The 72,089-nt window shown below is 43.6% G+C and overlaps 2 protein-coding genes across 3 annotated transcripts; both read left to right on the forward strand.

Annotated features, from left to right (window-relative positions):
• Positions 1-3,820: 3,820 nt before the first annotated feature.
• FAM162B (family with sequence similarity 162 member B) lies at positions 3,821-23,065 on the forward strand. The gene is made up of 4 exons (XM_075269529.1): positions 3,821-3,962; positions 5,793-5,901; positions 18,315-18,423; positions 22,967-23,065. The coding sequence occupies exons 1-4, from the start codon at positions 3,821-3,823 to the stop codon at positions 23,063-23,065; spliced, it is 459 nt and encodes a 152-aa protein (XP_075125630.1).
• Positions 23,066-27,254: 4,189 nt separating this feature from the next.
• On the forward strand, positions 27,255-49,060 carry ZUP1 (zinc finger containing ubiquitin peptidase 1). Of its 2 annotated transcripts, none has more exons than XM_075266641.1 (10): positions 27,255-27,293; positions 28,548-29,200; positions 31,654-31,761; positions 35,639-35,748; positions 36,479-36,647; positions 38,301-38,489; positions 39,666-39,834; positions 42,683-42,837; positions 43,192-43,412; positions 48,953-49,060. In XM_075266641.1, exons 2-10 carry the CDS (start codon positions 28,585-28,587, stop codon positions 48,998-49,000), a joined length of 1,785 nt encoding a protein of 594 aa, XP_075122742.1. In that variant the 5' UTR covers positions 27,255-27,293; positions 28,548-28,584; the 3' UTR covers positions 49,001-49,060. The 2 variants fall into 2 exon arrangements, with proteins under 2 accessions (XP_075122742.1, XP_075122743.1); XM_075266642.1 differs by having other exon boundaries at positions 36,485-36,647.
• The last annotated feature ends 23,029 nt before the right edge of the window (positions 49,061-72,089 follow it).

Genomic DNA, 72,089 nt, shown 5'->3' on the forward strand with positions numbered 1-72,089 from the left:
CAAGTCTCCATAATTATATATTATAATTCTCCCTTAGTATGGTCCATTAGTAAGAGGGCTCTCAGTGTACCCTGATTAGTAATAGTGCCTCTATAAGTGCCCCCAATATTAAAGTTCCCCATAATGCCACTTAGAGCCCCCAAACTAAGTGAACCACATTGAAATTAAAATAAAGTAAAAAAGCACATACCCCCGTCCCATTCCACACCACTGTCTGTGCAGTGCAGGCCACAAGCCTATTCCAGATTTCTGCTTGAGCTGTCTGCAGCCATTTCAAAATTGCGACTCCTGCATTGTCGACCTGCTATCTAATATGCTGGAGGCCTAAATTGGCTTGTAGTATGTGAAGATGTATTATAGCGGGCAGGGGGCATCAGGAACCAGTGCCCTGTCACAGTATTCAACTCTATCACTGTTCTGAGGATGGTTATACAGTTGACTGTGGGGTCAGTAACACTTGGGGCATCAAACAAAAGAACTGGTGCTTATTTCCCAGATCTTCTGTGCTCACAATGCCCCATTTTGTACAATAACATGTAAAATTGCAGTGCTCATTTGTAATACAAGTATCATAGTTCTTTGATCCATTGGAAACATATTTGCAACATATTTTTAGTATAATAGATAGGTGGTGGTAACCTGCTATGTTATTGGGCTTCAGATAACTAATAGCTGCATATTATGTTTCCTTAGGACTCAGGCAGGGTTAGAAGTGCAAAGTGCAGTGATAATGTTTCAAGGAAAATATAATTTTATTTGCCAAACACTAATATTAAAGGAGTTGTCTCGATGGACAATCCTGGTCCATATGCCCTACCAAGGCACATGAACCAAAAAAGGGATTCTTCTACTAGCCAGTAAAAAGAACTATTGCATAGAGTGGCTCTCACTCCCTAACTTGCTTTAATCAATCTCTTTATGGCCAGGGCCCCACATGTAAATGGCACAGTTTGCCCATGGTGTAACTGACATGAAAAAGAACGCAGCATTTTAAAGCCAATATGTAGGGGATGGGATTCTAGCGCAGCGAAGATATGCTCAGCGAACGCAATGTGATTTCCAAAACCATTGGAATCGCAGCATGTCGATTATTCCTAAGGAAATGCTGGCGTATTCCATATAGGTATAATTAAAGCAGAGGGTCCACAGAGAAAACCGCTGCAAACTTTCTGTGGAAAGTGCTGCAGGAAAAACTGTGCTGCATTGCCACTAGAGATCAGCGAATAGTAGCGTACCTCGCTCCATAGGAATGAATGGAAGCAGACCGCGCGTGGCTGGCGCTTAACCCCTTGGTGTTCGGCCGCTTCCATTCATTCCTATCGGAGCAAGGAATTCAAAACTATAGTTTCGAATACTATTCACTCTTCTCTAGTTGCCACCACTGTTTTTCCCGCATCGCTTTTTTGCTGCGGGACGCGATGTGGGGCCTTAGCCTAAAAGTCTAACGAAGTCCGAGAGCAGGTACCATGTACTCTCACTCTAAAAGGTAGACTTTCCATGATTGTGTATGAAGGAACTGAGCATTGTCAGTCATCACTATAGCTGTATAAAGGCTAATTTATTTAATTTCATCTGGTCTCAACATAGCTGATCTCTAAACTAAAACATCACCACGTTTAAAATGAAGAATTCCAGCTATCAAAGTATATACTAGGGGCCACACGGTGGCTCAGTGGTTAGCACTGCAGCTTTGCAGCGCTGGAGTCCTGGTGTATATACCTACAGCCATACCCATACTTCTAGTATATAATTACAGCTATACATAGCATATAAATTCTGAGAAAAGCATACAGTATGTAAAATAATGAAATAATAAGGAAGTGAATAAAATCAGCATGAAATATATAGACATTGTTAAACAGTCATTAAGCATTGCAGCAACTGCATTATTTGCATATTTCAATGTGTATTGCAAAACACCAACCTGCATACTAAAAATAATATGCAGGAAGCTGCTGTTTATTAACCCTTAAGTACTATCATGGTGTCTATCATAATGATATGTGTATGAAAGTGATGTATGATAGACAACATGATAGTACTTAAGGGTTAAGTATAGACTGCAAATGACTGATGGAAAGATCAGGCTAAGGCCCCATGTTTTTGGTTTTTTTTGTTGCAGGTTTTGCTGTAGTTTTTTTTTTTTAGCATAACATAGTAAGAGTTATAGAGGGAGTAGGAAATATCTATGAAGCACTTATACTACTTCCTTCTGCTCAATCCATTTCATGAATACACACATATATACATACATATACAGAATAGAAACTTTTACCACGTGTTATTGTAGTACCATATCATACGGTAAAGACAGATGCATAGTCAAGAAACAGGCCGAGAACAGAATCACAGGAACAAAACCAAAAGACAAATATGAGAGTAATCTAAGCTAACGTCAAAGTTAGTATCAAGACCAGGTTCAATGTACACAGTAACATTACCCCAAATAAGGACTGCTCCTATTACTTGTGTTGTTACTTTCAAGAAAGTGATGCAGTTGGATCTGTTGGATCTTATAAATAGTTCAGTAGGGCTTGATGACATATTTGGGTAGCAGTATGGCCCAGATGCTGTAGTTTGGACAGAGAAGAGGAACCACAGTTAAAGAGGATGGGCCATTATGGACTCTTCACCTATCCACAGGACAGGGAATAAGTGTCTAATTGTGGAGGACCTAATCGCTGGGACTGAAAATCAACCTAATGCCTCCTTGTGCGCTTGTGGGACCGAGACTCCTTTAATTTCTATGTGGTTGCGGGCGTTGCTGGAGATTAAAGTCCCAGCACCCCATAGCATTGAACCAAGTGTTGGTCACAAAAGCATGGTTGAGCTCCTTCCACAAGGAGACTTTAGAGGGACTTTCTGTCCGCTGGGGCTTCCAGCATTTTGATCCCTAGCAATCGGACATTTATCGCCTGTCCTGTGGCTAGGGAATAAGTGTCCATAATGGTATAACCCCATTAAACCCATCAGGGTTGTGTCAGAAGACCATCTCTAAAGTGGAGAAGGCATCCGGCTGTGCAGCACATAGTAGTAGTAGATTATGTGTACATGGGGAATAACAAACCACAGTATAGCAAATTTTATGAAACAAATGTATTGTATACCATACAGATTACATCTTCTTCAGTAATTGACCACCTAAATCTTCTTGCAGATATGTTGGTGTTCAGCGATGAGGCTGTCACCTTAGTGAGCAGGTTATTTGCAACAACAGTAGAATATGGAGCTCAAAAAAATACATGTGAATTTATTAAACATATGAGGGACTTACACAATGTAAGGGTGCGTTCACACGATGTAACGTGGAGCGCGATCTGGCACGTATACACGTGCCGGCAGATGACGCTCTCAAAATGCTCCCATTCATTTCAATGGGAGTTAGGAGCGTATACGCTGCGTTATTTTTCGCCCATGATTTTGTGGCCGCAAAACTTGGATAAATAGTGTGACTTTTCGTTTAATCAAATTGTGTTATATTCTCTCAGCTAGGAATATAGAGGCTATAATTTTTCACCATTCATTTAAATCACTGTACATATTTCCCTGTGTAAGATGTTTCATGGGAGTTTTACATTGCTAAAATGTGTCCTAGAATGATGGGACATAGATTCTCATTTGTATTAGAAGACCAATGAAGAGGGGGAAAAAACAGTTCTCAAGATTCAGTTCTCAGAAAAACAAAGTCTAGAAAACAGAGGGTGGGCTATAAAGCAGTGACGTATTTGAAGACTGAAAAAAAAATGGCCTTGTGCCATGATGCCATTTATTTGCAACCTGGGAATATTCAGACAAATCACACAGCTCATGGAATAGAACTATGTTCACTATTGAGTCAATGAAGGGATGCTTATCATTTACTAAGATCATGAATAAATATGCTCTTCAGATGGGAACCCTAAAACCAGCGAGACATTGGGAGATCATTCCAGCTCTCTATTCCACAAACTTCAGTACTAGAGGTAAGCATATAATATAATAATATCCAAATGCATCAAAATATTGCTAAATTACTTCAGTAAAAGCATACATTTATTAAAAATGAGATAGCAATGGGTGTAATGTTATAATGTTTAGCTTTGCTTCGTCTGTACTTATATTTTATCTCTTTGCTATGTTTTATACCATCTGTATGTATCAGTTCGATTGTAATTGCTTTATGTTCTAGTCTCTTATTTTTAAAATGTATTGTAACCACCCTTTTACTCTAGGGAGTTAATATCACACGGTGGCTCAGTGGTTAGCACTGCAGCCTTGCAGCACTGGAGTCCTGGTGTTCAAATCCCACCAAGGGCAGAAAACCATCTGCAAGGAGTTTGTATGTTCTCCCCGTGTTTGCATGGATTTCCATCCCATATTCCAAAGACATACTGATAGGGAAAAATGTACATTGTGAGCTCTATGTGGGGCTCACAATCTACATAAAAAAAAAAAAGAAAGTCTGCAGAGGAAATCTTATCCTCAAACAGTGTTTTCTCCTTGTGAATTGGTATCAATGATGCAAAGATACAGTATTGCCGTTTTTATCAATATGCAAATGAGCTGTTTGGAGCAATTGCTCCAATGAGTTCATTTACATATTGAAAAAAACTGAATTATCTTGGTGATGGAAGCACTGATTTACAAGGGGAAAATACCATTTGATTCAGATGAACCTAACCTATCTGTGAAGCAAGGTTGATACGGTGGGTTCTGGTGACGGACTACCTTTTAGGCTCCATGTACACGAACATGTGATTTGTCAGTGTGCTTTTTCACAGCTATCACTTTGACCCATTATATTTTAATGGCCCCATATACATACCTCCCAACTTATGAATAGCAGAAAGAGGGACAAAATGTGCACGCCACGGGGGAAACATAGCTCCGCCCATTTTTATGTTGACTCCGCCCATTCTCATTCATTTTTTCATGTGCTCCCACACAGTATATTCCTCCTACAGTCACCCGTAAATTATATGTCCCCCTCCACCTTTCCCCCAGTCTCATATAACCCCTTCATCTGCCCCCAGTTTCATGTCCCCCCCATCTCTGTCCCCAGTGTCATGTCCCCCCTCCATTTCTGTCCCCAGTTTCATGTCCCCCATCTCTTCCCACAGTTTCATGCCCCCCTTCCATCTCTGCCCCAGTTTCATGTCCCCCCTCCATCTCTGCCCACTGTTTCATGCTGTTCTCCCCCCCTTCATATGCCCACAGTTTCATGTTCCCCCATCTCTGCCCCCAGTTTCATGTCCCCCCTCCATCTCTGCCCCCAGTTGCAACCGGGACATACCTCCTGCTGACCGTGACCACGAGACAGGACACTGAATCCGTGAATGCCCCGTGGAATCCAGGACGGTTGGGAGGCATGTATATATACGCCCATGTATTATCACAGGTTCACTTATGGTGCCACGTGCCAGACATGGACAAAACTCAGAAACGGTTCTATACCTGTCTGTTTTGTGGCTCGGGCTCACTGAAGGAAATGAAGGGGTCCATGGAGTCACAGGCAGCACACACATCATCCAGGTGCTATCTGTGCTGTTTTACCATGGACCTCCCATACACACACTTTTGTGTGCATGTAGCCCAAGGATGGATACATCTATACTCCACTTCACAAAGTACTGTACTATCACAAAATCAACTATACTTCCATAGTACAAAGACAAACAGGACTCAATGTGTCATGGTGCAGCCTCCATGGTGGAGCCTCCTCTATTACCTTACAGTTGGTGGTGAAAGAGATTGTAAAATTATCAAACATATGAACCTCATTTCCACTTCCACTGATGTCTTCTCATTTATAGATGAAATAAAGAGCAATATTCCTCGCTACACTCCAAATCGATTTGATAAAAAGATACTGAGATGGACTGGAAGGTACAAATCAGAAGACGACATTCCATCAACAATTCCGTAAGAATCCAAAATTGTGTTACTTTATACATATAGGAAATTCACTAAGTTAATATTATGCAGTAATGATTTTCCAATAACAAAGCAATGGGTACAACATAAGTTAGAAATACCAGTGACCTCCACTATGGTAGAAGTATCAAAGAATTTGTGTTTGACAAACAAAATGACCTTGACTGAAATTTTGCAATTGACTTAAATCTGCACAATGTTTTCACAACACTTTAATTGCATATTATTTTAAAGGGAATTTGTCACCAGAAAATGACCTATTGGTTTAAAAGAAAGTTTTGTTTAATATATTTTAAAGAAGTTTTGGTGTGGTTTTTAAAATTGTTCCATGTTATCTATATGTAAAAAAATTTCTAAAAATCTGCAGTTCTGATTTTGTCCACTAGACAATATAATATGTAGAAATTTCTTGTTTTCCATAGGAGATTATTTTGCAACACCTCACTAATCAGCACACTGTTGGTTAAATCAGATTATATGTAGGTGAAACACATAATTCAACAGTCACAATAGAGAATTTCACAATTTCTATACTCCCTCTCTGTGCAATGACCTCTGCCAAAGTCACAGAACATGTCTAGAAAACTCTCCAACACAAGTGGGAGCTCCAGTGTCAGCTCCAGACTGTTGTGTCTATGGATCATGGTCCTACTATAGGAAATGGGAAAGCACTGAATTTTTAGGCTTAGTGGGAAGAGTTGGAATTACAAGATTTTTAGGATTTTTTAAAATATAAATATTAACTTGGAAAATTTAAAACATCACCAAAAGTCTCTAAAAAAATATGTTTAACATAAAAACATAATTTAAACAATAAGTAATTTTCTGGTGACTCAGCTGCAGGAAGCATAACAGCACAACATTTCATTTGTGCCATTTTGGTTATTAGTAGTAGTGACATATAGCTAAATAATCTGCTGGCTATAATATAGGGCAGCACATTAAGTTATTAAGTGGACTTTAAGGAACTCTAGCAGTCCGTGGTTGACAGCTTCCATTCTCTCTGGTTACTCAGTGTCTGTAGCACTCCTGTGCCTCATCCAATACAGCCATCTCCTCCTGCTCCTTTTGATTTGCACTGACATAGGGCACGCATGCTTCTGGCATGCTCTTAACTGGTCAGTTAGTGTAGTCAACCAGTGATCACTGGTTATTTAAGTACCTTCACCCAGATGTTTCAAATTTGCTAGTTTCTATGAAGGTGTTCAACTTCTGACTCCATGCTTGACCTCAGTCTATTTCCTGACTTTAAATCTGTGCTGCCAGCCTTGACCTATTGCCTGTATCACTGACTATGCATAAACTCTGCCAGACCTGACCTTAGCCTGTACTTTGGACTGTGCTCCTACCTGTTGCTTTTCTTCTACACACCAATGTCTCTTGATCTCCCACCACCACCAGGACTATTCTTAGAGATAGTGACCTGGTGGTTAAAGAGTGGAAACCAGCTGATCAATATAACACCACCCTCAGGAGTAGCCCAAAGCCAAACTAGCTTGATAATACAGTGGGTCCACAACTTGCTTCCTTAAACTTTAATATAATAGTAAAATATATTTGCTGAGGGAAAGGTAGTAGTACGTAGCCATGTTTTCTAATCCTGGAAGACTTCTTTAACCCTTTACCTACATCTACTGTGCGCTATGCAGCCCGAAATAGAAGCTGTGCTGTTTTACAGTGCATTAGCATTGCAATGAGTTATATTAATAATTAGAGCAGCTGGGGCTCAAGACCCCTAGATGGCCGAAAAATTACGGTTACAAAATAAAGAGAAGAAAAGAAAATCACTACTCTTTCCCCAGAACACATATAAAAACATGTCAACAAAGTAAAACACATACAGTGCCTACAAGTAGTATTCAACCCCCTGCCGATTTAGCAGGTTTGATAAGATGCAAATAAGTTAGAGCCTTCAAACTTCAAACAGGAGCAGGATTTATTAACAGATGCATAAATCTTACAAACCAAAAAGTTATGTTGCTCAGTTAAATTTTAATAAATTTTAAACATAAAAGTGTGGGTCAATTATTATTCAACCCCTAGGTTTAATATTTTGTGGAATAACCCTTGTTTGCAATTACAGCTAATAATCGTCTTTTATAAGACCTGATCAGGCCGGCACAGGTCTCTGGAGTTATCTTGGCCCACTCCTCCATGCAGATCTTCTCCAAGTTATCTAGGTTCTTTGGGTGTCTCATGTGGACTTTAATCTTGAGCTCCTTCCACAAGTTTTCAATTGGGTTAAGGTCAGGAGACTGACTAGGCCACTGCAACACCTTGATTTTTTCCCTCTTGAACCAGGCCTTGGTTTTCTTGGCTGTGTGCTTTGGGTCGTTGTCTTGTTGGAAGATGAAATGATGACCCATCTTAAGATCCTTGATGGAGGAGTGGAGGTTCTTGGCCAAAATCTCCAGGTAGGCCGTGCTATCCATCTTCCCATGGATGCGGACCAGATGGCCAGGCCCCTTGGCTGAGAAGCAGCCCCACAGCATGATGCTTCCACCACCATGCTTGACTGTAGGGATGGTATTCTTGGGGTCGTATGCAGTGCCATCCAGTCTCCAAACGTCACGTGTGTGGTTGGCACCAAAGATCTCGATCTTGGTCTCATCAGACCAGAGAACCTTGAACCAGTCTGTCTCAGAGTCCTCCAAGTGATCATGAGCAAACTGTAGACGAGCCTTGACATGATGCTTTGAAAGTAAAGGTACCTTACGGGCTCGTCTGGAACGGAGACCATTGCGGTAGAGTACGTTACTTATGGTATTGACTGAAACTAATGTCCCCACTGCCATGAGATCTTCCCGGAGCTCCTTCCTTGTTGTCCTTGGGTAAGCCTTGACTCTTCGGACAAGCCTGGCCTCGGCACGGGAGGAAACTTTCAAAGGCTGTCCAGGCCGTGGAAGGCTAACAGTAGTTCCATAAGCCTTCCACTTCCGGATGATGCTCCCAACAGTGGAGACAGGTAGGCCCAACTCCTTGGAAAGGGTTTTGTACCCCTTGCCAGCCTTGTGACCCTCCACGATCTTGTCTCTGATGGCCTTGGAATGCTCCTTTGTCTTTCCCATGTTGACCATGTATGAGTGCTGTTCACAAGTTTGGGGAGGGTCTTAAATACTCAGAAAAGGCTGGAAAAAGAAAGAATTAATCCAAACATGTGAAGCTCATTGTTCTTTGTGCCTGAACTACTTCTTAATACTTTAGGGGAACCAAACAGAATTCTGGTGGTTTGAGGGGTTGAATAATAAATGACCCTCTGAATAAACTTTTCACAATTTAAAAAAAAATTAAACAAAGAAATAACATTCTTTTTTTGCTGCAGTGCATTTCACACTTCCAGGCTGATCTACAGTCCAAATGTCACAATGCCAAGTTAATTCAGAATGTGTAAACCTGCTAAATCTGCAGGGGGTTGAATACTACTTGTAGGCACTGTACATGTTAGGTACCCCTGTGTGTGAAACCCCCCAGTCCACAAACGAGTAAAAATATTTTCCCATAGCAGGAAAAATATATTAAGAGCTGAACCGCCATTTGTCCACTGTTTTCCCTCTCATAAAAATTTGAATAAGAATTGACCAAAACATCAGTCATTCCCCAAAATAATATAAATAAAAAGTTTATCTGGCCCTACAAAACAAGACACATTATGAACGTCCATACACACAAATATAAAAGTCATAGATGTTAAAGTATGGCAGGAAATTTTTTTTGCAAAGTTTTTTTTTTTTTTTTTTTAAGGGGTTAAAATGTAAAAAAAAACCAAAAAACTATATGACTTTGATATTTCCAGAATTGTACCAACACAATTTGTCCAGCAAAAATTAACTGCTCATATGAATTTGTGAAATGAAAAATAAAGAAGTTATGACTTTTGTAAGGCAGGGAGTCAAAAACTTTAGTTTCACTAATACTCTTTGTGACTATCTTGTCAATCATTGAGACATGATGTTTTCTGCAACAATTAGCAGTTGTGTCTGCATCTCAATCTTGCCAAAAGCTGCATCTTATCTAAACATGAAAGCTTTAGTTAATCTTAACGCATCATCCATTTGGACATTTTCTCTTTGTTCTAAAGCCAAGACCAATAACTCAATTTCCAGTAATGCAGTAATGAAAATAATCAAAACCACAGATACTGACTGATGACTTACTGTTTCAGTGAAAATTCTAGCTAGGAGGCTGGTGTTAGAAGGCAACTTTCATTACACAGGATCACAACAAATGTAATGCATTTTCATTTTTACTAATTGTATACATGCTTAGAAGAAATACTTGGGTAAGTTTACTAAAGGTGGATAATAGCTATAACCTGTAAACCTAAAGAAGGCAGCCAGGAGAAGGGTCATATCTTGGGGAAGGGGCAAGCTGGGCATGTGCCTTCTGGGCAGTGCCGCACCTCCCATGAGGCGACCTGAAGCGACCGCTTCAGGCGGCGCTATGCCACGGCCTCAGGGAGGGCGGCATTTTTGGTTACCTAAGCCAGTCCAGGACAAGCTGCCCTGGACGGGCTTAGCACTTAGCTCCAGCAGCCTCCTGTCATGCTCAGGCAGAGAGCAGGTCGTCTCCGTGCCTGCTCTCTGCCGGCGAATGGTGCTAAGCCCCGCCCCCTGCACTTCACCATGCCCCCTCCGCGCCGCCACGCCCCCTCCGCTCCGCCCCTCCTCCTTTCTGTAGTTCGCCTCAGGCGGCAAAAGGGGCAGGTTCACCCCTGCTTCTGGGCATACTGTTGCTGGACCCTGGGGAGTGCAGGTCAATTTATTGATGTCACATTACTGCACCCACCCATGGAAACCATGCACAGTAAGTGCATATGCTTAGTTTTATTAGCCCAGTGCAAGTTCACTCAATTCAGCAGTTTACCAGTGTTCCCTCTAGAGGACACGTAACTTCCTTGGAAAATGAGGATGACTTCAGTTCAAGTGGCCAATAAGCAGTCTACCAGTCTACATTGGCGTACACTTAGAGATGAGCAAACAGTGAAATATTCGAGATTCTATATTCGTTTCGAATAGCCCCTCAATATTCGACAAGTCGAACGAATATCGAACCCCATTATAGTCTATTAGGAAAAATGCTTCGTTTCAGGAGAAGCCACACTTCGACTCAGGAGAGTCACCAAGTCCACTATAATACCCCAGTAAATGATGCCAACACCCTAGAATGCAACTGGGACAGCAGGGGAAGCATGTCTGGGGGCATCTAACATGCCCAAGTACCTGTATTACACCACTATCTTGTCGGGATCCCTGTCAGCTTCCGATATGCGGGAGATGATTTTTTCCCATAGGAATGCATTGACCAGCATTGATTTGCCAAATGCCACACAGAGTACAGCCGGAGGCTCGTCTGTGAGGAGGTGGAGTCTAAGATCGGTCCACAGCAGTCTCCATTGTGGTCCGGTCTCAGATGTAAAAGAGCTGGCCATGAGCTGAGCTCTGCTACACCCAACCATCCCTCCATCTACTCCTACTGTCACACACACAGCTCTGCACTACACCCAACCATCCCTCTATCTACTCCTTCTGCCACACACACAACTTTGCGCTACACCCAACCATCCCTCCATCTACTCCTCCTGTCACACACAGCTTTGCACGACACCCAACCATCCCTCCATCTACTCCTGTCACACAGCTCTGCACTACCCCTAACCATCCCTCCATCTACTCCTCCTGTCACACACACAACTCTGCACTACATCCAACCATCCCTCCATCTACTCCTCCTGTCACACACACAGCTCTGCACTACACCCAACCATCCCTCCATCTACTCCTCCTGTCACACACACAGCTCTGCTGTAACATCTCTGCCTGTTTGGGCCTCTGCGCCACCCTCTGCTCGCGTGCTGCGGCGCAGGAGGCGTGTGCAGTTTGATAATCTGCTTAAAGTTTTTAGTTGCACTGTGTGAACACGGCTCTAGTCCTTAATTGGATTTGCACCACACCCGTCTTCTGCCAAGGTTGCCTCTGTTCATTAAGTGTTTGATTTTGTCTTGCCTGTGATTGATAGCTTTCCTTCCTATCAGGTTCAGGGCGGGTTCTTCCTCCCCTATTTAGTCTTGGCTCACAGTCACACTGGTGCCGGTTATTGCCTCTAGCTTTCTGGTTTTGCTTGCTGTTATATTACTTGTATTCTAATCCTTGACCTCTGACTTCCCTACTGACAATTCTTTTGGACTCTGATTTTGCACTGCATCGCTCTCCTGTTACCGAACCCTGGCTAGCTGACCTCCCTTTGTTGTTGTTCGTTTTGTCTGCGTTTTGTGTTTCACGTATTCAGGGAGGGACTGTCTTCGTGGTTGTCGCCTATTACCTTAATAGGGTCTGGCAATAGGAAGGGAAAGCGGGGGGCTTCAGCTTAGGCCTCACTGTCCCTTGTGCCCCTCCCTCCAGGGTTCACCAGCAGCTTCTGGGGAATTATCGTCTGCTATTCCCTAACAGAATAACCGGCCCAAAACCTACTGCCATTGCTTCTCTCCTGATAAGCATGGATCCTATTCAGGGCCTTGCAGCCAAGTTGGAGGGATTGGCAGGCCTGGTAGCTGAGCTAGCTAAACAGGTTCGGACCTTAACTGAGGCTGCTGCATCATCCCCAGCTGTTTTGGCACCTTATAAGGTCAAGATGTTACTCCCGGACTGTTTCTCAGGGGACCGTGCAAAATTTGAAACTTTCAGGGGGTCTTGTCGCTTATATTTTCGGATTAATCCACATGTGACTCAGGCCCAAATGGTGGGAGTGGTTATATCTCTTTTACAGGGGGACCCACAAGCTTGGGCCCTTAAACTCCCTGCTGAGGCTGAGGAGTGGGTTGATGTGGAAAAATTTTTTAAGTCCCTGGGCTCTATCTATGCTGAGCCAGACCACATTGCGCTTGCGGAATCTCAACTCCTCACCATGCGGCAGGGCAAACGCTCTGCAGAGGAGTATTGCGCAGAGTTCCGTAAGTGCAGTGTAACGGCAGGTTGGTGTGAGTCCGCTCTAAAGGCTCACTTTAAACAAGGGCTATGTGATCGTGTTAAGGAGCTCTGGGTTGGTCACCCAGATCCCCCGACTCTTGAGAAGGCCATGACTTTGGCGGTCCGTATTGACCGTAAGATCCGAGAAAATTTGAAAGAGAGAGTAGGACTTGTTGCCTCCAAGTTTTCTGTCTCTTCCTCTCTCTCCTCTGAAAAACCTACCTTTCCTCCCATCACTTCTGGTGAGGAACCCATGCAACTGGGAGCTGTGGACGCCAGAATACGACGAGAGCATCGTCTCAGAAATAACCTGTGCCTGTACTGTGGTTCCTCTGGTCATGTCATCCGAGACTGCTCTATCAGACCCTTGTCACCTGCGAAAAAACTTCAGTGCCTGAGTGGTAATCAGAAGAACCACTCAGGCAACCAGGTATTTGGGGGGAATAACAATAAGATGTTGTTATCTGTGTCTTTGTCCTCTGGGGACAGATCTGTTTCTGGCAAGGCCCTAGTTGACTCTGGGTCTGCAGCAAATTTTATTAAATATTCAGTTGTTGAATCTTTGGGCATTGAGCTTTTGCCACTGGACTCGCCTATGTCTGTTACTGGAGCAGATTCTACTCCACTGGCCAGGGGTAAAGTCAGTTTTAAAACCCCCTTGATCTCTTTGCAAGTGGGTTCTACACATTCAGAGGTCATAAGCCTTTTTGTTATGGAGAATCTCTCTGCTGATGTTATTTTGGGGTTCCCCTGGCTGAAGCTCCATAACCCTATTTTGGATTGGGGTAAAAAGGAGTTGGTAAAGTGGGGAGATCAGTGCTCATCTCACTGTATTGCTTTACATTCTGTAGATTGTGTCAGTGAGGAGAAGGTCTCAGCTACTAAAAGTTGGGAACGCCCCTCTGGTATTAAAACCAGGTGGTATCAGAAACGCCGGATGAATAAAAAATGTTTGCCTGGTTCTCAAGCGTCTGTGGTTCAAGCAGAACCAAAATACAAGGCAGGGAAAACTCAGAATCCCTCTAGAACTGGATTGTCTGGTGAGGGTCCGGTGGCCACTCATAAAAGGGGGGGGTACTGTAACATCTCTGCCTGTTTGGGCCTCTGCGCCACCCTCTGCTCGCGTGCTGCGGCGCAGGAGGCGTGTGCAGTTTGATAATCTGCTTAAAGTTTTTAGTTGCACTGTGTGAACACGGCTCTAGTCCTTAATTGGATTTGCACCACACCCGTCTTCTGCCAAGGTTGCCTCTGTTCATTAAGTGTTTGATTTTGTCTTGCCTGTGATTGACAGCTTTCCTTCCTATCAGGTTCAGGGCAGGTTCTTCCTCCCCTGTTTAGTCTTGGCTCACAGTCACACTGGTGCCGGTTATTGCCTCTAGCTTTCTGGTTTTGCTTGCTGTTATATTACTTGTATTCTAATCCTTGACCTCTGACTTCCCTACTGACAATTCTTTTGGACTCTGATTTTGCACTGCATCGCTCTCCTGTTACCGAACCCTGGCTAGCTGACCTCCCTTTGTTGTTGTTCGTTTTGTCTGCGTTTTGTGTTTCACGTATTCAGGGAGGGACTGTCTTCGTGGTTGTCGCCTATTACCTGAATAGGGTCTGGCAATAGGAAGGGAAAGCGGGGGGCTTCAGCTTAGGCCTCACTGTCCCTTGTGCCCCTCCCTCCAGGGTTCACCAGCAGCTTCTGGGGAATTATCGTCTGCTATTCCCTAACATCTGCACTACACCCAACCATCCTTCTATCTACTCCTCCTGTCACACACAGCTGTGCACTACACCCAACCATCGCTCCATCTACTCCTCCTGTCACACACATCTCGGGTGTAGCAGAGCTCAGCGCACACTCAGCCCTTCTACATTATGCCCAAGTACCTGTATTACAACACTATCTCGTCGGGATCCCAGTCAGCTTGCGATATGCGGGAACTGACTTTTTCCCATAGGAATGCATTGACCAGCGTTGATTGGCCAAATGCCATACAAAGTACAACATTCGGCCAATCAACGCTGGTTCTGCCGGAGGAGGTGGAGTCTAAGATCAGACCACAATGGAGACTGCTGTGGACCAATCTTAGACTCCGCCTCCTCACAGACGAGACTCCGGCAGAACAGCGTTGATTGGCCAAATGCTGTACTCTGTATGGCATTTGGCCAATCAACGCTGGGATGAATATATATAAATAAATATATATATATATATATATATATATATACAGTACAGACCAAATGTTTGGACATACCTTCTCATTCAAAGAGTTTTCTGTATTTTTATGACTATGAAAATTGTAGATTCACACTGAAGGCATCAAAACTATGAATTATCACATGTGAAATTATATACTTAACAAAAAAGTGTGAAACAACTGAAAATCTATCTTATATTCTAGGTTCTTCAAAGTAGTCACCTTTTGCTTTGACTCCTGCTTTGCACACTCTTGGCATTCTCTTGATGCGCTTCAAGAGGTAGTCACCGGAAATGGTTTTCACTTCACAGGTGTGCCCTGTCAGGTTTAATAAGTGGGATTTCTTGCCTTATTAATGGGGTTGGGGCCATCAGTTGTGTTGTGCAGAAGTCAGGTGGATACTCAGCTGATAGTCCTACTGAATAGACTGTTAGAATTTGTATTATGGCAAGAAAAAAGCAGCTAAGTAAAGAAAAAAAAGTCGCTATCATTACTTTAAGAAATTAAGGTCAGTTAGTCCAAAAAATTGGGAAAACTTTGAAAGCGTCCCCAAGTGCAGTTGCAAAAACCATCAAGCGCTACAAAGAAACTGGCTTACACGAGGACCACCCCAGGAAAGGAAGACCAAGAGTCACCTCTGCTGCAGAGGATAAGTTCATCCGAGTCACCAACCTCAGAAATTGCAGGTTAACAGCAGCTCAGATTAGAGACCAGGTCAATGCCACAGAGTTCTAGCAGCAGACACATCTCTACAACAACTGTTAAGAGGAGACTTTGCGCAGCAGACCTTCATGGTAAAATAGCTGCTAGAAAACCACTGCTAAGGACAGGCAACAAGCAGAAGAGACTTGTTTGGGCTAAGGCACACAAGGAATGGACATTAGACCAGTGGAAATTTGTGCTTTGGTCTGATGAGTCCAAATTTAAGATCTTTGGTTCCAACCACTGTATCTTTATGCAACGCAGAAAAGGTGAACAGATGGACTCTACATGCCTGGTTCCCACCATGAAGCATGGAGGAGGAGGTGTGATGTGTGGGGGTGCTTTGCTGATGACACTGTTGGGAATTTATTCAAAATAGAAGGCATACTGAACCAGTATGAACTACTCTGAAGAACCTAGAATATAAGACAGATTTTCAGTTGTTTCAGACTTTTTTGTTAAGTATATAATTGCACATTTGATAATCCATAGTTTTGATGCCTTCAGTGTGAATCTACTATTGTCATAATCAAGAAAATACAGAAAACTCTTTGAATGAGAAGTGTCCGAACTTTTGGTCTGTACTGTATATATATATATATATATATATATATATATATATATATATATATATATTACAACCTAATTCCAAAAATGTTGGGGTGCCGTGTGAAATGTAAAGATGGCATACAACTATATATAACCATGATAATAGAACACAAAACACATATTAGATGTTGAAAGTTGAAAAGTTGTTTTTTTTTTTCTTTAAAAAAAAAAAAAAAAAAAATCATTTAAAAATTGATGGCAGTACATTTCCAAAGGTTGAGAGGGGGTAAACAAAATGTTTGGAAAGTAAGTGGCTCCAAAGAAAAAAACAGCTGGAGGGTCGAAGTTTATTTAAACAGGACTAAGGGAGCCTTCACATGGAGTAGCAGCATGTAGCAGCATGATAGGGACTTTGTGTAGGTGAGGCAATATGGTTCAGGTGCCTGGAAAACTGAGAAGCCAAATACAGTATGTATGTGTTGCAAACTTTACAGAGACAATCCACAACAGGAAGAATTGATCATTGAACAATAACAGTCACCTAAATGTTCTGTAGAGCTATGTGTAGATACATACCATATACAGTCTCCATATTATGATAATATTGCCATACCATTAGTTGGGGGCTCACCTCTCCCTGGCACTTTGGTGTCTCTCGCCACAGTCTAGTCCAGCGGCGCTTGGGGGCTTGTTTCACCAGAAGTCCTAGCCACACTTGACTACTAAGGACCCTGGGTCACAAAAGGCCAGGGACATACCAAACATATGTCAACAGTGATGCCCCGGGTCCCCAGTGGTCACGTGCGACAAAGACTTCTGCTGGAACAATCCCTTGGGGCCACTGGACCAGACAGTGTGGGAGACACCATAGTGCCAGGGACAGGTGAGCATGTTTTTTTTTTAATGTTTCACCTTCCCCCAGCCTGCTGGCCCAGAACTGTAATTCCTGGACTAGTCCTTTAAGGCTAGTTTTCCACAGAGTGTTTACCTCTTTAGGCTAAGGCTCCAGTAGTTCGATACACTTTGCAATTTCACAGTAATAAATAATGCAGTAATAACACAGTAAAACATTTTTTGGATACATGCATAAAAGTATATAATTTGTAAAGAAAAACAAAGTTCTACTTCTTCTCCTCTTACAGTCATTTAGTTACTCTTAATAGGGTTTACATACCGTTCTTGAAAGTTTGTGTTTGTGATGACTTGACACTTGTGTCTTTGCGTCATGTCACCAGCATGATCCATGTGACCCCAGGGAATAATTAGTAATTTGTGGATGTCAAACCTGAAAAATTTTGGGTTCGTAACTAGAACTGGTTCAGTCATCCCTATATGTGTGATATGTGTGTATTTTTTTCTCACTTTATTCACTCTGAGACATTATACTGTATGGAGGAGCTACTGTGGGACATTATACTGTGCGGGGAATATCTATGGGACATGCTGTGCAGAGGAACTACTGGGGTATTATACTGCACGGAGGGCCGCTATGGGACATTATGCTGTGTGGAGGGGCCTCTATGGGACATTATACTACATGGATGGCCACTATGATAAATTATTTTGTAACAGGGGTCTTTGCATTGAATGGGGTGGCTCAGTGGTTAGCACTGCAGCCTTGCAGCGCTGGAGTCCTGGTTTCGAATTCTTCCAAGGACAAAACATCTGCAAGGAGTTTGTATGTTCTCCCCATGTTTGCATGGATTTCTTCCCATGCTCCAAAGACATACTGATAGGGAAAAATGTACGTTGTGAGCCCTATATGGGGCTCACAATCTACATAAAGAAAGAAATATAGAAAATTCTGAAGAGTTTGAAAACTTTTGAGCACCAGTGTACTCTTACCTAGTTTGTAGCCCAACAAAATAGTAACCGCAACATGATATAGCAGTGTAACAAATCCTTTTGCAATGAAAAGAAGTATGGAATAAAACCATAAAAACAGGTAAACATATAACTTAAGGAAAATGTTCTTTTCTCTCCTACATTTCTATTTTAGTTTGGAAATGCTGGCCCGAGCTAGGAACAAGGCGCGCATTCAGGCATGTTACATTATGATAGCAATCACTGTGGTAGCCTGCTTCGCCGTGATTGCATCCGGTAAAAAGGTAAGTAAGCTGAAAAGCCATTCATTTCTCTTAATGTATCTTATCTAGAGGTTCAGCTAGATGCACAGCTAAACCTCACTATTGTTAGCCACTCCACAATCCCACAGTAAACAAGTCTACATTATAGGATTTATAATGACTAAGGAACATTAGGTAACACAAAACGGCTTTAGCTGAATTATTATCTGGAAATCTGATGATGTCAAGTGCCATCTGCTGGTAAATGAAAATATCAAAATTGTATTTGTGTTGGCCCTTTAGTCTTTCTCTGTCAACACAATTTAGCTTTCTGGTGAACAGATAAGTCATATGCAATTGACCAGTTGCTATATATTGTGAGTTGCTAAGGATAAAATGCCAGTGTATTAACTGTTGATGTATAAATCACAATTGAACAGGATTTATTTTTTTTACAAATATATATATATATATATATATATAATTTCTCAACACTGAAAGTGCAAAGCCAGGAAGAACAAGACATAAGGCTATACAATTCTTGAGAGTACTAGGTGTCACGAAGATCTGCAAATGATCGTATTTTTGAGCACCCAGCTCCAGTGTAAGACATGTGGATGGGGCATAAAATCCAGATTGGGAGCAAAGTTTTTTAGCCACATTAAACCTTGAAAATCAGATCAAATGTTGTGGAATAATTCTTAAATACCTCCTGTTTGTCGACGCAAACCGAGAAGGACAAAATGCTCAAACTCAGAGACCATGTTTTACCACTCATGCAGATGAATAGGCCAAGATATCAGCACTGTTCAATGTCCCAGTTGGTGGAACATCAACAGTTTGGAATGACAGCAAATGGGGCACTGACCAAATCTCTTCAAGGATTTATCATCTGGTTGGCAGAGTAGCACATGTACCCCATGTTAAATTGGATGGCACATCCCAAGCCTAGAGTGGCAAACACAAACCATCAGAATATGTTTGCATGACACAGGGCTATTAACCAGATCTCTAGTAAAAGGCGATTCGTCCACTGTCAAAGGCTTTCATGATGTACAGCAAAATGGCAATGGAGGCTGGGAAAGAAATTTATCCTCTTCAGTTTTATCTGAGAAGCAGTGTGTCAGCTGGTGATTGGTTTGGAGACTATATAGGCAACACCATGAAGTGGCATTCAAAAGAGAACGTCACACCAGTCCTGCTCCTGGGATTGTGGTTTGGCCAGAATCATGGTGTGACTAGGATTGTGATGTGGGGTGGCATAGTGTATGTTAAGCGAAATCTCTCTATTCTTCATTTCAGGTATGCTAACAGCTCGCCATTACATTTATTTGGTCATGGAACCAGTTGGATGGCCATTTCTCCAGAGTGTCCCAGGAGGTGTCAAAAGAATAAAGCCAGGCCGCTAGTTGCTTGTGCTACTATAAACAGCATGAATGGCTTAAAGGGATTCTACCATTAAACTACTTTTTTTTCTAATTACCACATCGGAATAGCCTTAAGAAAGGCTATTCGTCTCCTACCTTTAGACGTGGTCTCCACCGCGCCGTTCCGTAGAAATACCGGTTTTAACCGGTATGCAAATGAGCTCTCCGCAGCAATGAGGGCGGGCCCCAGCGCTGAAAGGCCGATGAGCGCATCCCCATTGCTGCCGGAGAGCTCTTTCCTGCGCCGCCTCCTTCTTCTGCAGCAACTCCGCCTCTTCTGGCTTCTCTTGCTCTTGTAGTTTGATACAGGAGCATAGAGAGGCCACCCCAAAATGGCCGCCGGCCTGCTCCTGTATTGAACTGCAAGAGCGGCTACCCAAAAATGGCCACCATTTTTGGGTAGCCGCTCTTGAAGTTCAATACAGGAGCTGGCCGGCGGCCATTTTTGTAGCACAGCGGCGCAGGATAGAGCTCTGGGCAGCAATGGGGACGCACTCATCGGTGTTTCAGCGCTGGGGCCCGCCCTCATTGCTGCGGAGAGCTCATTTGCATACCGGTTAAAACCGGTATTTCTACGGAACGGCGCAGCGGAGACCACGTCTAAAGGTAGGAGACGAATAGCCTTTCTTAAGGCTATTCCGACGTGTTCATTAGAAAAAAAGGTAGTTTAATGGTAGAATGCCTTTAAATGTGCTACAATGGCCTGCAACATCTCTCCCAGTTGGCATTTCCAGGACAGGACAGACACATTCAAACAGTTTAGCAGTATCCACTGGGATGCAGCAAATATTTCTACCTCTGCTTGTTAACTGCGGTAATGTTTTTGTTCAAGTAGTTAAGATAATCCTTTAATAGCCCCACCATGGGGAAATTCAGTGTGTTACAGCAGCATAGATAATACAGTAACATTACAAGAAAAAAAACAAAGCTCATAGTAGATAAGAAAAGATAATAGGAGTCATAGCAACTAGGAAGAAAAGAAAGAGTTCAGGATCATTTAGGTCTCTGCACGGAGTGATCTTCACTTAGCATGATATTGACTATATATGACTATACTGCTTGACCGTGGTTGGGGGGGAAGGATCTCTGATAGCTCTCCTTCTCACACTTGTAATGAAGCATTTGGTCACTGACAGTACTGTCCAGTGCTGTCACGGTCTCATAGGGCTCCCCAGGACAGAGCTGGCCCTTCTAATCAGTCTGTTAAGTGTATTTCTGTCCCTGGCTGGTCTGCTACTCCCCCAGCAGGCCACTCCGAAGAAGATGGCTGATGCTACCACAGAGTTAGAAAAAAGGCCTAAAAAGTGCCTCCTGGACTCCAAAAGCCCTCAGCCTCCTGAGCAGGTAGATCCTGCTGTGACCCTTTCCATGCAGAGCATCCAGGTGATCAGCCCAGTCCTTATTATTGAGGAGCACACACAGGTACTTAAAGGTCTTGACTATCTCAATGCCTCTCCCTTGTATGTCCACCGGATTCGGGGCACTCCCCCGCTTACTAAAGACCAACTCCTTGGTCTTCCCAGCATTAATCCTAAGGTGAATCCACCGACACCATTCCACAAAATCACGATTAAAGAGTTTCGGCGGTTTCCTGTGTTGTCTACACAATATGAAACAAAGATACCATAGGAGTTGGATAGGGCTTATCGGTTGTGACAGCTATGCTGTGGGGACAGCCCCCCACACTCTATCATAAGATGTCTATTTTATATGTGGCTATGTATCACCCCACAGTGGGTGTATTGTGAATCACAGCCTGTTAATGGATTTACTAGCATATTGCAATATTGAACTGGTTTAGAAATGTAGTATTTAGTTCACCCATATTCAAGTTAAAGGGGTTTTCCAAGTAACTTAACTATATTTCAATTTGTAGACAATTAAAAGTTAAACATTATTGCCATGCTGCAATTTTCAAGAATGAGTGAGTTTTTCAAAATGCAGTTTTTCGACGTGGATATTGTTTGGCAATGTGTGGATGTGATTAGCCAGAATCCCATTCACTTTGCATGTACTTAAAATGCAGCATTCTTTGCTGCAGCGCAAAAACACAGCAATTTTGCAATGTGGGACTGCAGCCTTAGGCGTGGTTCACATCTGCATTCGGTAACTGTTTTGGGGAGTCTGCATGGGGACCCCCCCGAACGGAATACCAAACGCATTGGCAAGCGGTGAGCAGTGAAAGCACATGGACTCCATAGCCTATAATGGGGTCCATGTGCTTTCCACACGGTGTCTGGACGAGTCCTGCGGACATGAAAGTAGTTCTTGAAATACTTTTCTGTTCACATGTTCATAGTAGGGACAGTGTTCTTTTCAAGATATGCTTCATTTTCCCGTCTGTGAACAAAGAGCTGATGGGCCTTGCCAAAAAGTTTGATTTTTGTCTCATGTCTCCATAGGACATTTATCAAGAAGCTTTGTGGTGTGTCAACAATTTTTATTTATTATTAGTTTTGTGTCAGGGTCTGGGTTTGCTAGGTGGGGTGGCATAGACATACAAATCCAAAAAGCCAGTAGAATCATTCAGGACACAGCTCCAAAAAAATGACCTCTCTGTTTGCTCTCCATCCAAGCTCTGCCAAAGTGTTGCTGCTGGAGCAACTTCTTAAGCCTCCTTGACGAGGAGACTCTCTACAGCTGAGTCGCTGCCGGAACATCCCCAAAATGTGGACTGGAGGGGGGTGGAATGACAGGTCCCACTAGCAATCCTACCTGCCATTCCTAAAAATCCAACCCAATACTGAGGATTTACCAAAATGCTCAGCAGATGAAAGTTGTCTGCTGAGAACAAATATTCCTGGAGTTTTCTCATCTCACCCACCTTAGTAGTCTGGGTGAGATGTACACCCCCTCCATTACCTGACCAGCCATCGGCTTACATTTGTCAGATTAAAGTTATTTCAGTAACCATTTTCTTTTATTAAACAAAAGGTACCAACAATTTTGACCACATGTGTAAGTAGTGTTTCCACAGAAATCAGTAAGATGTTTGCTTTTTACAACCGGGGTTTAGAAATGATATGCAAAAACCTCAATTTTTCATGTTAACTTTTCATGAATTAATTCACATGTGGTAACCACTCTACATAGGCATGCCTCTTATAATTACTAAAAAGCCTGATATATTAATTGTTTATATTTTTTCTATTCTACAGGCTGCTGCACGTCATGAGTCACTAACCAGTCTGAACTTGGCAAAGAAAGAAAAGTGGCGTAAAGAAACACAAGATAAAAATGGAATTAGTGATAAATAGCTACTGATAAATGAATCCACTTAGACTAGGTTCACACCTGCGCTTTAAAAATGTGGAGAGAAAAGTCCTGCAAGCACCGATTTTCTCTACGCATCTTTCCGCCCTTTTTGGGGTCCGTGGGATTCTGAGGGTAACCGCTTTTTTAAGTGGATTAGGATTCCTTTCAAGGGGGTGGGGGACACACACCCCTGAACGGAAACCCAAATGCAAGTGTGAACCTAGCGTTAGCACATATATTGCAAATTATAAAAGTAACTCTTCTATCTCCATATTTAGGATCAACTATAGAAGACATATGTTCTCTCAAACCTTTATTCCGTATACTTGCATGATAAGAACACTATGTCACGTAAAAATATACATCTGTCTACTATGTAAAATTGTTCTTTTATTCAATTAAAGCATGGTTATCATAATGAGTTTTATTTTTTAGATAAATTAGTAGTACATAGGGATCAGCGAATACATGAAATTATATAATGATGTGGCATCTCCCAGCCCCACACGCAGACCGTAGCTCTAATTTAGTACCTATCTGGAATCTATGCTCAAACATCAAATAATGTAATGCACATAAAGTATTCATTTTCAGGACAAAAGGAAAAATGACAATCATCTAAAAACATCTACAAAAAGAAGAGGTCGCAGTGTGATCCAGATAGCGTGTCTGTTTGTCTCAAAATACTTGCACATATAATTATACATCAACTATGCATTATATGTCAACTATAAATCCTATATCAATATATAGCTCAATACACTGAATAGTTCATCATACATATGTACACCATCATACTAAGTATCATACATGTATATTAAATATGTGCAGATACTAGAATGACCTCAAAGAAGTTAAACACATTTAGTGCACTACAACGTCACATAGTTACCTAGTGACACTGCTAACAGATAGACACTGTTTCACCCTCCGCTTCGTCAGTGGGCTGTAGTTCTACTTTATCTGCCTTCAGCCTTTTAATGCCTCAGACATTTTTCAAATCACATTTAGGCTTCCATGAAACATGTATGCTGGGAAATATACAGTACTGTGCAAAGCAATAATGTTAGGCAGATGTGGAAAAAAATCTGCGTTCGGTATTCTATTCGGGGAATCCGCTTGGGGACCCCCAAACGGAAACTTATATGCATTAAAAAGCAGTTAGCTAAGAAACTACAAAGACCCCATAGACTATAATGGGGTCCGTGTGGTTTCCGCATGAATCATGTGAGAGAAAAGTACTGCAAGCATGTATAGTTTGTCAGCTAACCGCTTTTTAATGTGTATAGGTTTCCGTTCGAGGGGTCCCCAAGTGGACCTCGCAAACGGAATCCCAAATGCAGATGTGAACTGGGGATAAGAATGCTTTCAAAAATAGAAGTTACTATAGTTTATATTTGTCAATTAGAAAAAAAATGAAAAGTGAATGAGCAAAAGAGAAATCTAATCCAATCAGTCACAATCAGAAGATGTCCAGCAATGCCATCAGCACAGAGTTGGCAGGAGCCAAAAGACAGGTACAACCCTCTACCATTTGGAAAACTCTGGCCAGAAATTATCTTTATGGAAGAATTACAGCCAAAAATATGTGCTTCCAAAATGCAAATAAGCCTCAACCATGCACAAAAACTTAGGAACTGGGCTGTAGAAAATTGGCAGCAGATGCTCTGGACTGATGTGTCAAAAACTGAAATATATAGCTGTAGCAGAAGGCATTCTGTAGGTATAATTGATATGTTGCAATTTCCAAAACCGTGATAGTATTTCTGCTGTGCATATTTTTCTGCAATGTTTGGAGTCATTTTGAGGGAGTTCATGAAAGATGAAAATTCGTTCTGCTTTCTCTCTGCTTGCCCTTGGCACGGATTCTAAGCCCATTGACGTGAGTTTTAAGTGTTTTATTTCCTTTTATATTATGAACCTGTCTTGCATCATTTTTAAACACCCTATAATAAGTTCTGTCTTATAATAAGCTTGGTACATATAACACTATGTGTTTGGATAATAGCTTGGGAAATATAGTAGTAGTTATATAATATCATTTGGGTTTAAGTGGAGATAACTGATGTGGGAGTAACTGAAGAGTGTGAGCTCTTGGACAACAAACCCCCTAGTGGTGGCAGTTCTACGTTATTAACAGTGAGTGTGAGGTATAACTAGGGGAGATATTAAAGGGGTATTCCCACGTCGCATACTTACCCGTCTTCGTTCCTCTAAAATCTTCTGTCTTCCGGCTTTGTCTCGTCATTGGTGGGCGGGGTCACATATGCAAAGCCAAGCGGCGAGATGCCACCGGCCCTGCGTGCGCGCTCATACACCAGTTTACCCTTCACAATGCGAATACAGACCCGACACCCTGCGGGTCTGTATTGGCATTGTGAATGCAATGGATGAAAAAAATAGAAAAAGAAAAAAGAGTTAAATACTCAGCCCAAATGGAAGTTGAATCTCAATTGAATTCCTTCACACCAAGGTGTATACAATGTGGCTATGCCCGGAAAAGTAGACTCCCTCGACTCGGAGCGATGTGCACGAATATCAACGATAAAAAAGATCCAGCAAGAGCCGTGGTGGTTAGTTGAAAATATGGAGAAACTTCCTTCTTTATTTATTTACATCTTCATGACAAAAACCGCAATTGGCACAAACATTGCAAGCAGATAGCGTCAGACTGAGTTCAGACTTTGAGAAAGGACGGAAAATCCGAAACGCGTCAGTCTGACGCTATCTGCTTGCAATGTTTGTGCCAATTGCGGTTTTTGTCATGAAGATGTAAATAAATAAAGAAGGAAGTTTCTCCATATTTTCAACTAACCACCACGGCTCTTGCTGGATCTTTTTTATCGTTGATATTTGGCATTGTGAAGGCTAGACTGGTGTATGAGCTTGCACGCAGGGCCGGCGGCATCTTGCCGCTTGGCTTTGCATATGTGACCCTGGAGCGGAACAGCATCGCTTCTGCCGCTGCTGTCTTCATGCAGGGCAGAAGCATAGCGATGTGCCTGTGACGGCGTCTAACAGTCCTCAGCATATTGCTGGCTTCACCTGTCCCCCAAAGGGTAAACTACCCCCCCTTCCCTCCAGGCTCGCTCCCGTGCACTTAGCCCCTCCCGCCTGAGAGCAGGCAGACACATCACTTGACTCAGGAGCAGTTAGGTCAGGGCTGTGGCCACAAAAAAATGAATAAAGTGAGATAGTGGCCAAACAAAGCAGTTTTGCTGAAGCATTGTATTTAGAAAAAGTCTTACATTCACATTTACAAGCATTATAGATAGGATCCTTGTGACGGGACAACCCCTTTAATTATTTCGATGGATGAGCTGGATTTGTACTGATCGCCTAGCACAGCCACGACTCACATGTCCTCCAGTGGTGGTGTTGGTGACATACAGCGATCAGAGGAAAGGTTTGTGACCGCTACAATTGTAATACATCTTTCTGTCTGTATTTGAACCCTACAAATATGTTGGCACTATATAAATAAAAATATTATTATTATTATTATTAATATAATTAATATAAAATGAGGCCATAAAATTTGCCTAAGGATAGCTTCACACAGTGCTGTTTAAAAAAAATAAATAAATAATGTTGTGGACATTTTTCATTCATACAAAAGTGCACTTGTCATTATTCTGTGTATAATTCTCGAAATGAAACTTGTGATTTCAATGATGTCAGATCTGTCCATGTTTACTCTACCCATCATGTCGTGGAGTGCCGTTGCCCCATTTTTGGAAAAGGGGAATTATATGCAGTGCCAAATGTTTTGGCCAGACAAACTGTGTTCAGGTGCAAAATGGCCATTGCCCAGACATTTGCATCCCTGGTAACAGGTAGGTACTATTAATGTGCTGCTACACAAGCTATGCACTTCCAGGACGGTATCCGCGAGGATCCTCTCATACACTCTCGCGATTACCTTCTACAGAATACCTTTTCATTCTTTCCACGATTTACTGATGCCAATCAGCCATCCACAACATGGCCGCCACCTTAATCAGTGAGAGTTCCGTACGCTGGCTCACACATTATACGTCACCAGTGTGCCTTTCCTCTCAGCGTACGAAACAAACTATGGAGTAAAGGTTCCGTACGCGGACTCAGGAGTTCTGTGTCACAGTGGTCGGGGCTTTCCTCAGTTGTATTACTTCAGAGAGGGAAAAAGAAACTGGAAAGTGAAAGGAGCTACGGTACCTGCCTCAGCTGTGTGCACTGGTGCGAAGGCAGGTAACGAGGGGAAGGCATTGGAGGGCTACGTGGAGTATGTGGTGGCCACTCAGCAATGGATATCTTCTTGCTTGGGGGAAATACACATACAAGATTTATGTCACAGGTAGACTATGAGATACCAGTTAGCTAGACTTATGGTAAATCAGACTATCCATCCAACAGTCCCAAATAATTCTATGGACCCCTAATTGTTTTATGTGGCAGTTGTAATGTCTGTCAATAGTGGCCCAGAGATGCACCTTGGGTTAGGAGGAAATGTATAGGGATAACTATTACTTGGCCTGCCCCTCTCAGGGCTAGCCAGGGGCAGGTTCCTATGCAGGGATAGAATGGTTGTTCTTCTCAGGACCGCACAGTCTAGCCCAGAATCAGTGGCGTAACTAGGAATGGTGGGGCGCCCCCTTCCTGACCGACACCAAAGACCTCGACCTACCGACCCATCCCCTAACCCCCCCCCCCCCCCCGCCACATTCCTGCGCGCTCTGTTATGCCTCATAGTGGCCCCTGCACACAGTATTACGCCCCATAGTGGCCCCTGCACATACTATTATGCCCCGTTGTGGTCCCTGCACACGGTATTATGCCCCATAATGAACAATTATTATACTCTGGGGTCTTTTCAGACCCCAGAGTATAATAATCGAAGACCGAGGGGAGGATACAAGCATTACAAAACACTGTTAGTTAACCTATCTCTGGCTCTGCTGCAGTCCTCGGTGGTGTCGGCCGTCTTTAATGACGTACAGACGCCACATGACCCGGGACAGAGGTCCCGGTCAAGTAATGTCAGGGACATCACACAACTAGGCCCAATACCTGTATGGAGCGTGGAGAGCTAAGTAACATTGTTTTTTATGTTCCTTACCTCTCCCAGGCCTCCGATCATTATACTCGGGGGGGGGGGGGGGGTCTGAAAAGACCCCCCCCCCCCCCTCCCGAGTATAATAATAGTGCTTGTGGGGCCTGCGGCGTCACTTACCGATCCCGGCCCCTGCCAGGATCGGTAAGTAAATAGGGCTCGTTACCGGGCACCTTTATAGTACTTAAATATGTCTTCCTGATGTGAATTCTATTGGGTTAAGTAAATCTGTATATTTTCGTTCCTGTCTCTACAACTTTTTTCCATCATTGATCACAATATTTATTAGAATAGACATTTAAGTACGCAATACTTGGTCTGAAGGGTCAGATGTAGGATATCCAGAAAATGTTCTTCATTTTTCTACATTAACCTTTACTGTCTTTTTCCAGAATCAGGAACTTGTTCCAGTTTTTTAATATATTTTTGATGGTGGACCCAAAGAGTAGATCCAGCATGCTGGTGTGTGACATATGCACACAGGAGGTGTCTTCTGAAGATGACATGAAGAGCCATTTACTTTTGGTCCACATGGAACAATACTGTCCCTGTCCCTTCTGTACCATTTCTGGCCTCACATATGACGAACTAAGACATCACATTCATACTGCTCATGCTGATGCCTTGGAACCATGGAGTGAGGATGAAGGGCAGGATGAGAAAATCCATGAAGGTAAAACCTCTTCCACCAACTGTACACTAGGCAAAGAAAATAACACAGGAAACCAAAAGATGATTTGTGAAGAGTGCATTCCTGTAGATATAGAACCCAATAAGAATAAAACGCAAAGCGGCTGTGAAGTAGTGAATGTTCCCAAAAATGTTGACTTTCTTAGTAGAATTCCTGCATCAGAAGACTTTGGACTTCCTACCGCTGTTGTTCTGGAGAAAAGTGCCCCACCTACAGCATCTGCAGCATACATTGCTGGCAGTGAAGACCTTGCCGTAGAGTGCCCCTTTTGTGGTGAAACTAAAAACTCTATAGACAAACTTGAGGTACATGTAAGAATGGAACATGGAGATCTCTTGGCCTCACCCAATAAAGGTTAGTGTTATCTGGAACATTCTAGAGTACAACGTGTAGGTACGGATCTTTTTTTTTATTTAGTTAGCGCAACATAATGTTTGGTAATAGTGAATGTCAACCAATATGGTTGACGTTTTATAATTGCTACAGATACAGTGATGCATCTAAATTTTAAGAGAGTCTCCACCACCAAGTTGCTTCCAAAACACTTATGAGTCCAGCAAATAGCTCATTTACATATGAATTTATTGTTGATTTTCTCAGAAGTAAAAAATTGCGTTCACTAAGCCACTAACTGACCCTGTAACAGAACATAAGTAGTTTAGAAGTTATTTTGGTGGTGTAAACTTTAATAAAATTTAAACAATAAATCAGCTCACCAAACTCTCATGGCTTTTCATGTGTTTGATCATTTGCACGGAAAAGACCAAGTTGGTACAAATGTACTAGCAAAGTGGAACCAGTATATAAAAATCCAACTTTATTAACTTGGTATAAAAAAAAACAAAACACTGCTTACGCGTTTTTATAGCATATTATATAAAAAAACATGGGTGGATGTCTTATACCTCTCAATAATCACATGACTCCTAAATATTTACAGCTTGTTACTATTCACTATCTCTAATATTGTTAAATCTTGCTTAGTGTTCATATTTTCCCGGAATGCATGTATGCAATGTAAAAATCACAAAACCTTGCGACTGAAGTCCTCTCTTACTCCAGGTCTCTTCACTAGCTGGTTGTATAACCCACATATTCTAGGCTACACTCCTTACGAGTTCTAAGATTTATTACATTAGTTGAATTACACTTAATATAATTTTTTATGTCCTCAATAGAGATGAGCAAACACTATTTGAAACAGCCGTTTCGAATAGCACGCTCTCATAGAAATGAATGGAGCAAACCCACAGACTTTGCTGGCAGCTGGCCGCTTAACCCCCCCCCCCCCCCCGCGTGTGCCGGCTACGTCCATTCATTTCTATGGGAGCGTGCTATTCGAAACGGCTGTTTCGAATAGTGTTCGTTCATCTCTAGTCCTCAACCTTACTTTAAGAGTCGATTTAAAAGTGTGAGTATTCTTCGCATACTGGCAAACCTCATATTTTGTATCTCTACATCTAAAATATACTTTGTCTCTCCATGTATCTCTTAGACTTATTCCACTATTAAAATAACTGAGAGACAACAATTGGACACCCATAAATAATTATTATACTCTGGGGTCTTTTCAGACCCCAGAGTATAATAATCGGAGACCCGGGGGAATAAAAACATAAAAAACTACAGTTTCTTACCTGTCCCCCGGCTCCTATGCTGTCGGCATCCACTGTCGGCCTTCTTCAATGACGTTGGACGTCACATGACCTGGGACGCAGGTCGGGGTCATGGGCCGTCAGAGACGTCAGACAACTAGGCCTAAGCTGAGACCTGCCCGGAGCCTGGAGAGGTAAGTAACAGTGTTTTTTATGTTTCTTACCTCTCCCGGGCCTCCAATCATTATACTCGGGGTCTGCAAAGACCCCGAGTATAATGATAGTCTTTGTGGGGCCCGCGGTGTCCAGCCAGATGGGTAACTAAATAGGGCCCTACGGCCTATTAAAAAAAAAAAAAACGCAGTGGTAGCGGCTGTCACCGGGCCCCCTAATGTACCGGGCCCTGTGGCAGCCGCTTCCACTGCTAACACGGTAGTTACACCCCTGGTCTGACAGGTTTCTGTCTTCTCTCTGCAGAAGACGGAAACCTGAGAACGGAGACCGAGGCGCAGGTGCGAAACCAGCGTTAGGGCTCGTTCACATCTGCGCCCGATCTCCGTCTGTCTGCATAAGATGGAAACCCGACAGTCAGTGACCGGCGGTGAGCGTTTTGTGCTCTTCGCGGCAAAACCGTGTTTTTGGTTTTTTTTTTTAACCGGACACAAAGTACTGCATGTCTGACTTTGTGTCCGGTTAAAAAAAACGGTTTCGCCGTGGAGAGCACAAAACTCTCACCGGCGCTCACAGCCGGACACTTTCCAAACCCATTCAAATGAATGGGTTTGAAAAATGAATGCAGGTTTCCGTCTCCTCTCCAGTTTCGGGCAGGAAACGGAAACCTGCAGAATGGAGGCCGAGAAGCAGATGTGAGCCCAGCCTAAGCCCAATATATAAACCAAATATTTTTACAAGCCCAAGCAGCTGTTCACTTCAAACTCATATTATTTTACTTAAGAAAACGTTTTGCAACATGAATCATATTGGATTTTACATTGCAAACCCGCGTGTCCTTTTGTGGGGTTTATACTTTTTATGCCAAGCCAATAAAGTTGGATTTTATATATTGGATCTACTTTTATGGATTGCAGTACATTTAATAAAAATGGACAGCTGTATTTCCTGAAATTTTTTTTGCGTTTTTTAATAGCTGGCTTGATCGCAAACAAAACACACTTCAAGGAGGCCTGAATGTGATATTTTTATCTTGAATAGGTTATGCCAAACAGCAGTATGAATGCCCCATGTGTTCTCTAGTTTGCACCAATGGTAACCTTCTACAAGAACATGTGAATCTACACTTGGAGGAAAGCTATGACACAGGTATAAATCTATTTTCCTTTATTTTCACAGAGCTGAATGAGGGCTTATAGAACTGTAGTTTTTGTTGATATTTTCAAAGTAACATAGAAAAAGCATACAAATCAGCACAAGAAATAAGTCAGTGCTATGGTAACAAAGACAATAGATAAGAGATAAAAGTGCATAACGAAAAACAAAGGAAAGCAAAGAGGGAGAAATGGTGGTGGGGGTTAATCAGAGACCCCGCAGCGTACAGTAGGTATCCCACGTGAATCAAAGGTATCTACCATGTTATTCAAGCTATCTGTCAGATAGTCTAGGCTGCGAAAATCCTTTATAAAGCAAGGAAGGCAGTACTGGATGGGAGAGGGAGAGCTTCACAATGTAGCTATATGAGAGTCTTGGCTGCCATACAAAGATAGAGAAACAGCATGGCGGATTTCTTTCTCCATTGTAAGTTATTAGATGATGGAGTCCAAGGGCACTCCCTGCAAGAAGAAGCTATCAATATTATTATTAATTGTTTATATGGTAACATTAATCCCATGGTGCTTTACATTTGAGGGTTTACATACAGTACACAAAATATATAAACAAATGTAATACTAACAATGACTGACTGGGGATAGAGAACCCCTGAGGGAAAAGGGGGTAGAGACAGAAGGTGAAGGGAGAGGATGTTCAGATGGTGACAGTAGTGTTATTGGAGGTTGTAGGCCTTCCTGAATAGGTGAGTCTTCAGGGCCTTCGTGAAGCTTTTGATTGTGGGGTTCAGTCTTATGTGTCTTGGTAAGGAGTTCCAGAGAATGGGGGATGCACGGAAGAAATTTTGGAGACTGTTGTGCGAGGAGCGGATGAGAGCAGAGCGGAGTAGGAGGTCTTTGAAGGATCTGAGGTTACGTGTGGGCAGGTAGTGGGAGATTAGGTCACAGATATATGGAGGGGACAGGTTGTGGATGGCTTTGTATGTCCGTGTTAGTTTCTTGAACAGAATTCACTAGGCAACGGGTAGCCATTGAAGGGATTGGCAGAGGGGAGCAGCCGATAAAGAGCGGGGGGAGAGGTGTATTAAGCGTTCAGCACAGTGTAAGGTGGTAGTGTTTGCCCACAACAGAGTTACATCTCCAGCAAACCAAAGGGAGCACAGAGTTTAGAGAATGTAGTAGGGCAGGAGTGTGGTACCAATGTATTAGGAGTTTATATTTGAGATTGGTCAACCAAGGGCCTCATCCCATCTGGTCATGTATGCATGGACAGGAGGATAGGAGTTGATAAATCGTAGTGATCAGACCCTCTCGTAGAGGTTGCTGCTTGAACCAAATTCTCAAATGCAGTGGGGCTGGGGGATAACCCTTAGAGATCCAGATAAAGTTAATAACAGCTGTACAGGGATATTTAATGAGAGGGCATCTGTTTTAGGAGGATTAACCTTATAGCTGGACAACTGGCCATAATCACGGAGAGTCTACATGAGATTAGGCAAGGTGGTGTGAGGGTTATTGAGGTTAAGGAGGATATCATACTCAAAGAAGCTGAGTTAATAGTCCCTGCCCCGAACCTTAAATTCCATAATGTCTGGGCTTAAGCAGATCCTAGCTGCTAGAGGCTTGATACAAAGAGCGAAAATAATTGCTGTTTCGGACTGTAAAGGAATTTGAGAAGGAGTGAGGACGTTTCACCGAGTCCGTGGAGTAGGAGTATAGCGCTCTAAACGACCGAAGGAAAGCCCCCAGAAAGCCGAATGCCTCCAGAGAGGCAGTCATAAAAGACCAATCAATACGGTTGGCCACAGTTATTCCCACAGCACTTTTTTGCTGCGACCCTCTACGTAGGGCCTTAGCCTTATAGCTAGCTGCCTGCTGGACACCTGTTTGATGAACAAATAGACTCCCAGGTGGTTGCCTTGAATTTCTTAGTATAAATTTTGCTCCTAAGATTTTCATTGCAACACGGTCTTGAAAAAATTTGTTAGGAAAATTCCTTTTCTTTGTGTGAGCAAATGAACAAATCTTGTTTGCAATCAATGGCTCACATTTGGTTTATACACTGTATAAACTATATAATTTTAGGGGGTGACTCCAAATCCAGGCGACCATTGGTTAATAAATTTGATTTTCATTGATGATTTTTGTGTGATTTTGTTGTCATCACATTCAACTTTGTACAGAACAAAGTATTCAATGAGAGTATTTCATTCATTTAGATCTAGGAGGTGTTATTTGAGTGTTCCCTTTATTTTTTTGAGCAGTGTATAATATAAAAAGCCCCAGGCTAAAAAAGACTGTGTGATTGTGACAGAACAGCGCACAGGATTATAGCCGGTTTGTTATGAAACTCAGGCCAATGTAACCACACTCGCTGAATTCTATAATATGCATAAACAAACCCATGCTAATATCTCAGAAAGTCTACTCTGGATACAACAGAGAAAATACTAGACGAGTGTGAACAGGACTATAGACAGTGTCCACACCTCACTATGGCGCTAAGTGGATAAACGCTATTTGGAATGCAAATACAGCAATTTTAGATGATATAAATGGATGAAAAAAGTCTCAACAAACACTTTTTTCCTGCCTCTGTGGTCGTAATTTTCTGTGTAGATACCTGGGAGGGATTGAAATGGAAAGAGCACTATTTGGGTTTTGGAGTGCATCTGCAGAGGCGCTAAAATACCATTACAATGGAAAGCCCCAAAAACTGACCCCATTTTGTGCCCACTTTGAGACATCACAGACATGCACTCCTAAAATTTTAAGTGTGTTATCCTGGGTACAGAAAAGTTGTACTGCATATGTGGGCATAAACTGCTGCTTAGGCATAAAACACAGCAGGGCTCAGAAGAGAAGGAGCAATGTGCTTTTTAGGTTTTAGAGTTTAGATTTACAGGGATTTTCTGAACGCCATGTAGTTTTTGCAGAGCCCTAGAGATGCCAGTAAATTGAAATTCCCCAAGAAGTGACCCCATTATATAAGGGTTATTTTATAGTCGATGTAAACGTGATATGGCGTCCAAAAACCATCAGTCTAAATCAGCGCTCCTTCACATCTGTGTCTTTCTGTATACCCAAACTGTAGTTTATACCCACATATATGACAATTTTGTACCAAGTATACCCAGGATAACGTACTTAACAATATTATATGTGGGTATAAACTGCTGTTTGGGCACAGCCAGGCACAGAAGGTCATGACACTTTTGTAGAGCCCTACAACAGTGGACCGGATTGCTCTAGGAGGCAGTGGAGCACCAGTGACAGATGACCCTGGGTTCACACCAGCGTCCGTTCTCCGTTCTCAGGTTTCCGTCTTCTGCAGACAGAAGACGAAAACCTGTCATGCCAAGTCCGGTATAATCAGAGTATAATCCTCTGCTTTGAGGTTTCCGTTTCCTGCCCGAAACTGGAGAGGAGACGGAAACCTGCAGGCATTTTTCAAACCCATTCAAATGAATGGATTTGAAAAGGGTCCGGCCGTGAGCGCCTGTGAGCGTTTTGTGCTCTCTGCGGCGAAACCGTTTTTTTTTTTAAACCGGACACAAAGTCCTGCATGTCCAACTTAGTATCCGTTTAAAAAAAAAAAAAAAAAAAAACAGTTTCGCCGCGGAGAGCACAAAACGCTCACAGCCGGACACTTTTCAAATCCATTCATTTGAATGGGTTTGAAAAATGCCTGCAGGTTTCCGTCTCCTCTCCAGTTTCGGGCAGGAAACGGAAACCTCAAAGCGGAGACCCCGGGCGCAGATAGAACGAGCCCTGAGTATGATATTTGTTTTTACCTCTTCCGGCCTATTTACAACATAAAATTTTTGCCCAGACAACCCCTTTAACTGTACAATTCATACAAATGTACCTTTATTTGGAAGGTTTAATTGTTTTACTGATAATTGCTTTCACAGCCAAGATTACCAGTGACTCAATATTAGCCAGACAGCTACAAAATGAAGAAGATAAACGGAGAAGAGCAGAGGAGGCAGAGAGAGAGAAAATAGAATTCCAGAGATTACAGGTACTCTGGCAATGGTCATGGCCTGATGATGAATCTGTGTATAATGTAGTACAATGCCACATTGACATTGTTTTTCAAGACTTTTGGAAATGTGGTTGAAATCTTTGGTAAATAACTCTTCTTTCTTTTTCCCACAATGTTGTATGTGTCAAAATACATGGTGCAGTTGGATTTTTTTTTTTTTTCTGTTGCAATGAATATACAACAGTAAAATGATTTAAATACACAATTGTGCGCTATTTTATTAACTAGGTTGTCCAAGATTAAGCTTTTGTCTCCCATTAACTTCAATGCCTGTGCCCATCCACTATACTTTCTGCTCTGCATAGTGTACATGATGTGTGCTAGTTGCTGCTCCATACACTTCATTGGTAATCCTCTGGGATTGGCCATAAAAAGTTTAACACTGAACAATCACTTTAGGTTAAGTACCCACATAGCGAGCTTCAACCAAAAAGGCAGAAACGCATCACAGTGTTTTCCAGTTTTCCTCTACGGACTTACTGTCCCTGTTATACCTATGCGGAAAATGCCAGTGGCAGTTTTTGAGATCGCAGCATTTCTGCCGCAGATATTTTTCTCAAATGTGTGGATGTGAATAGCCAGAATCCCATATACTTTGCAGATAATGTAAAACGCTGCATTTTTGTGTAAAAATGGGTGCCTTTTTAAGCAAATCCTGTGTATACGCTCTAGTGTGATTTATTTTTTTTGTACTTCTTTGTACTAGAGACAGTTTGGCTTAGACAATACAGGAGGATATCGACAGCAGTCTGTGCAAAATCTACAAAGGGCAGTTGCAAGAGGGCAAATACATCCTATGGAATTTCACCTACAAAAAGCTGAAATGATGGAATCTTTAGCTACAGGAGTAGATGACGGTAGAACAAGGACTTCAGGTTGGTGCTTTTTTTTTTCTATTATAGGGCATTATCTTTGTATCCATAGAGGTCTATAAAGCCTGTACTACACTGATGTATGTTTACAATTTCATGATGGGTTTAGGTTGTCAGCCATTTGCACAAGTAATTAAAGAGGTATTACTATCTCAGTATCTATGGCTGTATCTCTAGACTATACCGTAAGTATCTGATAGATGCAGGTCTCACCTCTGCGATGCCTGTGTCCATGGTCATGTGGTGAAGACCTAGGTACACAGCTTGTTACCAGGCAGATGTCTGACTGCTGTGCTGTGACTATAACAAGCTGTACACATGTATATTCATCAAGTCTCTGGACTCCATATCTGCAAAGGAAAGGACCTATTGTCTAAACATGCCATCTGGAGTAGGCCAGGCAACCATTCATTTTCAGGGTTCAGCTGTAACCGGCAAGCACCTTATCCCTGTCAACTGTAAAGGTTGAAAGTGAAAATAATTCTTTAATAAAGTACAGGTTACAGATGGTGAGCAAGTACATTCACTCCCTTATTGTGTAACTAGTGTACGTTATACATCTTGTAAAGTGTATGCTAAAGTTGTGGACGGGGTGTCTATATCACCTGGTTTCCTCAGCCAGTCACGGTAGCGGAAATCCAGAAGTGCATCTCAATAAATTAGAATATCATCAAAAAGTTTTTTGTTTTTGTTTTTTTAGTAATTCAATTGAAAAATTGAACCCCATGTATGATATTGAATCATTACAAACAGAGGGAACTTTTCAAGTGTTTCTTTCTGTTAATGCTGATGATTATGGCTTATAGCCAAGGGAAACCCAAAAGTCATTATCTCAGAAAATTAGATTATTATATAAGACCAACTGTAAAAAAATTATTTAACATAGAAATCTTGGCCAAATGAAAAGTCTGTCCAGTAAATGCCCTCAATACTTGGTGGGGGCTCCTTTTACACAAATTACTCCATCAATGTGGCATGGAAGGATCAGCCTGTGGCACTGCAGAGGTGTATGATAACAGCCTTCAGTTTGTCTGCATTGTTGGGTCTGGTGTCCCTCATCTTCCTCTTGACAATACCCCATAGATTCTCTATGGGGTTAAGGTCAGACGAGATTGCTGGCCAAGGAAAATGTCTGAATGAATGCGACTTCCCTGGTGGTTATTTCTGATCATTGGGTGTAGTAATTTTATTTTACAATAAACTTGTATAGCATATAACTTTTCCTCAGCTCCGGATTATAGTATAGACTGTAATATAGGTTCAGTGCTTTATATTAAATATGTAACCTCTGCCAAGCCTGACATCTGTCATGTTTCCCATGTTAGTGCTTCATATGAAAACTGGCATGAAGATATAGAACACAAATAGGGTGAAAATACGTTCCTTCATTGAAGGACTTATAGCCCAAATAAATGACTTATTTTAGTATTTAATCTTTGTAATTTCTCATAAGATTTTTTTTTCTTTTTCTCTTCAACGTCTTTATTTTTCTCTCATTTGGCACAGTAGTTGTTTCTTGTCCAGTAAAGTACAAATTCTGGTCAAGGTTTATATTCTGCCTTTGCACGATATACAGCGCTTATTTTAATAATGTAAAATCCATTTATGTTTATAAATGTTCAGGCTGTTGATCTATTTCTGATCTTGTTTATGAAGGAGTTCTAGAAGCTTTACGCCAGTACTATAGCTTTGCTGGCCCAGATGTGCACCGTGTCTGGCTTTGCTCTCCATTGGACCACTACAGCAATTCTGTTGGAGACAAAGGATGGGGCTGTGGCTTTCGCAATTTACAAATGCTACTTTCTTCAGTTTTTTTTAATGATGCGTACAAAGACTTCTTACGAGGTATTTTACTATTCAATATAATGGTATAATCTACAGCATTTATCACCTGACTGCTGTAAAGTCACATTGGTGTAGTCCGGGATGTCTTTTGATGAGTAGGATAACCTGCGTATTTTAGGCTTGGTTCACATCTGCGTTCGGTTGAATACTGAACGCATTGACAAGCAGTATGCAATAAAAGCACAGAGACCCCATAGACTATAACTGTGTCCGCACGGAACATGTGGAGAGAAATGTACTTCATGAACTACTTTTCTCTCCGATTAACTCATGCGGACACTGCATGGAATACACACGGACCCCATCATAGTCTATGGGTTCTGCGTGCTTTCACTGCTCATCGCTTGTCAATGGGTTTGGTATTCCATATGGGGGGTCTCCAAGCAGACTTCCTGAGCAGAATACCAAACGCTGATGTGAACCTGGCCTTAGAGCCCCTATTAAAAAAAGATAATATTAAGGGTAATAGATTTATCTCAAGAAGTACTTATGAATATTAGTGGAACTTTTATATTAGCCATACAATTCATGGCTTTGTTTTTTTTATTTTTATTTTTTTAAGCATTTAAAGTGAACCTGTCACCAAGTTTGGGGCTCCTAAACCAGCTATATATTCGAATGCTGCTGGTGTTCCAGGTTCCAGACCTGTTAATGTGGCTCATCCCCCAGCTTCTTTCAGGACAGGCACACTGTGCCATTAAATCAAAGGTGACCACTCCTCCCTTAACCACATGTGATCCTCTCCATCATGTTAAAACTGCACGGAAAGACAGATTTTAAGCTTTAGGGCCAATGAATCATAGCAGCAGGAGAGCATGTTGCTGGTTTAGGGGGGGCCCTAAACCAGGGGACAGGTTTCCATTTAACCCATGGTTTTGTAGCCAAATTTGCATAGAAAAGACACAGCAGATTTGTTTGTACATACCAAACTGAATACCAAACTATATATTCTCAAAATGCCCTTTGGTTCCTGCTAGTATAAAATGAATTGTGCATATTCAGGGAGGCTGGACTGTAATGGTAGACGGCTCCTGACTGAATGATGAAGTGTGGTCATTATTGTCCTTTTAGACTACACACTATAGTACTTGCAAAGTTTTTGTTGAAAATACAATTCTGTGAACAAATGGAAATGATAAGCTTTCTGTCATCATATATGTACTTTTATTGTTCTAGATTATAGACACATCCCTTGCATCCCTAAGATTCAAGAAATGATTGAAGATGCTTGGAAAGAAGGTTTTGATCCTCAGGGTGCCTCTCATTTCCGTGGTAAATTGCAAGGTACCAGGGCTTGGATTGGCGCATGTGAAATATATTGCCTTCTAACATCTTTGAAGTTAAAGTGAGTGAAGTGCTTTACATATGTGCATTTTATCTTTGCACTTGGGACAGGATTTTATTTAGATCTATTTTGTGAAATGTGTAACCCTATCATGCATAACCCGGGTATTTTAGGCCCGCTAGCTTACTTGTTTGCTATTTTCTGCAGATTGTTTACATAGTATTATGCTATAGGTGCCCAAACTGCAGCCCAAAACCCACTAAATTATTGCAAAGTGCCAACACGGTAATTTAACCTTAAATTAACCTTGATCTGTTTTTAATAGTGACGGTGCAATGTTATTACAGCCAGTAATAATATAAGATGTCTGCTATACAGTAATACAGATACTGAGTGATATAATTTGACTGACCCATTACATAATATTCGGAGAAAAGGAAGTTCTCAATGCTTGTCCACTAAATAGGTTTTTCTGTACTTTTTTTTTTTTTTCTAATGTAATTACATTTTGGTGTTTTCTGCAAACAATTCTAATTACAAATTTGTGTATTTTTCTTGGCAATTTTGAAATAAACTTTTAAAAGTTACTTATTTGAGTTCTTCCATAGGATTTGCAAACTGGTTATGTAAAACTGTAGATATATAACGTCATGCATTCTAGAGTTATATACTCAAGTATAAGACGAATTTTTCAGCACAGTTTTTGTGCTGAAAAAGCCCCCCTCGGCTTATACACGAGTCAAGCAAAAAAAAAAAATTAAGTAAATAAATCACTCCTTTCCCTAGAATACATAGAAAAGTAGGAAATGACTGTGAGACACATACACATTAGGTATCCCTGTGTCTGAGAGTGCCCGGTCTACTGAATATAGGGTATATGCAGTGCTCCTGTTCCGTCGGGAAGGAGTTAATAGGAGCACTGCAGATACCCTATAGTCAGCCAGGCTGAATTCCAAGTGGGGGAAAAAAAACTCAGTCCTCAAGCTCGGGAATGGGGCAAACAGACAGCCAAAACACCCCCTCCCCTTTCCCAGCATCTACTGCACCCAAAAACTCCAACCATTTTAATTCTAGAAATTTTCCAGTAGCTGCTGTATTCTCCCCCAACCCCCCCCCCCCCCCCCCCCCCCGGCTTATACTCGAGTCAATAAGTTTCCCAGTTTTTTGTGGTAAACTTAGGGGCCTTGGCTTATACTCGAGTATATACGGTAAATGGTCACTGTTTTTTAAAGCAATGTATGTTCATTGAATAGCAGCCATATCCTTATCCTTACTAATATTATAAATGTGAAAGTTTGTGTGTTTGGATATTTGTTCCTCGATCACTCTCACACGGGTGAACGGATTGCTGTGAGATTTCACACACATCTAGAATGGGGTCCGGTAGGAAAGATAGGCGCATTGTCATCCCCGTAGGTTTCCGGCTTTCACCACCGCAGGCACAGAAAACTCGGTCAGCAGAGGCTGAAGGACCTGCGATGACGTCATCGCACGCCTTCGCGCTTGCCTCCGATTGGTGCAAGCGCTGGAGGGGGTGGACATGAAGAGACTGAAATCAGCTGCAGCACCTTCACGCTGTACTCTGATTTCAGCTGCTGAGACTGGGTGCGGAGCAAGAGCAGCTCGCGCGGCCGGCAACCGACACACTGACAATGTCACCGCAGATGTGGCATGCAGAACATGCCGGCATCGGTGGAGGCCGGCACGCGGTGTCCATCCATAAGTTCACCAGGGCCCCAGAGTTTGGGAAATGGAGTGGTGACTGAAGCGCACTTCAGCAAACCAAGGGGTACACACCCTATTCACGCCGACACACTAGGCGCACAGGCGGGCCGCCTGGAGGTTGTGTGGTGCTGGAAGGGGAAGCCTGGGCCGCACAACAGGTGTGTCGTGCTCGGAGGGTTGGACGTAGTCGCGGGTACTGCTAGTACAATATAAAAGTAAACTAGGGGTCTCCCTTTTAGCTAAATTAATGACTTCCATACCCTTCTGTGTAATTAATTTACCTGTTATATGCACAATTCCTGCCTCATTAATGTTTTTCCTCTGTCCCATCATATGTATTAACAACATTATGCTTTTGACTTTTTAGACTGCTACAGTAATGTATTATCTATTAGATTATTAATTTGCTAAGGTTTCCTAGGTTTCATTTTGTTAATACAGTATCTCCCTGTTGTCTGTGATGTAATCCTAGGTAAACCTAGGTTAAATTTAGGTTATACTATAAATCCCATGCAATTCACAATAGGAAATATGGCAAAGAAAGTCTGGCATGAGCAGTGGTATAGTGGCAAACTGTAGAGCTTTGCTCATTCACCTTACAATGAAGTGGATGGCAGACAGATGAGCATGAGAAATAGTGGTGTCCAAGCTAGCATAGAAATGATAGGAGCTGTAAAATACAGTTTAGAACTCTGACCGTTGTATGTGAGATATTCTATTTATTACAATTAGGATGAAGGTCTTGTTACATTTTAACCCCTTTAAGGATTTGTCTGGGATAAAACGATACTTTTACCCTAAGCTAAACACCCTCCCCCCATCTAACTTCTAACTTATTTTACCAAAAATGTATATTTACCCTGATCACTGGGTTGGACAAGTGACTGCCCCAGGCACACTTTCTGATTTTCGGAGATGTTCCTGTAAGTGATTGATCTCTTACCATCTCTGTATGTACAGGTATGAAGCAAAGATATAAATGACAAGCTATTCTTAACAGGAAAACCATAAATCAGTCTGCTCAGCTCATCCTGCTCTGTAACATGCTACCTGCAGGTAGTGACCTTTCCCTTTAATAGCAAGTGGACATGGCCTTGTAGCTAAAATGATAGAACATACTTTATTGTTGCTGTACAGGTTATTTTAGTGTTTTAATATATTTGTTTTAAAATGTCCCTTATAGATGTCGAATTCTTGACTTCCATACACCTAGTAGTCCAATGGGAACACATCCTCTGTTGTTTGAATGGGTTCTAAAGTATTATGCATCTGATACTAGAGGGACTGAAGGCAAGGTAGTCTGCTCCTCCAAGCCAGCCATCTACCTTCAGCACCAAGGTAATTTATAGTTCTATGAAACCATTATGTTCCTGTTCTGTGTGTGTATAGATAGATAGATAGATAAGGAAATAAGTATTTGATCGGACACAAAGGCGGACATTCAGGACTTTGTGTCCGGTTTAAAGAAACCGGTTTCGCCGCAGAGAGCATAAAATGGTCACCGGCGCTCACGGCCGGACCCGGTCCATCAAGTTTCCAAAACCTGAATACGGAGACCAAACACTGGTGTGAAACCAGCGTCAGAAGTGCTCTTAATTTTCAGACTATACTGTATAACCGACCTTAGTAAACATTTGACATTCCAAGCATGTGATAATATTTGCAAACAGTGTAATAGTGTATTTAATGCAGGTCACAGTCGCACCATTGTGGGAATTGAAGAAAGAAAAAATAAATCCTACTGTATATTACTGTTTGATCCTGGATGTCCATCAGAAGTTATGCGAAGACTGACTAGAAAGAATGTAGTTGCTGCTGATCTGAAACAGTTTCGCAGATATGCAGGTGGTCTTAAACATAAGCAGTACCAAGTTGTGGCAGTAGAGGGTATGCTGTCCCCAGAAGAAAAAGCAGTAAGTATTACTAAAGCTCTTCAGACATGTTAATTAATTTTAGCATTTTTTTTTCTTATAACTTTGTGTTGTGCAATTCCTCAGTTATTCTCCCTGGAAATATATAAACAAATGGGAAAGCTTGGTATTTATCATGTATTTTGTCAATAGAGTGTAGGACTACACAATGTGACACTGTCAGCACTTATTCTACACTGCCAGATCATATAGTGAGGCATGATAGTGAAGAGTGATAACACCCAGTTGTTAAAGGTTACATCCAGTTACAGACAACATAATGTAAATGAATAGTGAATGTGACTGTAAGATACTTTGTAATAAATGTTCTTAAAGGAACTCTATCATTAAAAAACACATTTTCTTCTTTATCCTAATTGTGCTCAGAAAGCACAGGAGGCGTTTCTAAATACAATTAGCATAAAGAAGACAAGAAGAGAAATTTAAAATGGAGGCGTGGACCGTCAAGATAAAGGTAAGAGTGGAATAGCCTTTATAAAGGCCATTCCTACTTGCCTTTAGTTTAAAACGTGTTTTTAATTATAGAATCCCTTTAAGAATATTGGTTTCTTTCACCAATTTTTAAGCTGTTTTCCTACTCCTTATTTTGTCTCTGATTGTGGTTTATATAAGTTTGGTCCAGCTCCACACACAGAGAAGGGACGGGCGGAGTAGGATCCTTTCAGCTGGTTAATTGATTTATTGCCTCATTCTGTGCATTGGTAGCCTCTTTTCTACAGCCTAGCAGTGTTAAAATAGTATAGAATAGCAGACATTCCAGAATTGTTTTTGAAAAAGGACTAAACATGAACACCACACTCGTGCACCTTTCTCTAGTATTAAAGATCTTATGTTATTTACCATTGTTATCTACCATTGTACTGTATTTGTTCATTTTAAAGGGTTTTCCTACCAAAGCAAGTTATTCTTTATCCGACTGCCTGGACCCCAACTGATTTGGAGAACTCGTCACTTTCATCCATTTTACTGGATTGGGGTGGTGGTTGGGTGATGCAAGCACTGCTCCATTATTTTTAGTTTGAGCGTCAGCTCAAGTGCAGAACTTTTTTTTTTTTTTTTTTTTATCTCAGATGCTCCCATTGAAATGGATTGGCTGCTCGTTCTCCTGATCAGTCAGGGTTGATATGAGCCGTCCAGATCGCCACTGATCTGTAAGGTATTCCCTATTCTATGGATAGGGGATAACATGCTTTCATGAAAAAAAAAAATACTTTAGATATAAATAACTAAAGTTTAATAAAAGATAATCAAAACATTGTGTACCATTAAATTGTACCAACTAAAAATACAACAGGTTGTGTTAAGAATGTAAGAATATGTCAGCAGAAAAATTATGAATTTTAGAAAATCCAATTGGAAAATAAGAAATTGCTGATTCTTAAAGCGTACCTCTAGTAATACATTCATATGATCATACAATACAACCATAGATTATTTTTATTTGTAATATAATCTTAAAGAAATTATTTTGTTATTTTCTACGTATAGTTTATGAAGGCGGGGGGAATGCTAGAAAATACACTCCAATAATTGCTGCTGCTACACTGCTATTCTGTGCTCTTTTTTGACACTTCTAGGTTGTAGTTAAGAGGCTACCAATGAACAGAATTAAGCATTAAATCAATTAACCAACTAGCAGAAGCCTCCTATTCTACCCCTATATTCTCCATATAGCAGTGTGTGTGAGGCTGAATATTGAGGTGAATCTTATGTAAACAGTAAGATTGACAATAAGGAAAAAGTAAACCGCATAAGAGGTGAAGGAAACAGATATTATCTCTTGGCTTTGTTTAAAAGTTTCCTCAACACTTCTTCATATTCAAATTGTATTTAAATGCATTATTCATTTATGAAAAATTGTGTATAACTGGAGGTATAAACAATTCAAACTACCCTAAGGCTGTATTCACACAGAGTAACGCCAGCCGTTTTTTGTGTGCTTTTTGCACATAGCGCCGCGTTAACGCCGCGTTACCGCGGCGCTATGTGCAAAAAGCACACAAAAAACGGCTGGCGTTACTCTGTGTGAATACAGCCTTAAAGGGTTAAATATATTTATCCATTCTATTCTGTTCTCCTCCTTCTAGATCTTTCCTCTGCCTTTGACACAGTTGACCATTCTTGTTACAAACTTTCTCTCATCGCTTGGCATCGCAAACTTTGCTCTCTCCAAGAACTCTTCTTACCATACCGTACCTTACCTTACCAACCGCATATTCAGCATCTCACACACCACTTCCTAACCGCATCCTCTCTCTGTAGGTTTCCCTCAAGGATCTTCCCTGGGACTACTCCCTTTCTCCATCTATCCTCTCCTCCTTGACCAAATCAGAAATCCTTGGTTTTCAATATCACTGTTAATGACAATGACACTCAAATCTATATCTCTGGCCCAGACATTACTGCACTGTTATCCCAGAGTTCAAGAATGTTTGGCCGCCTTTTCCTTCCACTTCCTCAAATTCAAAATGGAGAAAACAGAGCTCATTATCTTCTCCCCGCCTCACACAGCCCCCCTCCCTGAACCATCCATCAACATTAATAGCGCCAAACTTACTCCAGTTACACAAGTCCATTACCTTGGGGTAACCTTTGATTCTGCCAAATCCTTTCAAGCTTCACATCCAATCTGAATCTCCTTCTTGGACTACTCTAACATCTTTCTCTGTAACAAATGCTCTTGCTCCCCTACAGTTCATCCTCCATGTCTGCTGCTCCCTTAATTCCTCTTTTCCCTCATTTTTCATCAGTCTCTCCACTTTTTCAATTTCCTTACTGGCTACCTATCGCCCAGTGAATAGAGTTAAAAATGCTGGTGATGCCATCTATAACTGTCCCCTCCATACATCTCTGTCCCAACTTCCTGATACCTACCCACATGTAATCTACACTCACCGGCCACTTTATTAGGTACACCTGTCCAACTGCTCGTTAACACTTAATTTCTAATCAGCCAATCACATGGCGGCAACTCAGTGCATTTAGGCATGTAGACATGGTCAAGACAATCTCCTGCAGTTCAAACCGAGCATCAGTATGGGGAAGAAAGGTGATTTGAGTGCCTTTGAACGTGGCATGGTTGTTGGTGCCAGAAGGGCTGGTCTGAGTATTTCAGAAACTGCTGATCTACTGGGATTTTCACGCACAACCATCTCTAGGGTTTACAGAGAATGGTCCGAAAAAGAAAAAACATCCAGTGAGCGGCAGTTCTGTGGGCGGAAATGCGTTGTTGATGCCAGAGGTCAGAGGAGAATGGCCAGACTGGTTCGAGCTGATAGAAAGGCAACAGTGACTCAAATAGCCACCCGTTACAACCAAGGTAGCCAGAAGAGCATCTCTGAACGCACAGTACGTTGAACTTTGAGGCAGATGGGCTACAGCAGCAGAAGACCACACCGGGTGCCACTCCTTTCAGCTAAGAACAGGAAACTGAGGCTACAATTTGCACAAGCTCATCGAAATTGGACAATTGAAGATTGGAAAAACGTTGCCTGGTCTGATGAGTCTCGATTTCTGCTGCGACATTCGGATGGTAGGGTCAGAATTTGGCGTCAACAACATGAAAGCATGGATCCATCCTGCCTTGTATCAACGGTTCAGGCTGGTGGTGGTGGTGTCATGGTGTGGGGAATATTTTCTTGGCACTCTTTGGGCCCCTTGGTACCAATTGAGCATCGTTGCAACGCCAAAGCCTACCTGAGTATTGTTGCTGACCATGTCCATCCCTTTATGACCACAATGTACCCAACATCTGATGGCTACTTTCAGCAGGATAATGCGCATGTCATAAAGCTGGAATCATCTCCGACTGGTTTCTTGAACATGACAATGAGTTCACTGTACTCCAATGGCCTCCACAGTCACCAGATCTCAATCCAATAGAGCATCTTTGGGATGTGGTGGAACGGGAGATTTGCATCATGGATGTGCAGCCGACAAATCTGCGGCAACTGTGTGATGCCATCATGTCAATATGGACCAAAATCTCTGAGGAATGCTTCCAGCACCTTGTTGTATCTATGCCACGAAGAATTGAGGCAGTTCTGAAGGCAAAAGGGGGTCCAACCCGTTACTAGCATGGTGTACCTAATAAAGTGGCCAGTGAGTGTATAATCCTCTCCAGATCACCTTCCTCGCTCTGCTGTTATTTACTCTCCACACAATAGCCTCCAAGATCATACCCATGCACACCTTATACTCTGGAACTCAGTACCATGCAATATAATGCACTCTCACACAACCATTACCTTCAAGAGGACCCTGAAGACTCTCCTCTTCAGAAAAAACCTATAGCCTTTAATAACCCTGTTGCCACCTCACCAACATCTGAACAGCTTCTACCCTCAGCTACTGTCTCTATTCCCCTTCCTTAATGCATTGTCACCTCTTTGCCACTGTACCAGTTGGTCACTATGTTTAGTATTATACCGTATATACTCGAGTATAAGCCGTGGCCCATAATTTTACCACAAAAAACTGGAAAAACTTATTGACTTAAGTATGAGCCTAGGGTTGGGGGGGGCGAATGCAGCAGCTACTGGAAAATTTCAAAAATTTAAAATAGATACCAATAAAATTACATTAACTAATCACCGATCTTTGCATTAAAAATGAAATGATAGGGCAAATGCAGACACATATAGGACAGGTAAAGGACACATATAGGACCTACTCCATAAGTTGCAGCTCTTCAATTCAGCCTGGACACACGGCTGCAAAAGTGATGGCATCTATGTGTACGGGCCCATTGAAATGTAATAGACCATAATTTTATCCACCATTGCAGATAAAATGTCTGGTCCTGTGCATTATAGCTTAGTAACTCCATGTGCCTCAGGTTAACAGCAGTTAACCCCATCATGTCCATCACATTAACACCCTGTGTGCCTCACATAAGGGTTAGTGATATGTGAGAGACATGGAGGTAATAATTATTACATTAAACATTATTAAGGAACTTTATTACTACCTCCATATGTCTCACATATTAGTAACCCTTATATTGGGCACACAGGGGTTAGTGTAAAGGACATGATGGGGTTAACTGCTATTAATGTGAGGCACATGGAATTACTGAAACTAAATTAATAACTCCAAATGCCTGACATTAATAGGAATTGTAACTCTAGTATGTACCTGTGTGTTTTACTTTCACTTCACTCACCTCTTCCTCTTCTTGATGCAGACACAGGAGCAGGGACCAGTCGCCTCCCGGGCACGGGACTGCAAGGACCTGCATAAATTAAGTGAAGGGGGAGTGTCCTATATAATTACTGTAGCAACCACTGAAGGACACTCACCCTTCACTTAATTTATGCAGGTCCTTGCAGTGTATGTGCTGCCTGACTCGAGTATAAGTCTGCTTATACTCAAATATATACGGTACTTGTTTTCTGTGTTTTGTATGTAAGCCCTCAGAAGTACAATAACATGGAATTAATGCTCGAAAAATAAATAATTCTACCCACTCCTCTATTTTTTGCATTTCTACTTAAAATTTCTTGTGTTTCTTCTATTCAAAGGTTCGTTTACAAATGTCAAAAGTTTTCCAAGCTGAAAGAATTCCTTGAAGAAAATAATCCAACCTATAGTTGTGCAATAAATTCCCAAAGGAAAGGCTCAGGTTGCTCAGCACTGGTTTAAATCAGCTTTTATATTTGTTTTTTGTTTTTTTGTTTGTTTTTTTTTAAATATTCTGCAACTTTCGTATGTATAAATATATAATAATTTGTTAAAAAAAAAAAACGTCCTGAGAATTACTGACTATTTTTTATGTGTGCATAGTAAAATGAAATATAAGATATGTTTAAATTATTTTGTTATTGCATTGGAAATCTGGCTAGTCCAGTATTTCCTGGTATTGTGTTTTATAACTCTCCACAAAAGGTCTTTTTAAATAATAAATTGAGTTCAGTAGTGGTAAAAGTAATTTTTTTTTTAAATAAAAATAAAATGTACTATATTCTCCAATTATCCTAGTTTAGACTCTCTTCCAGCACTTCCTAGAACAAACCTTTCTGTCATGCTCATTTCCATTCTAGCCTATTTAGGACTCTTTGATATTTTTATTTATTTTTTTATGTGACAGTTGACCATAAAAAAAATCTATGGGGCCACAGGAAAAAAAGGCAGACTGCACACAGGCTTCATCTATGTTTTGTTTGTTTTTCACAGATGCATTGCTAGGTCATAATGTAAAATAATTAAGACATCAAAAATAGAAATGTAAATCAGACATGGATCAAAAACAGAAATACGCAAGGATGTATAATGGATTTTTTTTTTTTTTTAAATTACTTTTAGTCCTCAGAATAAAGTGGGGGGGAAACGTATCATTGGGGAATTTTTAACCCCTTCCCGCCGATGGCATTTTTTGATTTTCGTTTTTTGTTTTTGACTCCCCTCCTTCTAAACCCCATAACTTTTTTATTTCTCCGCTCTCAGAGCCATATGAGGTCTTAATTTTTGTGGGACAAATTTTTCTTCATGATGCTACCATTAATTATTCTGTAGAATGTACTGGGAAGCAGGAAAAAAATTCAGAATGGGGTGGATTTGAAGAAAAAATGCATTTCTGCGACTTTCTTACGGGCTTTGGTTTTACGGCGTTCACTGTGCAGCCAAAATGACATGTCCTCTATATTGTGTGTTTCGGTACGGTTCCAGGGATACCAAATTTATATGGTTTTATTTACATTTTGACCCCTAAAAAAAATTCCAAAACTGTGTTAAAAAAATTTTTTTCTAAAAGTCGCCATATTCCGACGGCCGTAACTTTTTTATACGTAAGTGTATGGGGATGCATAGGGCGTCTTTTTTTGCGGGGCCGGGTGTACTTTGTAGTTCTACCATTTTCGGGAAATTTTATTTCTTTGATCACTTTTTATTCAAATTTTTATCAGAATCAAAACAGTGAAAAAACGGCGGTTTGGCACTTTTGACTATTTTTCCCGCTACGGCGTTTACCGAACAGGAAAAATATTTTTATAGATTTGTAGAGCGGGCGATTTCGGACGCGGGGATACCTAACATGTATATGTTTCACAGTTTTTAACTACTTTTATATGTATTCTAGGGAAAGGGGGATGATTTGAACTTTTAATACTTTTTATATTTTTTTATATTTTTTTTTACTTTTATTTTTATTTTTTTTTGCATTTATTAGACCCCCTAGGGGTGTTGAACCCCAGGGGGTCTGATCACTAATGCAATGCATTACAATACTAATGCATTGCAATGCATTGCTAAAAAATCATCCTTTGTTTTGCAGGCTGCATAGACCAGCCTGCAAAAGAGAGGATTTGCAGACAAGCCTGGGAGCCTGTACAAGGCTCCTGGCTGTCATGGCAACGGGATGTCAGCCCTGGAGCATGCTCCAGGAGCTGGCGATCCCGGGCAAAATGGCGGCATACATGCGCCGGCGGGAAAATGGCTTAAAGCAGTAGACACCCGGCGGCTATGGCGGCCGCCCGGCTCCCGGGTGGTCGCCATAGTTACAGACCCGACATGCGCCGTACTATTACGGCGCATGTCGGGAAGGGGTTAAAGCCTGTGTTTCTGGAATCTATGTTGGCATAATTTGCACCTAAATTATCTACTTTGTGACTTTTTAAAAGTTGCAGTTAATGAATCTGAAGTATAGACAATGACACAGGCTTCCCAACTATTTTTGAAAAGCGTAGTAGTGATGGTACCAAATGCATGTCAGCACAGAATTAGGGGACACATGGATTATACAAAAATTACATGGCCAACGCTCATACGTTGAAGTCCATGAATTTCCATCAGGTTGAAAAATAAGTAAACTTTAGGAAGGCCAATTTTTATCAGCTAAGGGTTGACTTTAGGGTCGTAAACTGGGAGAGTGTCCTTAGAAATCAAAGTACACAGGCTAAATGGGCCATATAGAAAGACAGATACCGTATGGATAGAAATGTGTTTGGAGCAAAAGAAATTGTGTCTCACTGGTTGTCCAGGAAATAGTTTTCTGCAAAGAGGCTGGAGGAAAATAAATAAATAATTAAAAACCATTCTCCCTCCCCGGTGCTCTGGTGTCTCTCACAGTGGCCCTGTCCTGTTTCTTTCGGGGTCTTTTGCTGACAGAAGTCTTCACCATGCATGAGAGCTGAGGCCAATCAGCAGCCTAAGGCAAGCATCCTGTACCCAGCTGTCATCAACACCCAGGCAAATTCCAAGGTTAGATGAAAGCTACACTTCAACTAAAACATGTTTTAAACTTGCATGTCAGTCATAGCTACAGATCTCATCCTTTGCAATGCAAAGATCGATGCTTTTGCTACTTTACACAGGAGTTGAGCTAAACGAACTTAGAGCTTTTGTATGTCATGTAGATTGCCAAGTGCCTATTCGTCACTTACCAGGGGGGAAAAAGCACATAAGAATGTACTATGGAAAAAAGGCAGAGCAAGAGCATCACATTGGCAACCTCTCTTCTGTTTGAAAACGTTGGATCCTGGTATTCCCATCGCTGGAGAAAGAAAGATTATGAATGATAATCTGTTTTCCCTTAGCCCAAACAGCAGCACAACTGGGGTATTCCTGCCCCTATGAGCTGTTAGGACAGGTGGAATTTTTAATTACCTAACAGCTTTTGACCTCTATAAGAGGCCGGAAGACCTGCTCCTCCCTTGTGTTAGTAACAAGTATGATATACAGAGCAATCTATGCCAAGAGCTACACACACATACACAAAATCTGTACAATAGCACCTCTTAGGGAGGGAGCCTTGTGCTGCTGTTTGGGCTAAGGGAAAACAGATTATCATTCATAATCTTTCTTTCCCCCTACGCCCAACAGCAGCACAACTGGGGATTTAGCAAGTATTATCTCCCCTAGGGCGGGACCTCCTGGCAGGCTGATGCCAAGACGGAGTGCCCAAATGCTGTAGCATCGGCCGTACGCCAGTCCAATCTGTAGTGTTTGGCAAAAGTCAGCTGTGAGCTCCAAGAGGCTGCAGCACATATCTGCTCTAGAGAGAGGAACCGTGTCTCTGCCCATGATGTCGCCACTGATCAGGTGGCATGGGCTCGTAGGAAATCTGGAACAGGAAGATTCTGAGCCCGTAGGGAACAGCTGATAGCTTCTCTGATCCATCTAGACAGGGTTACCTTTGATGCTTTAGCGCCTCTATTGTGGCCAAACACATTAACCAGAAGATTTTCTGATCTTCGGAACGGTGCTGTACGATTCAGGTAGATACGTAGTGCTCTTACCAGATCCAGTGTGTTTAGCTTCTCCTCCTGCTCAGTGGCAGGGGAGGGAAAGAACCCGGGGAGGGAAAGAACCCTGGTAGGGTGATCACTTGATTGGTGTTCTGAAGTGTGGGTACCTTTGGCAAGAATCCTGGGACGAACCTTAGCTGTACTCTGTCAGGAAAGAAAGTTATGAAAGGTTCGGAGGCTGCTAGAGCCTGCAATTCGCCAACCCTCTTGGCGGAGGTTATTGCCAACAGAAAGGTCACCTTAAATGACAGGTACTTCCAGTCCACTTCAGATAATGGTTCGAAGGGGGGCGCACATAGCCCTTGTAGAACCGCGGCCAGGTCCCACCTGGGGACAGGGGGCCGTACCTGGGGGCGGAGCCTGGCAGCCCCCCTAAGGAACTGTTTGACAAGAGGATCTTGTGATAACCGTGTCTCCAGGAGAGCAGATAGAGCTGACACTTGAACCTTGAGGGTGGCAGGTTCTAGTCCTCTCTCCAAGCCGTTCTGTAAGAACTCTAGGACTGCATCTCTGTCTGGATCGCGGTGGCTGCCTGTACACCAATCTCGGAATATCCGGGCGATCCTTTGGTAGCTCTGATTGGTTGCCTCTGCTCTTGAATGGGCTAAGGTACTTAGCACTCCATGGGACAATCCTCTGTCTGCGCGTATGGCGCGGTTAGCCTCCAGGCAGTGAGGTTGAATTTGTCTAGGCCCAGGCACGGCCGACTGTTCAGTGACACCAGGTTCCTGACTGGTGGAAGCCTCCAGTAGTTCCCCCGACTCATAAGGATAAGGTCGGTGAACCATGCCCTTTTTGGCCAGAACGGCATGATCACTATTGCCGAAGTCTGGTCCTGCCTGAGTTTCGCCAATACCTTCGGTATTATTGGGATGGGAGGGAACACGTATGCCAGTTCGAACCTCCATGGTATTGACAGGGCATCCACAGCCAAAGGGTTGTCTTCCCGGTACAGGGAGCAAAACCTTTCTACTTTGGCATTGTGTTGGGTGGCCATCAGATCCACCTCGGGGAGACCCCACCTCTTGGTCAGGTAGTGGAAGATGTCCTGGTTCAGGGACCATTCGCCTGCGGTCGGCCGGCCTCTGCTGAGTTGGTCCGCTAGGATGTTCAGGCGGCCCTGGATATGTACCGCGGCCAGCTGGGAGAGGTTTCGTTCTGCCCAGGAGAAGATCAGGTTGGTGACTTGCATGAGCGAGGGGGACCTGGTTCCTCCCTGCTTGTTGATATAGTGGACTGTCGTCAGATTGTCTGATCTTACTTTGACCGCTTTCCCTCGTAGAAGTGGTGCAAATGACAGAAGGGCTCGATGAACTGCGGTAAGCTCGCGCCAGTTGGATGAGTGCGTCCTCTCCCGCTGATTCCATGTACCTTGAACCGGGGTCTCCCCCAGATGAGCTCCCCAGCCTGTGAGGGAGGCATCTGTAGTCAACAGGGTCCAGGCGGGCTGGACCGAGGACTTCCCATCTCGCAGATGGGTCCACCAGGGCAAGGTTTGCCGGGTGCTGATGGTTAACTGGATTGGCTTCTGTAAACCTGAAGGACTGTGATTCCAGACTCTCAAGATCTCGTTCTGTAGAGGGCGCATATGCCATAGGGCCCAAGGAACTGCATCTAGGGCAGCGGACATCAATCCGAGGACCTTCATCGCCGTCCTGATGGTGACCTTCCGTGTGGAAGACAAACGATGTGCCGCCCGAGCAATTTTCCTTTTGCGAGGAGAGGGTAGAGAGACCGTCATGTTGAGAGAGTCTAGAATAAGTCCCAGGAACTGAATTCGTGTTGATGGCACCATCACTGACTTCTGCCAGTTTACCAGCCACCCCAGCTTGTCTAGTAGAGCTACGACGGTCTGCACCTGCGTGGTAAGAACCTCCTTTGAATGAGCCTTCAGAAGCCAGTCGTCCAGGTACGGAACTATGAATATGCCTTGAAGGCGCAGGGCGGCAGCGACCGGAGCTATGACCTTTTTGAAGGTGTGGGGGGCGGAGGATATGCCGAACGGGAGGGCTGCGAACTGGAAGTGCGCCTCTTTCCCCTGTATGTCTACGGCAATCCTTAGGAACTTTCGGTGTGCCAGAAAGATGGGTACGTGGAGGTAGGCGTCCTTCAGGTCCAGAGTGACGAAGTGATCTCCAGGGTGCATGAAAGGTAGTACTGACCTTATGGTTTCCATGCGAAACCGCAGCCTGCGGATGAAGTGATTCAGATACCTGAGATCGGTGATCATACGCCACTCGCCTGATGGCTTGGGGACCAAGAAGACTGGAGAGTAGACGCCTGTGCCTTGTTCTGCGCGAGGAACCATCTCTAGCGTGGCTTTGTCCACGTAATCCTGAATCAATCTCTCCAGATGAAGTTGTTTGGGGCCCTGAAGAGGGCGGGTTCTTAACATCTTCTCTGGCGGCTGGGAAACAAAATTAATTTTATAACCTTCCTGGATCATCTGGATGACCCAGGGGTCCCGAATATTCTGCCGCCAGGCCTCCACATAGTGGGAAAGACGACCGCCCACCCCAGGGGAGGGGGAGGGGGGGAGTAGGAAGGGGGGGGTGTACTGAGAGGGAATTAGAAGGGGGCATTCTTACGGCCACGAGATGAGCCCCGACCTCTTCCTTTCCCGGATCGCCGCTGGCCTCTGGTGCCTCTTCGAGTGCCTCTTCCTCGAAAGGAGGTACTCCGACCTTCAAGGGGCTGTGGCAGGTTCTTGCTCTTAGAGTCAGCCCAGCCTTCCATGATGTGGTCGAGCTCCCTTCCGAACAGCCGTCCAGGCTCAAAGGGGAGACCACAGAGGCTATTTTTGGAAGTAAGGTCAGCCTTCCAGGGCTTCAGCCATAGGGGTCGGCGAGCCACAGTAGCCAGTGCCATGGATCTAGCCGCCAGACGGGTCTGAAAATGGGTAGCTTCTGTCAGGTGATCCACCAACAGCGTGATGTCGGACACTGCCACGAGAAGATCATCACGATCCACGCCGGAATCGATGTCCTTGGCCAGGGATGACAGTTCTGCGCGTAAGCCAGTTGCTACCTCATTCTCGACCATTCCCAAAGAGGCCTGGGCAGAGGCAGACGAATATACACGCCTCAAAGATCCTTCGACTCGGCGATCCATGGGGTCCCTGAGGCCCGAGCCGTCCTCTGATGGAAGGATGGAGCGCCTTGATAACTTGGCCACGGCGACGTCCACCTTTGGCGGGGGACCCCACGCCTTTAGTTGACTCTCAGAGACGGGAAAAAGTGCCTTGAAGCGTGTGGATGGCGCAAAGGATCTCTCCGGGTGCCTCCATTCGCCCTCTATCAGGCGGAGCATCGCCGAAGAGGGCCTGAAGGTACGAGACCTACGGCTAGAGCCTTCCCCGCCTTCCCGGTCTCTGATTCTTAGGGTCTTGAATACTCTGGACATTTTGTCCAGGGGAAAAATCTCCTTCTCCTCCTCCGTACTAGAAGACGACTCCACATCCCTGAGGCGCAGCTTTTCCAGAGGCGGCAGGGACAATTCGCAATCCAGCCGTGGCCTCTTGGCCAGGGAGACGGCTTCCATTCTTTTCATGGAGTCCTGGACGTACCCCTTCACCCAGGACACCATCTCTCGCATGGGAGTTGTTTCAACAGAGGGGGCCCTGCACCCCTGACAGAAGCGATATTGGGAGTCATCAGGCAGCGGCACTCTACAAGAAGCGCACGCCAGATGCTTCCTTTTGGAAGTAGCCTTCCTTCTAGGCGGAACAGTGGAGGAAGAAGAAGACATTCTGAGGAGGAAGAAAAAGGATACACTAACTACTTACTGCACTCAGGGATGCAACTCTCCAACCTCCCTCCCCCCCCCCCCGGCCATGTCCACCAAACCTTAGTCAATGAAGACAGTTCTCCAGCACAGAAATTGACCAGGGAGCTTCACCAACTAATGTGCTTGCAACCGGAGCGACAAGCACTAACTGAAGCTCTAAGGGGACTTAAATAGGCCAGGGGGCGGGGTTTTGCCCAGAGCCCCGCCCAAGGGGTAGGGGCTACAACGGAGCCAGAATCTCATGAAAAAAAGGGGAGGGGAGAAGACAGGGGGAGGGGGATCTTACCCAGGTATGGTCCCCAGGACCGGGGGACCCCCCTCCCGAACTACCGTGCAATGCTCGTGTCTAGGGGTTGTTCTCTTCCCGTCCGCCGCGAGACCCGCGCACAGCGCATGTGTGGCGGACCCTGTTAGACGGCGGACCGGAGGGACCTGAGAAAGGTTCCTAGGTCTAGCGTTCCTAGGGGAAAGCCCCGACCCGGCGCGCCCGCCGGACAGGAGCATGCACGAGCCGGCAGGGTCCCCGCCGGGAGAAGGGGACCTCTGCTGAAAAAAGAGGATGTCCAGAAAAAAGATCTTCTGCTGTCAGGTACCGGTGGGGGAGAGCAGTGGACCCCTATAGGAGGTCAGAACATCTGCTCCCCCCCTGACCACCTGTCCTGTCCCACAGGACAGAAAAAAACACAAGGGAGGAGCAGGTCTTCCGGCCTCTTATAGAGGTCAAAAGCTGTTAGGTAATTAAAAATTCCACCTGTCCTAACAGCTCATAGGTGCAGGAATACCCCAGTTGTGCTGCTGTTGGGCGTAGGGGGAAACTACAGTATTATGTGTTTTAAAGGGGTTGTCCAGGCTAAACTGATAATTAACCCCTAAACAAAACTCCCTTCCCTGCCTAACTTCTAATTTACATCAAGTAAAAAAAAATCTTTAATTACCCATATCCCTGAAATGGTTATGTGACCACTCCAGGGACACTTTATGATAATCCGGTGAGGTTCCATTTCACTTCTTTTGAAACAGAACGTCACCATCACCATCTCCCCCTTCCCTTATCCTCATCAATACTTACCAAGCCTTCCTGTGTCCAGGGAATGGCTCCTCCCCCTCTTCCTGTCTTCTAGTAATGGGCAGAATAGCTTAGCTAGGGAGATGGGGAAGGTGGGAGATGCTAGTAATGGGCAGGATCACTAGTCTTATGCTTGGTTCACACATCAGTATGCCATCCGTTCGTTTGAATTCAGTTTGAGACTAAAAACGGACTGATGCACATACTGATTGTATACTGACACCTTTTTATGCTGATAGCAAACGCTGTCCGTCCCCTAGAGGACAGAGAAGGGGATTAAAAGCAATTGTAAACAAAGTAGAATTAACGACATATCATTAATGTCCTTATCTCTACTCTGTTTACAATTTTCTACTTTTAATCCCCTTATCTGTCCTCTAGGGGATGGACAGCGTTTGCTATCAGCATAAAAAGGTGTCAGTATGTGCATCAGTCCGTTTTTAGTCTCAAACTGAAATCAAACAGACAGATGGCATACTGATGTGTGAACCAAGCCTAAGTAAAACGGAGGGTGGGGGCGATAGGCTTAGTAACGCTAGGTTCACACCTGCGTTCTGGTCTCCGTTCTGTGCTTTCCGTCTTCTGCAAGCCAGACTGGGTGCGGCGGTGAGTGTTTTATGCTCTCCGCCGCGAAACCGGATTTTTTAATCCGGATACAGAGTACTGCATGTCCGACTCTGTGTCCGGATTAAATAACCCGATTTTGCGGCAGAGAGCATAAAATGCTCACCGCCGCTCACAGCCGGACAGCTTTCTCACCCATTCAAATGAATGGGTGAGAAAGACTCCTGCATGTTTCCAGCGCAGATGTGAATGAGCCCTGAGACAGGCAGGGTTGGAGACAGTGGCGTAACTACCACCATAGCAGCGGTAGCAGCTGCCACAGGGCCCGGGACATCAGGGGCCCGGTGACAGCTGCTACCGCTGCTATCATTATTCTCGGAGGTCTTTTCGGACCCCCGAGTATAATGATCGGGGCCCCCTGTTGGTGGAATACTTTCCACCAACAGGGGGCCCCGAAGCTGCAGCAACGGCTGAGACACAGGAGCTGCAGGTCTGGCTCCTGTCAGCGCTTCAGATGCTCCCCCTCTCTCCCCCCTCCTTTTCTCTGCTGTCCTCTGCCCACCAATGAGAGGAGGAGGCGGGGCTTATCCCTGCCGAGCTCCTGCCGTCTGCACTGGAGGAAGAAAGGAAGAAGGAAAATGAATCTAAAGCTACACAGGTACACACTGGGGTTACTTATTAATGTCAGGCATATGGGGTGATTACTTGTGTTTTAGTAACTCCATGTGCCTCATATTAATAGCAGTTAACCCCATCATCTCCCTCACATTAACCCCTGTTTGCCTCACCATAAGAGTTACTGATATGTGAGACATATGGGGGTAATAATAATGAAGATACTTTATTATTACCTCCATGTCTCTCACATATCAGTAACTCTTATGGTGAGGCTTACAGGGGTTAATGTGAGGGAGATGATGGGGTTAACTGCTATTAATATGAGGCACATGGAGTTACTAAATTGTAATGCACAGGGCCAGATTTTTATCCACAATTTGTCCTGGTATAGCGGTCAGCGGGTGACGTGACAGTATTTACTCCTGTAGGGGCCACTAAGGGACATAATACTGTGTGCAGTGGCCACTATTGGGTATAATACTGTGTGCAGGGGCCACTATTGGGTATAATACTGTGTGCAGGGGCCACTATGGGACATAATACTGTGTGCAGGGGCCACTATTGGGTATAATACTGTGTGCAGGGGCCTCTAAGGGACATAATACTGTGTGCAGGGGCCACTATGGGGGATAATACTGTGTGCAGAGGCCACTATGGAACATAATAGAGCGCGCAGGAATGCGTAGGAGGGACTCGGTCGAGATCTTCGGTGTCGGGGGGGCCCCATGTCAAAAGTTCGCCACGGGGCCCCGCCATTCCTAGTTACGCCACTGGTTGGAGAGATTAGGCTAGTGAGACGGGTTTTGTAATGGAGTGAGAAAGGAAGGGGAGCTGAGTGACAGGGAGTTAGTTCAGCAAGGACACAGGAAGCTGCACAGCAGGAAGGTACAGCATGTAAACAAATACAGAGGATGCATCAGCAACCAGAGACACTCAGAACTCACTCCAATAACTGCTAAAAGTATATGGGAATACTTATTAACCCATTACTAGCACTAACACACCTTTCTAAAAAAAAAAAAAAAAAATTATATATATATATATATATATATATATATATATATATATATATATATACACACACACACACACACTCACCGGCCACTTTATTAGGTACACCATGCTTTTCAGACCCCAGAGTATAATAATCGGAGACCCGGGGAATAAAAACATTTAAAAAAAAAAACACTGTTGCTTATTACCTGTTCCCCGGCTCCTGTGCTGTGCTGTCCTCCTGTGCTGACCATCGCTCGCGTCCTTCGTTAATGACGTCGGACGTCACATGACCCGGGAAGCATGCCGGGTTCATGTGACGTCAGAGACGTCAGACAACATGAGGACGGAGGCCTGGCAGGATCGCGGAGAGGTAAGTAACAGTTTTTTATGTTTATTACCTCTCCCGATCCGCCGGTCATTATACTCGGGGGTCTGCAAAGACCCCCGAGTATAATGATAGCCCCTGTGGGGCCCGCGGTGTCACTTGCCGATCCCGGCCCAGCCAGGATCGGCAAGTGAATAGGGCCCGTAACAGCCTATTTTAAAAAAAACGCAGCTGTAGCGGCTGTCACCGGGCCCCCTAATGGCCCGGGCCCTGTGGCAGCTGCTACTGCTGCTACCACGGTAGTTACGCCACTGCCTGTAATACATTACAGACAGGCAACCTGCCTTCAAAAGAAATGACGATTTTTTGCAATGCAATGCAATTGCAAAGGTCTGATCACTAATGCAAAGCATTGCATTAGTGATCAGACCTTTGCAATTGCATTGCATTGCAAAAAAATCGTCATTTCTTTTGCAGGCTGCATAGAGCAGCCTGCAAAAGAAAAGCACTGCAGACAGGCCGGGGAACCTTTAAAAGGCTCCCGGTTGACATGCAAACGTGATGTCTGCCCTGGAGCATGCTCCAGGTGCCGGCGATCACCGGCGCCAGAAGGGTTAATGCCCACGGTCGGTGTGGGCACCGACCGGAGGCATTAGCGCTGGATGTCTGCTGACACCAGCAGCCACCAGGCGGCTATGGTGGCCGCCCGACTCCCGGGTGGCCGGCATAGTTAAACACCCGGCAGGATGCCGGGTGTTTAACTATGGCGGCCACCTGGGAGTCAGGCGGCCGCCATAGCCGCCTGGTGTCTGCTGGTGTCAGCAGACATCCAGCGCTAATGCCTCCGGTCGGTGTCCACACACGCTCCCATAGAAATGAATGGAAGCGCCCGGCACGCCGATTAACCCCCGCTTGCCGTTTACTTCCATTCATTTCTATTCACTACGTCTTACTTTCAGGGGAGCGCCTTATATTAGGCAAGGCAGCAAAATGTCTGCCATGCCTTACTTTCGGGGTACGTCCTATTTTCAGGGAAACACGGTAGCAGTCCATTTTTGCACAATCAATGCTTGCATTTTGTAAGAATTAGTAGGTTTTTGTTTGTCCACCCGTCTCTTGATTGACCACAAGTTCTCAATGGGATTAAGATCTGGGGAGTTTCCAGGCCATGGACCCAAAATCTCTATGTTTTGTTCCCTGAGCCATTTAGTTATCATCTTTGCTTTATGGCAAGGTGCTCCATCATGCTGGAAAAGGCATTGTTGATCGCCAAACTGCTCTTGGATGGTTGGGAGAAGTTGATCTTGGAGGACATTCTGGTACCATTCTTTATTCATGGCTGTGTTTTTAGGCAAGACTGTGAGAGAGCCGATTCCCTTGGCTGAGAAGCAACCCCACACATGAATGGTTTCAAGATGCTTTACAGTTGGCATGAGACAAGACTGGTGGTAGCGCTCACATCGTCTTCTCCGAATAAGCTGTTTTCCAGATGTCCCAAACAATCGAAAAGGGGATTCATCAGAGAAAATGACTTTACCCCAGTCCTCAGCAGTCCACTCCCTGTACCTTTTGCAGAATATCAGTCTGTCCCTGATGTTTTTTCTGGAGAGAAGTGGCTTCTTTGCTGCCCTCCTTGAGACCAGGCCTTGCTCCAAGAGTCTCCGCCTCACAGTGCGTGCAGATGCACTCACACCTGTCTACTGCCATTCCTGAGCAAGCTCTGCACTACTGGTAGCCCGATCCCGCAGCTGAAACACTTTTAAGAGACGGTCCTGGCGCTTGCTGGTCTTTCTTTTTTTTTTTTTTTTTTTTTTTAAAAAATGTAGATTGTGAGCCCCACATAGAGCTCACAATGTACATTTTTTTTCCTATCAGTATGTCTTTTTTTTTTGGAATATGGGATGGAAATCCACGCAGACACGGGGAGAACATACAAACTCCTTGCAGATGATTTTATGCCCTTGGCGGGATTTGAACACCGGAACTCCAGCGCTGCAAGGCTGCAGTGCTAACCACTGAGCCACCGTGTGGCCCCCTTTGCTGGTCTTTCTTGAGCGCCCTGGAGCCTTTTTGCCAACAATGGAACCTCTCTCCTTGAAGTTCTTGATGATGTGATAGATTGTTGACTGAGGTGCAATCTTTCTAGCTGCAATACTCTTCCCTGTTCGGCCATTTTTGTGCAGTTCAATGATGACTGCACGTGTTTCTTTAGAGATAACCATGGTTAACAGAAGAGAAACAATGATGCCAAGCACCAGCCTCCTTTTAAAGTGTCCAGTGGTGTCATTCTTACTTAATCATGACAGATTGATCTCCAGCCCTGTCCTCATCAACACCCACACCTGTGTTAATGGAGCAATCACTGAAACGATGTTAGCTGGTCCTTTTAAGGCAGGGCTGCAATGATGTTGAAATGTGTTTTGGGGGATAAAGTTCATTTTCTAGGCAAATATTGACTTTGCAAGTAATTGCTGTTAAGCTGATCACTCTTTATAACATTCTGGAGTATATGCAAATTGCCATTAGAAAAACTAAAGCAGTAGACTTTGTAAAAATTAATATTTGTATCATTCTCAAAACTTTTGCCCATGACTGTATATATCTTATAAATATGAATTTCTGTCTGTCTGTCTGTCCTTTATGCATGACCAAACGACTGGACAGATCTTCACCAAATTTGGCACACAGATACTTCAGGTGTCCGGGAAGGATTAAGATGAGAACCTAACTCACTCAGACATACCGTTCCGGAGATAAAAACCGTGACCCCCCCATTAGCCAAAACAAACCTGCAAGTCTTTCACTCATATTATAATTGCCATACACACGGTCACTCCACAAGTACAATCCAACACTGATATCCAAGCTGAGATACACGCATCAGAGGATTAGATACACAGATCAGCACACAGTATCACACATCATAGGATTAGATATGTGCGTCTGCACACAGTTCCACAAGCCAAAAGATTAGATACGTGCGTCTGCACATATTTCTACAAGGCGAAGGATTAGATACGCGCATCTGCGCACAGTTCCACATGCCAGAGGATTAGATGCGCCCATTTGCACAAAGTAACACACGCCAAAAGATTAGATACGCGTATCTGCACACAGTTCCACATGCCAGAGGATTAGATACATGTGTTTGCACAAAGTACAACACGCTGGAGAATTAGATACACAGGTCAGTACACATTATCACACACCAGAGGATTAGATACTCGCGTCTGCACAAAGTACCACACTACGGAGGATTAGATATGCACGTCTGCACAAAGTACCACATGCAGAAAGATTAGATACGTGCGTCTGCGCACAGTTCCACATGCCAAAGGATTAGAAACACACTTCTGCACAAAGAACCACATGCCAGAGGATTAGATACACAAGTCAGCACATAGTATCACACACCAGAGGATTAGATTCGCACATCTTCACACAGTACCACATGCTAGCCGGAGGATTAGATACACGCATCTGCACACAGTACCACAAGCCGGAGGATTAGATACACATGTCTTCCTACAATACCACACGCCAGAGGATTAGATACGCATGTCAGCACACTGTACCACACGTGGGAGGATTAGATACGCTTGTCTGTACACAGTACCACACGCTGGAGGATTAGATACACATATCAGCACACAGTAACACATGCCGGAAGATTAGATACGTGCATCTGCACACAGTTCCACATGCCAGAGGATTAGATACACGCGTCTACACACAGCACCACACGCTGGAGGATTAGATGCACAAGTCAGCACACAGTACCAATTGCCAGAGGATTAGATACACGTGTCAGCACACAGTTCCACATGCCAAAGGATTAGATACGAGTGTCTTCACACAGTTCCACATGCCAGAGGATTAGAAACGCGCGTCTGCACAAAGTACCACACGCCAGAGGATTAAATACACAAGTCAGCACACAGTATCACAGTATTTGAATCTTAATTTCTTTGTTAAGATACAATTATGAACTTCTGAGATGATGGTTAGCAACTTGTGCTTAATCTGCATGGCGAATAATCTTCACTCTCCGCACTGATGTCAAATGATGTGCCTAATATCAATATTAACACTGTCAATGTATGTACTTTCAGTTTAGCTTTCTTTAACAATATTCATTTAAACGTTAATGGTAGTTTTTCAGTTTCCGATCTTGTTTTTACGTATGGTTTGTTTGTTACTATGATGTGTTTGCAATTAAGCAGAAACAGCTACAGCTGCTGAGGATTGAGCATGTGTGCATTTATAAACACTGTGCACACAATAGTAGTTAGCTATGACTAAGAGAGGTATACTCTCAAAATGCGTCAGCTACGCTGGATCTACCACACTATGCTATACCACCATGTGTCTGTGATTGCTACATTTTAAAGTTTTTTGTAAACCAATAAAGGAAGAAACGTTTTTATTCAACGAGGATGCGCTGGATGTCAGTTTTTACTGCACCAATACAGTATCACACGCCAGAGTATTAGATACACGCGTCTTCACACAGTACCACATGTCAGCCGGAGGATTAGATATGTATGTCTGCACACAGTACCACACGCTGGAGGATTAGATACGCACATCTGCACACAATTACACATGCCACAGGATTAGATACGCGCATCTACACACAATTCCACATGCCGGATTAGATACATGCGTCTTCACACAGTTTTACATGCCAGAGGATTAGGTACATGCATCTATACACAATTACACACGCAGCAGGGTTAGATACACACGTCTTTACACAATACCATATGCTGCAGGATTAGATACACACGTCTTTACACAATACCACACAATGGAGGATTAGATACGCACCCCTGAAAACAATACCACACACCAGAGGATTAGGTACATACGTCTTTACACAATACCACACGATAGAGGATTAGATACGCATCACTGCACACAATACTACATGCCAAACGATTAGATACATGCTACTGCGCACAATACCACACGGGGAGGGTTAGATACACGCATCTGCACACAGTACCACATGTCAAAGGATTAGATAAGCATAGACAAATCCAAAAGGAATGGGGAATGGGGAAAACCACAGCCTCCAGCAAAAAAGTCGCTTTGGACACAATTCTAACTTGCTGATTCAGTCCAGTAAATGCAATAAAGCAATCAATTAGAAAAAAGAAAATAGAAAAAGGAAACACTCACTGTTGTGAAGGAATTATTGCGCGGAACATCCACATTGATTCCCCCAGCTGGGAATGTGATATCACCAAGGAATACGTAGAAAAATTGGAGTCCAGCAATCCTTCCATATATTAAAATTCACCACATTTATTAAGTATATAAAATTAAAAATAGCAGGTTCAGTCAAAAAAACAATTTGGTGCAGTATCTGATGGAAACACACTGTGCACACAATAGTAGTTAGCTATGACTAAGAGAGGTATACTCTCAAAATGCGTCAGCTACGCTGGATCTACCACACTATGCTATACCACCATGTGTCTGTGATTGCTACATTTTAAAGTTTTTTGTAAACCAATAAAGGAAGAAACGTTTTTATTCAACGAGGAAGCGCATGATGTCAGTTTTTACTGCACCAATACAGTATCACACGCCAGAGTATTAGATACACGCGTCTTCACACAGTACCACATGTCAGCCGGAGGATTAGATATGTATGTCTGCACACAGTACCACACGCTGGAGGATTAGATACGCACATCTGCACACAATTACACATGCCACAGGATTAGATACGCGCATCTACACACAATTCCACATGCCGGATTAGATACATGCGTCTTCACACAGTTTTACATGCCAGAGGATTAGGTACATGCATCTATACACAATTACACACGCAGCAGGATTAGATACACACGTCTTTACACAATACCATATGCTGCAGGATTAGATACACACGTCTTTACACAATACCACACAATGGAGGATTAGATACGCACCCCTGCAAACAATACCACACACCAGAGGATTAGGTACGTACGTCTTTACACAATACCACACGATAGAGGATTAGATACGCATCACTGCACACAATACTACATGCCAAACGATTAGATACATGCTACTGCGCACAATACCACACGGGGAGGGTTAGATACACGCATCTGCACACAGTACCACATGTCAAAGGATTAGATAAGCATAGACAAATCCAAAAGGAATGGGGAATGGGGAAAACCACAGCCTCCAGCAAAAAAGTCGCTTTGGACACAATTCTAACTTGCTGATTCAGTCCAGTAAATGCAATAAAGCAATCAATTAGAAAAAAGAAAATAGAAAAAGGAAACACTCACTGTTGTGAAGGAATTACTGCGCAGAACATCCACATTGATTCCCCCAGCTGGGAATGTGATATCACCAAGGAATACGTAGAAAAATTGGAGTCCAGCAATCCTTCCATATATTAAAATTCACCACATTTATTAAGTATATAAAATTAAAAATAGCAGGTTCAGTCAAAAAAACAATTTGGTGCAGTATCTGATGGAATAATTCTGAAGGGTATATTAGCGCTGGTGTCACTGACGCGTTTCGAGAGTAGGTTCTCTCTTAATCATAGTCAAATGTTACTGCATGGAATGTCTCCTTAAATAGCCTACACGTAATCATAAACACACCTATTTCCAATCACAAATAATTAGACATACAAAACAACACACAGTACACAGAAGAAACAACTAAAAACAAACCGTGCTACCCTTCCTAATGAATAAAATATAAATACATAGAAAGACATAAGATACAGGCACTAGAGTTATTTACCCAGTAGTAGAGAGACATAATAAACTATTAGTAGCATAGTAGTTGATCAAAATAATGACAATGGCCCCTGCCACATCCTCAAAAACCACAGAGACCATTATCATAAGGCGCACAAAACACCAAAATCTCAAAAAACTTTGATCACAGGGAAACACAAAATACATACAAACCAGACTATGTGACAAAAAAATCGCATAGTGTGAACAGAAGTGAGAAATAGATTGTGAGAAAAGTGCCCATGTCTATAGGACAAAAAGACACATTTACTTGTCAATTGTCAGATCCTAACATATACACACAGTGTCAGCACAACATACAGAGCCCTCATTAGCTCTATGAAGTAACAAAATGAGTATTAATAAACAAAACATTGTTCCTGTGGATGTTATCATGATGATTAAAAAATGAATGTTGACAGAACTAAGATTATTGCTCTGTTAGATGTTGCAATGGATGTTAGCAAATGCAACCTAAAATAGGCATAAAACATTACGTTTATAGATGTCAAGAGATGTAGCCTGAAATATAGCATTTACTGCACTCGTGCAACAGTCATATATTAAATTTGAAAATCCTAGACCTTTAATAAATATATGCTAAATCATTACGTTTATTTAAACCCAATGGAAATCGTGTGTTGAGTTTGAAGATCCAAGAAGCCTCACGTATTTTCAATTGGCGTTCCCTATTACCACCACGTATAGATTTTTTTACCTGATCTATGGCTTTAAACGTAAAGGTACTGGTATCACAATTATGGGTGTGGATAAAATGATGCGAAACCCCCGTGGACTTATTGCAGTTCTTACTAGTAATACTATAAATAGAGATGAGCGAACACTAAAATGTTCGAGGTTCGAAATTCGATTCGAACAGCCGCTCAATGTTCGTGTGTTCGAATGGGTTTCGAACCCCATTATAGTCTATGGGGAACAGATACTCGTTAAGGGGGAAACCCAAATCCGTGTCTGGAGGGTCACCAAGTCCACTATGACACCCCAGGAAATGATGCCAACACCTCTGGAATGACACTGGGACAGCAGGGGAAGCATGTCTGGGGGCATCTAACACACCAAAGACCCTCTATTACCCCAACATCACAGCCTAACAACTACACACTTTACACACTCAATACCACATCTCTGACAGTAGGAAAACACCTTGAAACGTGTATTTGGCACTTGCAGTGAGGAGAGCTTGTCACCAGCAGTGAATTTGGCCCTTGTAGTAAGTTGAGGTTGGCACCAACATTTGTTTTGAAAATCAGGGTGGATTGAGCCTCTAACCAGCAGAGTTTGGGCAAATTCATGGTGGAGGGAGCCTCTAAACACCCCAGTTTGGGCAAATTCATGGTGGAGGGAGCCTCTAAAAACCCCAGTTTGGACCAATTCATGGTGGAGGGAGCCTCTAACCAGCCCAGTGTGGGCAAATTCATGGTGGAGGGAGCCTCTAAAAAACCCAGTTTGGACCAATTCATGGTGGAGGGAGCCTCTAACCAGCCCAGTTTGGGCAAATTCATGGTGGAGGGAGCCTCTAAAAAACCCAGTTTGGACCAATTCATGGTGGAGGGAGCCTCTAACCAGCCCAGTTTGGGCAAATTCATGGTGGAGGGAGCCTCTAAAAAACCCAGTTTGGACCAATTCATGGTGGAGGGAGCCTCTAACCAGCCCAGTTTGGGCAAATTCATGGTGGAGGGAGCCTCTAAACAGCCCAGTTTGGGCAAATTCATGGTGGAGGGAGCCTCTAAACAGCCCAGTTTGGGCAAATTCATGGTGGAGGGAGCCTCTAACCAGCCCAGTTTGGACCAATTAATGGTGGAGGGAGCCTCTAACCAGCCCAGTTTGGGCAAATTCATGGTGGAGGGAGCCTCTAAACAGCCCAGTTTGGACCAATTCATGGTGGAGGGAGCCTCTAAAAAACCCAGTTTGGACCAATTCATGGTGGAGGGAGCCTCTAAACAGCCCAGTTTGGGCAAATTCATGGTGGAGGGAGCCTCTAACCAGCCCAGTTTGGACCAATTCATGGTGGAGGGAGCCTCTAACCAGCCCAGTTTGGGCAAATTCATGGTGGAGGGAGCCTCTAAACAGCCCAGTTTGGACCAATTCATGGTGGAGGGAGCCTCTAAAAAACCCAGTTTGGACCAATTCATGGTGGAGGGAGCCTCTAAACAGCCCAGTTTGGGCAAATTCATGGTGGAGGGAGCCTCTAACCAGCCCAGTTTGGACCAATTAATGGTGGAGGGAGCCTCTAAACAGCCAAGTTTTGGGAAATTCATGGTGGAGGGAGCCTCTAACCAGCCCAGTTTGGACCAATTCATGGTGGAGGGAGCCTCTAAACAGCCCAGTTTGGGCAAATTCATGGTGGAGGGAGCCTCTAAAAAACCCAGTTTGGACCAATTCATGGTGGAGGGAGCCTCTAACCAGCCCAGTTTGGACCAATTAATGGTGGAGGGAGCCTCTAAACAGCCAAGTTTGGACCAATTCATGGTGGAGGGAGCCTCTAAAAACCCCAGTTTGGACCAATTCATGGTGGAGGGAGCCTCTAACCAGCCCAGTTTGGGCAAATTCATGGTGGAGGGAGCCTCTAAACAGCCCAGTTTGGGCAAATTCATGGTGGAGGAGCCTCTAACCAGCCAGTTATGGAGCCGCTAACAGCCCAGTTTGGACCATTCATGGTGGAGGGAGCCGCTAAAACCCAGTTTGGACCAATTCATGGTGGAGGGAGCCTCTAAAAAACCCAGTTTGGACCAATTCATGGTGGAGGGAGCCTCTAAACCAGTGACCATCATGTGTGGAGCCTAACCCAATTAATGGTGGAGGGAGCCTCTAAACAGCCAAGTTTGGACCAATTCATGGTGGAGGGAGCCTCTAAAAACCCCAGTTTGGACCAATTCATGGTGGAGGGAGCCTCTAAAAAACCCAGTTTGGACCAATTCATGGTGGAGGGAGCCTCTAACCAGCCCAGTTTGGACCAATTCATGGTGGAGGGAGCCTCTAAAAACCCCAGTTTGGACCAATTCATGGTGGAGGGAGCCTCTAAACAGCCCAGTTTGGACCAATTCATGGTGGAGGGAGCCTCTAAAAACCCCAATTTGGACCAATTCATGGTGGAGGGAGCCTCTAACCAGCCCAGTTTGGACCAATTCATGGTGGAGGGAGCCTCTAACCAGCCCAGTTTGGGCAAATTCATGGTGGAGGGAGCCTCTAAAAACCCCAATTTGGACCAATTCATGGTGGAGGGAGCCTCTAAACAGCCCAGTTTGGGCAAATTCATGGTGGAGGGAGCCTCTAAAAACCCCAGTTTGGACCAATTCATGGTGGAGGGAGCCTCTAACCAGCCCAGTTTGGGCAAATTCATGGTGGAGGGAGCCTCTAACCAGCAGAGTTGTGGGAAAGCAGGGTGGAGGGAGCCTCTAACCAGCAGAGTTGGTGGAAATCAGGGTGGAGGGAGCCTCTAACCAGCAGAGTTGGGGGAAATCATGTTGGAGGGAGCCTAGTATTAGCAGAATTGTGCAACGCTTATGGTGGATGAGTATGAGGATGCGGAGGAATTGGAGAGGTTGAGTACAGACATGGAGTTTCATGTTGGGGTGCTTTACACAGGTGGGCACAAAAATGAAGGCTCTATCCAGTGGTGGTTCATTTTTATCAAAGTGAGCCGGTCGGCACTCTCAGCTGACAGACGGGTGCGCTTGTCAGTGATGATGCCACCGGCTGCACTGAACACCCTCTCAGATAGGACGCTGGCGGCAGGACAGGACAGCACCTCCAAGGCATATAGGGCAAGTTCAAGCCACAGGTCCAACTTCGACACCCAATACGTGTAGGGCGCAGAGGGGTCGGAGAGGACAGGGCTGTGGTCGGAAAGGTATTCCCGCAACATGCGCCTATACTTCTCACGCCTGGTGACACTAGGACCCTCCGTGGCGGCACTTTGGCGAGGGGGTGCCATCAAGGTGTCCCAGACCTTAGACAGTGTGCCCCTCGCTTGTGTGGACCGGTGAGAACTTGGTTGCCTACTGGAGGAACTGCCCTCCCTGCCGCCAACGTCACATGCTGGAAACATCTCCATCATATTCTGCACCAATTGCCTGTGGCAAGCATTGATGCGATTGGCCCTCCCCTCTACCGGAATAAAAGACGAGATGTTGTTTTTATACCGGGGGTCAAGGATAGCAAAGATCCAGTACTGGTTGTCCTCCATGATTTTGACAATACGCTTGTCGGTTGTAAAGCACCCCAACATGAACTCAGCCATGTCTGCCACAGTGTTAGTTGGCATGACTCCTCTGGCCCCACCGGAAAGTTCAATCTCCATTTCCTCCTCATCCTCCATGTCTACCCATCCGCGCTGCAACAATGGGACGATTCGAAGTTGCCCGGAAGCCTCCTGTATCACCATCACATCATCGGACAACTCTTCTTCCTCCTCCTCCTCCTCCTCCTCCTCCTCCTCCTCCATTAAACGCAGTGAAGCGGACAGATGTGTGGACCTACTCTCCAGCTGTGACGGATCGGATGCTATCCCTAACTCCTCTGTGTGATCTGAGTTATCCCTGATGTCAATCAGGGATTCTCTCAGAACACACAAGAGCGGGATTGTAAGGCTCACCATCGCATCCTCAGAGCTCACCCTCCTTGTGGACTCCTCAAACACCCGTAGGATGTCACAAAGGTCTCTCATCCATGGCCACTCATGGATGAGAAACTGAGGCAGCTGACTTTGTGGCACCCTAGGGTTTTGTAGCTGGTATTCCATCAAAGGTCTCTGCTGCTCAACCACTCTATTCAACATCTGAAACGTTGAGTTCCAGCGTGTGGGGACGTCGCACAAAAGCCGGTGTTGTGGCACATGCAGGCGTTGCTGGAGAGATTTTAAGCTAGCAGCGGCTACTGTCGACTTGTGAAAGTGGGCGCACATGCGCCGCACTTTCACCAGTAGCTCTGGAACATTGGGGTAGCTCTTTAGGAAACGTTGCACCACTAGGTTGAAGACGTGGGCCAGGCATGGAACATGTTGGAGTCCGGCAAGCTCCAGAGCTGCTACCAGGTTCCGGCCGTTATCACAAACGACCATGCCTGGGCCCAGGTGCAGCGGCTCAAACCATATTGCCGTCTCATCGAGGAGGGCATCCCTCACCTCGGAGGCAGTGTGCTGTCTGTCCCCCAAGCTGATCAGCTTCAGCACAGCCTGCTGACGTCTACCAACGCCAGTGCTGCAACGTTTCCAACTCGTAGCTGGGGTCAATCTAACAGCGGAGGAGGAGGCGGTGGCGGAGGAGGAGGCGGTGGCGG

This window comes from Leptodactylus fuscus, chromosome 3, assembly GCF_031893055.1.
Source record: "Leptodactylus fuscus isolate aLepFus1 chromosome 3, aLepFus1.hap2, whole genome shotgun sequence".
Lineage (NCBI taxonomy): Eukaryota > Metazoa > Chordata > Amphibia > Anura > Leptodactylidae > Leptodactylus > Leptodactylus fuscus.

Bases quoted from the DNA above. Each gene is read 5' to 3' on its own strand.
- FAM162B (XM_075269529.1), top strand. From the start codon at position 3,821: ATGTTCACTATTGAGTCAATGAAGGGATGCTTATCATTTACTAAGATC. The intron at 3,963-5,792 runs GTAAGCATATAA...TCTCATTTATAG, and splicing joins CACAAACTTCAGTACTAGAG to ATGAAATAAAGAGCAATATT. The intron at 5,902-18,314 runs GTAAGAATCCAA...TTTCTATTTTAG, and splicing joins GACATTCCATCAACAATTCC to TTTGGAAATGCTGGCCCGAG.
- ZUP1 (XM_075266641.1), top strand. From the start codon at position 28,585: ATGGTGGACCCAAAGAGTAGATCCAGCATGCTGGTGTGTGACATATGC. The intron at 35,749-36,478 runs GTACTCTGGCAA...TCTTTGTACTAG, and splicing joins TAGAATTCCAGAGATTACAG to AGACAGTTTGGCTTAGACAA. The intron at 43,413-48,952 runs GTAAGTATTACT...TTCTATTCAAAG, and splicing joins TGTCCCCAGAAGAAAAAGCA to GTTCGTTTACAAATGTCAAA.